Source organism: Muscardinus avellanarius (genome assembly GCF_963383645.1).
Source record: "Muscardinus avellanarius genome assembly, chromosome: 10".
NCBI classification, from domain to species: Eukaryota; Metazoa; Chordata; class Mammalia; order Rodentia; family Gliridae; genus Muscardinus; species Muscardinus avellanarius.
The window spans coordinates 69,168,845-69,229,792 of NC_137796.1; the positions used below are offsets into that span (position 1 = coordinate 69,168,845).

At 47.9% G+C, this 60,948-nt stretch overlaps 1 protein-coding gene across 1 annotated transcript; it reads right to left on the reverse strand.

Moving 5' to 3' along the window:
* Nucleotides 1-32,796: 32,796 nt before the first annotated feature.
* A1BG (alpha-1-B glycoprotein) lies at nt 32,797-56,931 on the reverse strand (the record flags this gene model as incomplete). Its single annotated transcript, XM_080703801.1, has 14 exons — nt 32,797-32,808; nt 33,379-33,469; nt 33,950-34,103; nt 37,246-37,533; nt 38,085-38,381; nt 38,990-39,286; nt 39,452-39,724; nt 40,067-40,348; nt 40,440-40,457; nt 40,915-40,974; nt 53,635-53,805; nt 54,029-54,229; nt 54,356-54,491; nt 56,875-56,931. The coding sequence occupies 14 exons, from the start codon at nt 56,929-56,931 to the stop codon at nt 32,797-32,799; spliced, it is 2,337 nt and encodes a 778-aa protein (XP_080559927.1).
* Between the last annotated feature and the right edge of the window lie 4,017 nt (nt 56,932-60,948).

Here is a 60,948-nt window from a genome sequence, read left to right on the forward strand (position 1 = left end):
TTTTTTTTTTTTTTTTTGTAGTACTGAGAACTAAACCCAGGGACATTCTATCTCTGAGCTACACCTCCATCCCTATTTTATTTTTATTTTTTGAAACAGGGTTTCATGCCAGGCGTGGTGGCACATGCTTGTAATCCCCACACTTGGGAGGCTGAGACAGGAGGATCACACAGTTCAAAGCCAGCATCAGCTACTCAGTGAGGCTTCCAGCAACTTAGTGAGACCCTGTTTCCAAATAAAATATAAAAAAGGTCTGGGAGAATAGCCTGGAGGTAGAAAGCCTCTGGGGTTCCACCCCCAGTAGCACCAAAAAAAAAAAAAAAAAAAAAAAAAAAGGTTTCATTAGGTTGATGAGAATCTCACTACTTGCTGAGGCTGTCCTCGAACCTGAGATTCTCCTATCTCAGCCTCCCAAGTTCTGGGATTGTAGGTATGCACCACTACGCCTGGCTACCTGGCTGCCTTTCTTTTCTTTGTTTTTGTTTTTGTTTTTGTTTTTGTTTTGAGGGTCTGGGGATAGAACCTGGGGGCATTCAACCTCCAAACTACACCTCTACCCTATTTTTCTTTTATTTTGAAACTGGGTCTCACTAAGTAGCTGAGGCTGTCCACGAACTGTGATCCTCCAGTCTCAGCCTCCCAAATGCTGGGATTACAAGCGTGCACCACCATGTCCAGCTATGCGGCTGCCTTTCTTTTTTTTTAATTTATTTTTATTGGTGCATTGTAATCATACATCACATTGGAATATAAAACTTGAGAGGATATACAAGCACACATCATCCAATTAGCCCTCATCCAGCCCCCATCCCATTCCCTCCCCCTCCCTCAGTCCCATGCTTGTTTGGTGATTAACTTTGATACATATGTTTATGTACCTCCTGCTTTTTAAAGAGGCTCCATCCTCCCCTATTCCATACCCTCTGATTAGTCAACTTAATTGCTTCACTATAGGGCCCTTTCTATAGCTCGACCACTTCCTGTTGCCCATTTCCTCCTAGTTATTGCTGATTAGGGGAAGTATCTGGTTTTAATTTTCTGCGATATTTCTCTGTGCATGCCACGTTGCAAGTACCGATCCCACTCTTGACGGCCCGAGTTGTGGCCTGGCTACCCCGTGGACTGATCAGACCTCGCTGGCTCAAGCATATGCGGCTGCCTTTCTAAAGCTACAGCTGCTATGGTTCAAGGAAGGCACTGAGGATGCATGCGGTGGGTGTGGGCAAATGTAGGGGTGTCTCCAAGAGTGTGTCACTGATCCTGGGCCGGTGGAGGAGGTGTCCTGGGTGGGATTCCGCCTGAGTCCATGAGGGACACCCCCGGTGTGTGTATAACAAGCATGGTACTGTGTTGGGGGAGCCAGGTGTATGCCTGTCACACCATGTGAACATGCCAGATGGATGGTGACCTACAAGCGTTGACATCACCTTTTTGGGTAGCAGGTGTTGCTTAGGTGTGTGACTACACCCTATACCTTGTGTCAGTCCTCATTTCCTCCTCCCTCAGCCCCTGGCAGCCACTAACCTTTCTGCCTCTATATTTGCCTATCTAGACACTTCTTGTAATATGTAGGAGTCACATATGTGGTTACCTAAGTCTTTTCACAGACTTTGCTTTCAAAGTCCATATTGTAGCACATATCAGTTCCTCATTCCTCTGTATGACTGAATAATACTCCATTGTATGGACATGTCATACTATGTTGACCCATTCTTCAGCTGATGGACACTTTGGATCATTTCCAATTCTTATAGTATTGCTGTTACGAACATTCACATGGAGGCTTTGTGTGGATTTATGGTTTTAATTTGAGAGAGGGACATAGTTGGTGGGAATGAGGCTGTGAGGAGCATGGCCTGTGTCTATCCCAGGAGTACCTGTGGACGTAACAGTGGCCATACCTGCTACTTGCTACCTGTGCTCACTCACCATATTTCATTTTCCAGAATTACAGCCCCAACCCTCAAAGTCAACGCCAGGATCCTAGAGCACCACCACTGTGTGTAAGTAGAGGGAAGGAGATAGTGCTGTAGAAATAGGAGCCTGTCCCTGCAAGTCAGCAGCCTGTGACCTCTGCTCAGCACTAAGAGCACAGCCACCCACCCTTCCAGTGTCTGTTGAAGCCAAGCAGCCTGGAGACAGGGGAGAGGATCAGGTGATGGAGCCGGGGATGGGGGTCTGGGGAGCAGATGATGAGGTGATGGTTGCAGTGGTACAGGACACAGGCACAAAGCTAGATGTTTTCAGAAACCACATCTTAAACACACCCTGCCACCTTTGTTCCACTGACCTGATATCCTCATCCTTATGTGGGCCCCTGCTCCCTACAGTGATCTGCCTCCTATGTCTTCATCACTTTCCACACAGTGTCTAGGGTACGGGAGTGTCTTTAACCCCTAATGGTTAAATTGAATGGTAAAGCTACTCATGCCTTTAAGTCTTCTATTTCTGCCCAGGCCATCTGAGCATGATCCACAAACTCTTCTTATAAAACACCAGAAGCTGGGCATGCCTGTACTCCCAGAATTTGGGAGGCTAAGAAATGAGGATAGCAGGTTCAAGACTAGCCTCAGCAATTTTGCAAGTCTTTCAGCAACCTAGTGAGAGCCAGTTTCAAAATAATAGAAATAAAAAGGGTGGGTGTGTAACTCAGAGGTAGAATGTCCCTGGGTTCAATAACTAGTATTTTAAAAAAAAGAAAAAAACACCAGTGCTAGACACTGTAGTGCTAGCTATTCAGGAGGCTAAGGCAGGGGATGGATTGCCTGAATACAGGAGTTCAAGGCCAGCCTGGGTAACATGGCAAGACCTCACCTCAGAAAAATTAAAAATCAATCCAGGAGCACATGCTTATAATTCCAGTACTTGGAAGGCTGAGTCAGGAGAATCACGGGTTCAAGAGCAGCCTTAGAGACTTAAAGAGGCCCTCAGCAACTTATTGACACCCTGTTAAGCAATAAAAAATAAAAAGGGCTGGGGGTAAAGCTCAAGTAAAATGTCCCTGGGTTCAATTCTCAGTACTCCCACCCCCGAAAAAAATAAGATGGCAAATATTTTAGCTTTGTAGATCCAGACACAGCCAAGGATGTCATTAAGAAAAGAGAAAACACACATCCACACATGAAGCTAAGAATAAACAGAACCGGGTATGGTGACACTTGCCTGTGATCCCAGTACATGGGAGGCTGAGACAAGAGGATCACAGGTTCAAGGCCAGCCTCAAAAATGTAGCCAGGTATGGTGGTGAACACTTGTAATCCCAGCATTTGAGAGGCTAAGGCAGGAGAATCATGGTTTGTGGACAGTCTCAGCTACTTACTGAGGCCCTTTGCAACTCAGTGAGACCCTGTTTCAAAATAAAAAATAAAAGCCAGGCGTGGTGGCACACGCTTGTAATCCCTGCGCTTGGGAGGCTGAGACAGGAGGATTGCACAGGTTTGAAGCCAGCCTCAGCTACTTAGTGAGGCTCTCAGCAACTTAGTGAGACCCTGTTTCCAAATAAAATATTTTTTTAAAAATAGGTCTGGGAGTATAGCCTGGAGGTAGAAAGCCTCTGGGTTACACCCCCAGTACCACCAAAAAAAATAATAATAATAAAATAAAATAAAATAAGGCTGGGGATGTAGCTCAGAGGTAGAATACCCCTGAGTTCTATTCCCAGTACCAGAAAAAGAAAAAAAAAATTGGTGAGATCCTGTTTCAAATAAAGAAAGAATAGCCAGGCGGTGGCACACGCTTGTAATCCCCACGCTTGGGAGGCGGAGACAGGAGGATTGCGCTGATTCGGAGCCAGCTACACTGGCTTAAGAGACCCTATTTCCAAATTTAAGAAATGTAAAATAGGTCTTGGAGTGTAGCCCGGAGGTAGAAGGGCTTCCAGGAACCCCAGTACCACCAAAAAAATTTAAAAAAAAAAGAGCTGGGGGTGTAGCTAAAAGTTTCCATACCTAGTACCAAAAAGAGGAGGAAGAGGAGAAGGAGGAGGAGGAGGAGGAGGACCTGGTGGCAGGTGGCAACGGTGAGGAGGAGGAGGAGGGACATAGTGGTGCACGCTTGTAATCCCAGCATTTGGAAGGCTGAGACAGAAGAATCAAGGTTCACAGACACCCTCAGCTACTTATAAGGCCCTTTGCAATTCAGCAAGACCCTGTTTCAAAATAAAGAATAAAAAATAGAGCTGGAGGTGTACCTCGGAGGTAGAATGCCCCTAGGTTCTATCCCCAGTACTGCAAATAAATATATAAATAAATAAATAGGCTGAAGGTGTAGCTCAGTGGTAGAATAAATGTCCCTGGGTTCAATCCCCATTACCACAAAAAGGGGGGGAGGTAAGGGGGGAGGAGAAAAGACTGACTCGAGATTTCAGAAATACCAGGAGTAATTTCCTAGAGGGCCATTTGTGGAGCTGTCCGTGGTGCTGAAATGCCTTAGCCTGGTTTGTCCCATAACGCTGCTAGTATTAAATTCAGATTAGCTGGGTGTGGTAGCACAGGTTTGTAATCCCAGTACTTGGGAGGCTGAGACAGGAGGATCACAGGTTCATGGCCAGCTTCAGTTACTTAGTGAGTCCTTCTGTAACTTAGTGAGACCCTGTTTCCAAATAAAGAATAAAAAAAGAGCCAGGTGTGGTGGTGCATGCTTGTAATCCCAGCATTCAGGAGGTTGAGACTGGAGGATTGTGGTTCGTGGACAGCCTCTGCTACTTAGGCCCTTCATAACTTAGTGAGACCCTGTTTCAAAATAAATAATAAAAAAATAGGGCAGGGGGTGTAGCTTAGAGGTTAAATGCCCCTGGGTTCCATCCCCAGACCTGCAAAAAAAAAAAATAATTAATTAATTAAAAAGAATAGGGCTGAGGGTATAACTCAGCAGTAGAATGATCCTGGGTTTAGTCCCATAATTTTTTTTCAGATAAAATTACAAAGGCTAAGAATGTAGCTCAGTGGCTTGCTCATGCTTAGCATGCACAAGGCCCTGGGTTCAGTCCTCAGTGTACACATATGCACACACGAGAAAAAACAAAAATACAGACATAGCTCCTTTGTCACACTGGCTATGTTTCTTGTGCTCAGGAGTTACCTTGACAACAGCACTCCAGAACGTTTCTGTCCTCAGAACATTCTAGATGTTGGTAGTTGCATAGGTGTGTGCATTTTCTGAACTCATTGAGCTAAGCACGTGGACTTCTAAAATTATATCTTTTTCAAGGAATAAAGGTCAAAATCTCTGCCTGTCACAATTTTTGGTACTGGGGGTTAAACCCAGGGGCTTTCTACCTCTGAGCCATCCCCCAGCCCTTTTTCATTTTTCATTTTGAAACAGTCTTAAGTTTCTGAGGCTGGCCTTAAGCCTGCAATCCTCCTATCTCAGGCTCCTAAGTACAAGGATTACAGGTATGCACCACTGTACCTGGCAGCACAGTCTTTGATTTAGTTTCTCTTTACCCTTGTTTCCCAACCTGCAAAAGAGGGCAATGATGGTACCTAATTTTGGAGTGGTCTGAGCCCCAGCCTCCAAGCTCCAGATCAAGCCTCAAGCCCAGTGGGAGCCAGGAGGGGAAGGAGGCTGTGAAGGCAGCATGGCCTTAGGCATCAGGAATATGAATGAGGGTTTCTTCTGTCTCACAAAGTCTGTAAGGAATGATGCCATCCCATATTCTTGGGAGTCTGTCCCCATGTGCTCTTGTGGAAACTGAGGCCAGGAGCTGGGATTGGCCCCTTAGTGGCACTCAGTAGGGAGACAGGTTAAGTCTTCCTGCTACAAGCCACATGTTGCCCGGGTCACCACAGGTCCAAGCTGACAATTGTACCCATAGCATTCTGGGCACATAAATGTTGTTCCTTGGAGCCCTAAAGAGTGAGCAGGAGCCAGGCGTGGTGGCGCACGCTTGTAGTCCTCGCGCTTGGGAGGCAGAGACAGGAGGATTGCACAGGTTTGAAGCCAGCCTCAGCTACTTAGTGAGGCTCTCAGCAACTTAGTGAGACCCTGTTTCTAAATAAAATATAAAATAGGTCTGGGGGTATAGCCCGGAGGCAGAAAGTCCCTGAGTTCCACCCTCAGTACCACCAAAAATAAAGGATCGCGCAGGTTCGAAGCCAGCCTCACTGGCTTAAGAGACCCTGATTCCAAATAAAAATATAAAATGTGTCTGGGAGTGTAGCCTGGAGGTAAAAGGGTTTCCAGGAACCCAAGTACCACCAAAAAAAAAAAAAAAAGAGTGAGCAGGAAGGAGAAGGTCTACTGGAATGAATGGTTCCTGGGAAAGAGGCCAGTGTCAGTCTGTGAAGCCTTTGGATGAGATTTTCAGGGTGAATCTTGGGACCAAGAGCTGGTCTGGCCTCCCTCACACCCTCTCTACTCCCCGCTCCAGTTCTTCCATCTCAAGGAGGGTTTCAAGGACAAGTCAGAGGCCCAGAACACATTCTTGGCTGGCGCCATCCATGTACATTTCCCAAATGCCCATGAGTTAGTTCAGCAAGCACATTTGTTTCCTTACCCATTCCTGTGGCTCTTCTTCCATCCATCTCCTACCCTGGAGCAAGGGTGTGTACAAGGACTCAAATCTAAGCAGATTTGAGGCTCAAGGGCTCTTTGTGACCATATGGTTTTTCAGCCAACATCTAGAGCAGGGCCTGGCACACATGCTTAGATCCCCAAGAAATATCAAGTAATGAGTGGCACTGGAACCAGTGCCTACTTACAGTTGGTGTCCAGATGGAGGATTGGGCTTTGGATGTTAAGAATGGTTAATAAATAAACTTACCATATGATCCAGTAATACCACTTCTGGGTATCTACCTAAAAGAATGAAACCAAACTACCAAACTAATGCATGCATATCTATGTTTATAGCTACACAACTCACCATTGCCAAACTATGGAACCAGCCAATATGTCCATCAACAGATGAATGGATTACAAAACTGTGGGATATGTACATAATGGAATTTTACTCAGCCATAAAGAAAAACACAATTATGCCGGGCGTAGTGGTGCACACTTGTAATCCCTGCGCTTGGGAGATGGAGTCAGGAGGATCGTGAAGGTTTGAAGCAGCTGGTTTAAGAGACCCTGTTTCCAAGTAAAAAATAGTATAAAAATAGGTCTGGGAGTATAGCCCGTAGTTAGAAGGATTTCCAAGAACCCCAGTACCGCAAAGAAAGAAAGAAAGAAAGAAAGAAAGAAAGAAAGAAAGAAAGAAAGAAAGAAAGAAAGAAAGAAAGAAAGAACACAATTAGCCAGGTGTGGTGGCGCATGCTTGTAATCCCTGCGCTTGGGAGGCGGAGATGGGAGGATCGTGGGGTTCGAAGCCAGCCAAGCTGGCTTAAGAGACCCTGTTTCCAAATAAAAAAGTATAAAAATAGGTCTGGGAATGTAGCCCAGAGGTATAAAGGCTTCCAGGAACCCCAGTACCACCAAAAAATTAAAAAATTAAAAATTTTAAAAATTAAAAAATAAAATAAATAAAAACAAATCATTTACAGGGAAATGGATGGAACTGGAGGACATTAAGCTAAGTGAGATTAGTCACCAAAAAATAAGAAATCAGATGCTCTTACTAATATGTAGATGCTAGGGAGAAAATGGGTCATAGGAGGTACTCTAAACAAAGAAGGAGATTCTATAGATGAGCAAATAAGGCGACCTAACTGAGGGGATGGGAGGGAGGAACAGAGAAATTATCTAATTCACATGATGTACTTTAACAAACATATCAATGTCAATCACTAAGCCCAACATGAGAAGGAGGGAGGGGGAGGGAATGGGGTGGGCACTAGGTAAGGGCTCAATGGGTGATGTGTACATGTATGTCTCCACCATCTTGCATCCCATTAAGATGTATGAATACAATGCACCAATTAAAAAATGTTTTTAAAAAGAATGGTTAATAGGAGCCAGGCATGGTGGTGTACCTGTAATCCTAGCACTTGGGAGGCTGAAACAGGAGGATAGTAGGTTTGAAGACAGCCCAGTGAGACGCTGTTTCCAAACAAAAATCAAAAGGCCTGGGGTATATCTGGAGATAGAATGCCCCGGGTTCAATCCACAGTATTACATGAGAGGGGTGGGAGAGGAGAGAGAGCGAGAGAGCGAGAGAGCGAGAGCGAGAGAGAGAGAGCGAGAGAGCGAGAGCGAGAGAGAGAGAGAGCGAGAGAGAGAGAGAGAGAGAGAGAGAGAGAGAGAGAGAGGGAGAGCGCGAGAGAGCGAGAGAGCGAGAGAGAGAGAGAGAGAGAGAGAGAGAGAGAGAGAGAGAGAAAGAGGAGAGACACATAGGAAGTTGAGAGGTAGGGGGAGTATGGCTCAGTAGTAGAGTATTTGCCTAGCATATGTGAGGCCCTAGGATCCATCTTTTGCACCACAAAACAAACCTTGGGATTCTGAAATTGATGCTGCCACATGACAGACCCCTACTCCACAGGGTGTCTAGTGAGATGCAACACATGGATAGAGGGACCATCATTGTGGCTGGGTCCTGGCCCCCAACCCTGGATCAGATCTCTGGGTGTCACCTGGGTGACTTCTTACCCAGAGCTGGGGTACCATTGCAATGGCAGGAAAGACCAAGTTGGAGGCACTTGCTGGTGCCCGGGTACGTGTTGGAGATGGCGTGGACTCTTTTCAGGCCTCCATACCTCCCCTGACAGCCTTGAAGGAAGTGGATACTACTAGGTGTTACATGGTCGCCTTGGGGGAGGAGGCTGGTGAGGCCCATCCAGCTGTCCTTCTGGGTCTACAAAGCTAGTACTTTCGGAGGTAATGAGGAATCTCCATGTCATAAATTAGGCTGCTATAACACAACAGCACAGACTTGGAAGCTTGAAAATAGTTATTTCTTACAGCTCTGGATGATAGAAGTCCAAGAGCCAGCATCAATTTGGTTGGACGCTGATGGGAATGCTCTTCCTGCCTTTCAGAAGCAGTCTTGCTGTCCTCACATGGTAGAGAGAGAGAGTGCTCCCATCTTACTACCTCTCACTTCCCTTTTTTGTTTTTTGAATGTTGTTGTTGTTGTTGTTGTTGTTGTTGTTGTTGTTGTTAGTTTGGGTGTGCGGGTGCTAGGGATTAAATTCATAAGGGCACCAGTCCAAGCCCGGTGTGGTGACGCATACCTGAAATCCCAGTACTTGGGGGGCTGAGACAGGAGAATCTCAGATTCAAAGACAGGCTCAGAGCCAGGTGTAGTGGTGCACACTTGTAATCTCAGCATTTGGAAAGCTGAGACCAGAGGATCCCGGTTTGTGGACAGCCTCAGCTACTTAGTGAGGCCCTCTGCAACTTAGTGAGACCCTGTTTAAAAATAAAGAATAAAAAATAGGGCAGAGTGTAGCTTGGAGGTCGAATGTCCCTGGGTTCCATCCCCAGACCTGCCAAAAAAAAAAAAAAGGCTCAGCAACTTAGCAAAACTATTTCCCCAAAAGAAGAGAGGTTTTAGGGTTCTGGCCCAGAGGTAGAATGCCCCTGGGTTCAATCCCTAGCACCACTACCACCAAAACAAAAAAATAGGGCACCAGTCCCATTATGAGTGCCCTACCCTGTGACTTCATCTAATCCTAATAATTATACCAGACGCCTCACATTGGGGTAGAATTTGACCATATGAATTTGGGGGGATACAAACATCCAGTCTATTACACAGCGTGGAATGGAGCCACAGTGTTCAGTACAGTTCCATGTTGATCACAGCACTACCTCTTGGCTTAGGCCAGAGTGAATCCCCCATGACAACAGGGCCTTATCCAGAACATTTATATCCCACCATCCCTGCGGGACTGGCTCTGGTCAGATGTGGCCCATGGCTGAGCTGATGTGTGTGATGTTTCAGAAGCCAGTGACCTTTCAGGATGTGGTTGTGGACTTCACACAGGGGGAGTCAGGACTTCTGGACCCAAGACAAAGTGTCCTGTACTGAGACATGCTAAGGAACGACCGCAACCTGGAGTCCCTGAGTGAGGCTTCCCAGTCTCTCCATATGTGTCACTTGGCATTGATCTATATTTATCCCCTGACTGGTCCTCAGTTCCTCACACCCAGGTGCATCCTTGCCCTAACTGTGTTCCCCAGCCATATCTCTTGTGCAGAGACCCCAGCCTGCATCACCAGAGAGAGAGCTTTCTCGTGTCTCACCATTCAGCCCCTGTCATGGCCTAACTGACTTGAACACCACCACCACCCTTTCCTCCTCCTTTTTCAACATTGGCAGGACTTCCTGGTTGCAAACCAGACATGATTTCCAAGCTGGAGCAGTGGGAAGACCCTTGGAGTATGGGGAGAGAAAGATCCCAAGAGGTACAAGTGAGTACGGATTTCCTCCATCAGATCTTTGGGGCAGGAAGGTGCAGTGTGCATCCACTTTTGTTGAAAGAGCACAAAACCAATCCCATGCTCAATAATCAGTCACTCTAGACCCTGACAGTCTCTAATATGCTTTCTGTCTCTATGGATTTGGCTAGACATTTCACATAAATGGAACTTATATAACCTAACCCATATAAGTACACATGTATATTTTTCTTATAAGTACAATAACTGGTTATTTGGGGGGAGAGCTAGGAGTAGAACCTGGGGTATTCTTCCTTAGAGCTACACCTCAGCCCTATTTTTTATTTGGAAACACTAAGTTGTTGAAATGCTAAGTTGCTAAGGTTGGCCTCAAACCTGTGATCTTCCTGTCTCAGTCTCCTAAGTCCTGAAGTAACAGGCATGTACCACCACACCCAGCTCAGTAACTGCCCCTTAATGACTGTCTCTCTCTTTCTTTCTTTCTTTCTTTCTTTCTTTCTTTCTTTCTTTCTTTCTTTCTTTCTTTCTTCTTTCTCCCTTTCTTTTATTTCTTTTTGCAGTACTGGGGGTAGAACCAGGGTCATTCTACCTCTGAACTAAACACCCATCCCTATTTTTTATTCTTTTTTTTTGGGGGGGGTGGGTCTGGGGATGGAACCCAGGGGCATTTGACCTCTGAGCTACACCCTCTGCCCTACTTTTAATTTTTTACTTTTGAAACAGGGTCTCACTAAGTTGCAGAGGGCCTCACTGGTTTGTGGTTTGTGGACACAAACCACGATCCTTTGGTCTCAGCCTCCCAAATGCTGGGATTACAAGTATGTGCCACTATGCCCAGCTATTTTAGATTCTTTATTTTGAAGCAGGGTCTCAGTGAGTTGCAAAAGGCCTCACTCAGTAGCTGGGGCTGTCCACAAACCAGGATCCTCCTGTCTCAGCCTCCTAAATGCTGGGATTACAAGTATTCACCACCACGCCCGGCTTATTTTATTCTTTTGTATTTTGAAGCAGAGTCTCACTGTAAGTTGTGGAGAGCATCACTAAACTGATGAGGCTGTCCTCAAACCTGCACTCCTAGCTCAGCCTCCCAAGTACTGGATTTACAAGCATGTACCACCATGCCTGGCCTATTTTTTATTTTGAAACAGATTCTCTGTCCTGGATCCTATGATCCTCCCATCTCAACCTCCCAAGTACTGGGATTACAGATGGGCATCACTGTGCTCACCTCCATATATTGCTTTCAATGCTGAGAATGTTTTATATGTTTTCAGCCGGGAACCAAACTCTCAGATAATGAATGTCTGTGTGTTGGATGCTGAGGGGCCAATGCAAATGTGTCACCTTGCAGCATCCTCATCATGGCTCTGTGAGGTGCATGGTGTGAACTCAGAGGAGCTCCCACTACCCAGCCCCAGCTGTGAAGCCCAGTGGGTGCACATTTCCCCCACCCTCCACCATACCATCTCCCTAAAAATCTGCTTTAGTTCTCAGGTGGTTTAGGAAGGAGCTGACAATTTGGGGGCTGTGCGTGTGTGTCTGTGTCTGTGTGTCTGTGTGTGTGTTTCACTGGGGATGGAACCCAGAAGCATTCTACCTCTGAGCTACACCCCAGCCCTATTTTATTTTTATTTTGAAACAAGGTCTTAATGAGTTGCAGAGGGCCTCACTAAGTCACTGGGGCTGGTAGTGAACCAACAATCCTCCTGTCTCAGCTTCCCATATGCCACCACACCCAGCTTGGGGGTGGTTTTCATTCTTATGCCTAACTCAGGCTTCTTCCCAGGGTCAGAGGGCATGACCTGCCCTCTGCAGGACAAAGGTCAACAAGTAAATGCATTCATTGGTCACTCAGCTTCTGGTGGTTTCAGGATAGGACACAAGCTGACCACTAGCTTTAAGTGAGGGTGCTGGAGATGGGTTTTTCTTGAGCTTCCCCCTCAGGCAATCAGATCCCAGAAAATGAAAATCAGTATTCATGCCAGGCGTGGTGGCGCACGCTTGTAATCTCAGCATTTGGGAGGCTGAGACAGGAGGATCACGGTTCACAGACAGCCTCAGCTACTACTTAGGCCCTTTGCAACTCAGTGAGACCTGTTTCAAAATAAAGAAAAAAGGGGGGGGGAAAAGAAAATCAGTATTCACTTGGACAAGTATGAAATTTCTTTTATGAAATGTGCTCATTCAAATCCTAGACCTACCATCACTGCCCTGCACTGAGGCCTTGTCATTTGAAATTTTTCTTCCTGTTATGACAGGGCATAGGCATCTCCACAAATTAGTTTCCTTAACACAACAGAAATGTATTTCACTGTAATCAGTCATAGCTGCAAGTACAGCTCTATGCTGGATCCCGCTGAGTTCTTTTAGTCAATCGCCAGACCCGTGAAGGTACTTCAGCCTGCCTGCTCTTCTGTCCTCCTTCCCTGTCCCTTTCCTCAACTGCAGGAACCCCTTCTCAAAGCCACCAATCTGCTCTGACCTGGCCACGGCTCATTCTGTTTAGTCTGATGGCTGCAGTTCTTCCTGTCCCCTATAGAGGGCTGCATAGATCCAGTTGAGTGTGTTTCTTTGCTTGATTTTTTTTCAGTCTCAGATCCTGGGATCCAGGATTCAAGCCTTTCTTCCCAGGAAAGCATTCTGCCTTGAGTACAGGTGAAGGTGGGATTCAAGGAGTAAGACTTCTGGCACACCATCCTGAGAGAAGTCCTGGGGCACAGGAGCCAAACAGTAGGAAAACTTAACCAAACACTGATGATCAGCTGGGGGAAAAGAGCCTTGCAGAAGTCTCCTCCACTGGCATCTGATTCTCACCAGGAACCAGGGCATGCCCCCAGGGCAAAGCGCCCCTGGACCACATTTTCAAAAGGGCCCTACATTCGTTTCAGTCCTAGATTCATTTCAGAGACCCCCCCCACTGCTGAGGAGAAGGTGGGGAGGGGAGCCCAAAGCTGTTTCCTTAGACCTTAGCCAGCCACCAGAACTTAGCCATAGTCTAGTTTTTGAAAAAGAATATTTTAAGATAGACATGGTGGCACACACTTGTAATACCAGTACCTGGTAAGCTGAGACAAGAGGATCACAGTTTCGGGTACAACCTCAGCTACTTAGGCCCTTTGCAACTCAGTGAGACCCTGTTTCAAAATAAAGAATAAAAAATTAGGGCTCAGGGTGTAGGTCAGAGGTAGAATGCCCCTGGGTTCCACCCCTGGAACCACACACACACACACACACACACACACACACACACACACGATTCGTGTTGTTAGATAAGTAGGATTGGATGGCAGAAGTCAGTCCTCTTTCAGCCTATTTCCAGGGATATTTACTATAAAGACGCAGTTCTAGAATATAAAGCCTGTGAGAATAGTCTAAATCAGAATGAAACTGCTTCTGCCAACCTCAACAAAAATAAAGCAAATATATTATAAAAAATAGTTCTTAGATGGGCATAGTAGTGCACGCCTGTAAACTCAGTACTTGGGAGGCTTAGTCAGTAGGATCACAGGTTCAAAGCCAGCCTCAGCAATTTATAAAGACCTTATTTCCAAATGAAAAAAAAAAATTTAAAAAGAGCCAGTCATGGTGGCACATGCTTATAATCCCAGTACTTGGGAGGCTGAGACAGGAGTATTGAAGGTTTGTGGCCAGCCTCCACAACTTAGTAAGACCCTGTTTAGAAATAAAAAATTAGCCAGGCGTGGTGGCGCACGCTTGTAATCCCCGCACTTGTGAGGTGGAGATAGGAGGATCACGCAGGTTCGAAGCCAGCCAAGCTGGCTTAAGAGACCCTGTTTCGAAAAATAAAAAAGTGGTCTTGGAGTGTAGCCCAGAGGTAGAAGGGCTTTCAGGAACCCCAGTACCACCACCAAAAAAAAAAAAAAAAAATTAAAAAATGGGCCTGGGTGAGGACGGGCCCGGAGCCTGCTGCATGGTAAGGCCAGGTCTGGAGCCAGCGAGGCCGGGCCCAGAGCCTGTTGTGCAGCAGGCCTGGAACTGCAGCATGCTCCACAGCAAAGGGCCAGTGGTTTTCGTCAGCTGTGTGGCAGGAAGCACTAGAAGCTGCCACTGCCTCACCTAATCTCTCAGCAAATTTACAGGTCCAGGTGACCTCTATTTAAATAAGTTGGTTGTGAGTGGATCATCTTGTCAAAATTAATCACTTTGTGGCTTTCAGGTTTTCAGTAAGTGGGAATAAGGGTGGAGAAATAGAAGCTCTAATATATTGTTGGTGGGATTGCAAGTTGGTGCAACCACTTTGGAGAACAGTATTATAGAAGATCCTCAGAAGAAGGAAAACGAACTTACCATATGATCCAGCAATACCACCTCTGGGTATCTACCAAAAAGAATGAAAACCAAAATACCAAACTAATGCATGAACAACCATGTTCATAGCTGCACAGTTCACCATTGCCAAACTGTGGAACCAGCCAATATTTCCTTCAACAGATGAGTGGATTTCAAAACTGTGGAATATGTATACAGTGGAATTTTTCCCAGCCATAAGGGAGAACAAAATTATGGCATTTACAGTGAAATGTCACAAAAAATAAGAAATCAGATGCTTTTCTTAATGTGCAAAATATTAGGGAGAAATGGGTAACAGGAGGAACTCTAGATGAAGAAGGGACCCTATAGAGGAGCAATGAAGGTGACATATCTGAGGGGATAAGACAGAGGATAAGGAAACTCTTTAAAGCACATGATGTACTTAAACATATCAAAGTCAGTCAGGAAGCCAAGCATGGGTAGAAGGGAGGGGGAGGGAAGGGGTTTTGGATTGGGTAGGGGCTGATTGGGTGATCTGTGCATGTATATCTCCACAATTTTTTTACCCCATTGAGATGTATGACTATAATGCACCAATAAAAATTTATTTTAAAAAAAGAAGAAAGAAAGAGCCGGTGTGGTGGCACATGCTTGTAATCCCAGCATTTGTGAGGCTGAGACCGGAGGATCTTGGTTCACAGACAGCCTCAGCTACTAAGTGAGGCCCTCCGCAGCTCAGTGAGACCCTATTTCAAAATAAAAAATGAAAAATTTGTCAGGGGTGTAGCTCGGAGGTCGAATGCCTCTGGGTTCTATCCCCAGACAAGAAAATAAGGAAAGAAAGAAAGAAAGAGAGAAAGAAAGAAAGAAAGAAAGAAAGAAAGAAAGAAAGAAAGAAAGAAAGAAAGAAAAAGAAAGAAAGAAAGAAAGATAGCTAAGCATGGTGGCGCATGCTTGTAATCCCGCGCTTGGGAGGCAGAGACAGGAGGATCACGCTGGTTCAGAGCCAGCCTCACTGGCTTAAGAGACCCTGTATTCAAATTTAAAAAATATAAATAGGTCTGGGAGTGTAGCCCAGAGGTAGAAGGGCTTCCAGGAACCCCAGTACCACGAAAGAAAGAAAAAGAAAGAAAGAAAGAAAGAAAGAAAGAAAGAAAGAAAGAAAGAAAGAAAGAAAGAAAGGAAGAAAGAAAAGAGAAAAACTTTAAAATTAAAAAAAATGGGGCTGGGGTGTAGCTCAGAGATAGAATGCCCCTGGGTTCCATCTCCAGTACTGCAATAAAATAAAATAAAAAGTCCACTTGCCTCAACCTCCTTGCATATACCCAAACTATGACACATGCATCCCCACTGCAGTGTTCTTCCCGTCACAACACTCTTCCCAAATAGAACCTGATTTTGCTTTGGTTTTGATGAGCATTGTTTTTATTTATTGTGTTTGTTTTGCAGTGCTGGAGATTGAACCCAGGGCCTCAGGAATGCCAGGCAGGTGCTCCACCACTGAGCTACATCCCCAGCATGCTTTGGTTTTAACCTCTTTGTCTTTTCTGTGAGTTGGCAAGCCCAGTTGAGCCTGGGAGAAAGTGAGATGATTGAGTCCTACCTGAAGATGTGAGTTTAGCCACTTGGCTGGCTAAAAGTAAAGTAGGAGCTAGGAGAATTTGCTCTATCCAGATGCTGATTCCATTCTACTGGGACCTGTGCATGTATACCCATTCTCCCACGTAACATCTCTGGCTCTCAGGATGATATCTAGCTAACACAGCCCAGAGGTTCAGAGACTGACTGAACAGAGAACAAGTACAAAAGGGATGGCCAAGGGAAAAGGCCTTCCAAGGTCTGGAGTATGGACTAGAGAGGCTATGGGGTGGGGGTTAGGGGGTGAGTGAGGAGAATACAGCTGAAGAGCTCCAGGCAAGGGATTATTGTTGGTCTGATGTTCACTCATTCCTCAACCCAACAATTCCCAGTGCCTGGCTTCAGCTATGAAAAGAGAACGAATCCTAATAACATGGACTCAAAACCTGGGCACAAAAGGAGTCTGGGATCCTCGGGGTCTTAATGCCGCCAGATTAGCCTCCAATGGGCTCTGCCTACTGGCCCTCTGTACTAAGTGGGGAAGGGGAGTTTAAAGTTTGATCAGTCCATACGTAGTTTTTACGGGCTGAGCTTAAAGCTATATTACTAATTCAAACAATAGTGGCTGACATTCAAATCGCTCAATTCCTTGCCTGGTAGAAAGGGAGGCCATCCTCAGACAAATTTTTTTTTACTTTTTTTTATTGCTGCACTGTATTCATACATCATAATGAGATTAAAAAAAAACTTTTGTAGACATACATGCACACATCACCCAATTAGACCCTACCCATTTCCCACCCCATTCCCTCCGCATCCCTCCTTCCCATGCTTGGCTTAGTGGTTGACATCTAGTATTATAGCAATTTATCCAAAATTAACAATGATAATCTCACATAACAGTTTCATTTGTCTGATAACAAGCTTTTGATGACTTAAAGATAACATTTCAATATTTCTTTTTGCTTTCTTACCAGAGAATATTTTTTAGGTGAAACTATCATACATTTCTTTATTTATTTTTCAGAATAAAATCTATCCTAATATGGAATATGGACTCTAGATACCCAAAACGATCTCGAAAAAGAACAAAGCTAGAAGATGTATATTTTCTAATTTCAAACCATATAAAGCTACAATAATTGAAACAGTGTAGTACTGTTATAAAGGCAGATATATAAACCACTGGAGTTAAATAAAAGCCTAGAGATAAATTCTTCCATATATTGTCAAGTTATTTTTGACAAGGTTTCCACAAACATTTGGTGGAGGAAATAATAATTTTTTAACTAAATATTGTTGAAAAATAATAATTACATGAAAAAGAATAAAATTGGACCCTTACCTAACACCATATACAAATATTAACTCAAAATAGATAAAAGACCTAAATATAAATCTTAAGACTATAAGCTTTTACAAGAAAATCTGGGTCATTAAACCGCACAAGATTGAAATTGGCAGTGATTTCTTGGATATGATTTCAATGGCACAGGCAACAGAAGGGTATACAAACTCCCTAAAAAATAAAAAAATATTGTATATCCAAAGACAATGTAAACAGAGTTAAAAGTCACTGATAGAATGGGATAAAATATTTCCAAATGCTATATCTGAAGGTATATTAATATTCCAACTAGAAATCCTAAAAATTAGCAATAATAAAAGCAAACAATACAATTTAGAGATATGTAAAAGACTAACATAAATAATGAATCTCCACAAATAACCAATCTTAGTTGTCTGTTGGATGGAAAATCTTGTTTCTCTGGTTCTGGTGTGTGTGTTACCTAATTCTTCTTTGTAGTTAATCTCTTTGAGTATTTTCTCTAGCGCTGGTTTTGAAGACATAAATTCCTTCAGTTTCTGTTTGTCATGGAAGCTTCTTATTTCTCCATCTAATTTGATAGAAAGTTTTGCTGGGTAGGAAATTTTGGGCTGGAAGTTGTTTTCTTTCAGAGTTTGGAATATGTTACTCCAAGCCCTTCTGGCTCTCATGACTTGGTTTGGGAAGTCTGGAGTGATTCTAATTGGTTTGCCTCTGAATGTCACTTGGTCCTTTGCTTTTGTTGCCTTTAAGATTCTCTGCCTGGCTTCCACATTGGTCATTTTGACAGTTATGTGGCATGGGGGTCCTCTTCTCTTTATCCTGTCTAAAGGGAGTTCTCTAAGTTTCCTGGACCTGTGTATCAACCTCTTGCTCTATGTTTGGAAAATTTTCTGCTATTACTTCCTTGAAGAGATTGTTGATCCCTTTGGTTTCACCTTCTTTTTCCTCCTCTATTCCAATTATTCTTAGGTTAGCTCTCTTAAGATGGGCCCATATTTCTTCAATGTCAGATTCCTGCTGTCGGATTTTTTTTCTAAATTAGAAACTATGCGTTCTTTTTTGGAGTGATCATCTTCTAAGAGCGAGATTCTATTCTTCATGTGGTCTAATCGGTTGTTTGTACTTTGAATTGAGGCCTTCATTAATTGCATCCTTTATCTCTTTTTGTCTCTCTCTAAATTATTTTCAAAACAGCTCTATTATTTCTACAGTTATTTTCCTGATTTGATCTTCTAGAAATCTCTGAATTTCTGTTTTATCAGGTTCTGATGTTGTGGGGTTGTGGGCATTCATTGCTCCATTGTTATTCCTCTTTCCCATGATTTCAGAAGTTTGTGCCTTCTCTGGGTTCTTCCCTTGGGTCACTAAGACTTCACTTAAGGTGCTCTGGATCTCAGTCCCCACTACTCCTTTATTAGGTTGTATCGCAGAGTCTCAGACCCAGGGACTCAAATGAGGCTGCTTTAGACCATGGGGGTGCCAGGTTGGGCATTCTCCTATGGTGTGATATCTCTGCCACTGCCACTCCCCCACTGGGTCAAGTCCCTGGGAGTGCAGTACTGGGATTTCTCCTCTAGGGGCCACAATTTGATTTACTGTTGATGAGTGCACCGATGGAGCTGTAGTGGAATCGGTGAATTCGCTGCTGTTGCCGCCGGTGGCAATATGGCGCCGCTGCAACACCCTCAGCCGTGAGGCTGGTGTATTTCTTTTCTGGTTTTGAGCTCTGCTGTGAGTCCCTGCAGGGTGTGCTGAGCCCAGCCACTGGGAGCTTTAGATGCTCCCTGCACCGAAAAATCTGCCGAATCCTGCTCAGCTGTTTCACAGCGGCTCACCTCAGCTCGCTGTCCGCCACTCCTCTCTGGAGCCTGGTGGGCTGTTGAGTGCGTTGGTCTGGTGCCATCCGGTGAAGTCACTTCTGCCGCCGGCAGTAACGCGCTGCTGCTACGTCCTCGGCCGTGAGGCCGGCATATCTCCTCTGTGGCTCTGAGCTCCGTTCTGAGTCCCCCTCCTCTCTGGGGCCCGGTGCTACAAGGAAAGATGGCGCCCACCGCTCCACACCGCAGCTCCGGCCACAGCACTGCGGTCTGGTTTCTTTCTGGTATCTCATTTTTCCAGCCCTCTTTTTCTCTGTCCCTTGTAATTACATTTTTTTGTTTCTCTGCTGATGGTGTTTTCTGACTATGAAAGGCGCTGATTTTGTAGTAATAGAGATTGGTTGTTAGCAGGGCTCATAAGCCCTGCTTTTCTTTGTCGCCATCTTCCTGAAAGTCCCTCAGACAAATTCTTAACTTAGTCCACACCAGATATAAAGAAAAACTCCCCAAACTGGTGTCAGAGTCAAAAAGTGTAATCTAAAATCACTACTGCAAGCTGTCAACTCAGTTTATAATAATAGGGACTTGAAAAGGGGAAAACAGAAGGATAAATGCTATAAAAGAATTCTGGCTGAGCAATAATCCTATAAAAGCCTGAGTTCAAGTCTGTTTTAAGTGTGGAGAACAAGGGAATCACCGGCGTAAATACCCTCAACCAGGAGGCCAAAAGGGCTCTCCAAGGCCCTGCTCAAAGTGCAAAGGGGACCATTAAAAGTCTGAGTGCCCCTCTGGACCTGGGATCCTCAGATCCAGGTTCCCAGTGATAAGTTCCAGGGCCATTCCTCCAGGCTCCCTCCACCTGAGTTAAGACTAAAGAGCCTTAGGTGATCACAGGGAGATCTCAGACCCTTATCTCCTGGCCCAAGGTCCAAAAGTTAAGCTAGGGTGAGGGGCACATCAGGCCAGCCCCTAAAGTGTTTCTGTAGTCAATAATCAGCCTGTTTCCAGGGTGACCTATAATTCTCCCATTCTTAGAGATTCTCCCATTCAGAGATTCTAGCTCCTCTGTTAAAAAGGAGATATAATGTCAGGAAACTAGCAAGCCTTTTTTTTTTTCCTCTGTTGTTGGCTGTAGTAAAGTTACTGTGCAAATTTGTTTTCATTTCGACCTGTCTTAGCTAAATGTAAACTTCTAAAAAATAGCTGTCCAATTGGACCTCTATGAAATGTGATTAAATACAATATACATTGCTTTTAAAGTTCTTTTGTTCTTTAATAAAATTAATGTTTTAAGACACTAGTGATGTTTATCTGATGTCATGGTTTTCTGTGGTAATCTATAATAGAGTTATTAGGTTGTATGATCAAATATGATATGCATTGTCTTTCATTTTATTCCTTTTGCAAAATTAAGGTTTTAAGATGCTAGTGATGTTTACCTAAATGTCTTAACTTTCCATGGTAATCTGTAATTCAATTATTAAATTGGGAAAATATAAAATGCAATGCTTTAAATTGCTCTTAACTTCATAAAGTTTAAAGTAACACTTAAGTCTTTTAAATTGGTTTGGTATTTGTAAAATGGTATTGTTTTTGGTTTAGCTTGTACATAAGAATAAGAGACAGATGTAAAAGTAGTATAAAGTTTTTGGTAGGTACAAAGAAAGGAAATTTTGTAAGCTTAAGAAAGCATTTTATAAGGTTTATCCTAAGATTGTCTCAAATGGGAAAGAAAAGACCCGGATAAAAATTAGAGGGTTGAGGTAAATTGTAAAGTATTTGTGTTGTGTTTGTTTGCATATGTAATGGAGATGGTTTTATTAGTTAAAAGACAGTAGGTTTCTTTTTTCTTTTATTTTCTTTTCTTTTCTTTCTTTTTTTTTTTTTTTTTTTTTTTTTTTTTTTTTGGTGGTACTGGGGTTCCTGGAAGCCCTTCTACCACTGGGCTACACTCCCAGACCTATTTTATATATTTTTTTTAATTTGGAAACAGGGTCTCTTAAGCCAGCGAGGCTAGCTCTGAACCAGTGCGATCCTCCTGTCTTCGCTTCCCAAGTGCGGAGATTACAAGCGTGTGCCACTACACCCGGCAACAGTAGGTTTCTCGTAAGCGTACCTCTTGTGTATTCCTAAGAGGAATAGTTTCCAGGAGCCTAACAAAGGTCCCCGGGAACAGCCCCCCCCTCCAAACCATAACAGTTGAAACCGTAACACATAAGATATGGTGGAGTGCCTTGAAAGTAAGACACTGAGGTCTTTAATGCAGGGGTATACTGTGGATAGTAGGGACTGGCAGATTACCTCTGCCAATAAAATCTAGATACCCCAAAGTCTGCAATCAAAAACACTTAAAACTCTCCATCAGATACATCACTTGGGAAGAGATAATTCTTTAAAACTGGCTTCAAGGTTGTTTACTGGAAAACAGGTACAGAAAACTATGAGTCATATCATACAGGAATGTGAAATTTGCCTTAGAATTAATCCAAAAAATAGCTTGTTAAGTCCACCAGGCAAGCAACCTAGAGGCACATATCCAGGTGAAGACTGGCAGCTTGATTTCACTCACATGCCAGGGGAAAAAAGGCACCGGGTAATGTTAGTGCTGGTCGGTACTTCTAGATCTTTTCTGACTGGGACACAGTCCTAGATAACACACTATGGTACCCAATTGGCAGTGTATCAGCTAGTTTTAAGTAAACTCCAAACAGTGCCAGAGGGGAAAGGAGAACCTTTGTTTTGTTCAGGTGACCTGGTACTAATCAAATAATCTAAAATCTTTATTCAAATTAACCCAAAGCCTATTTCAAGTCTTCACAGTACTAATTTCTGGATTCACATGACACAAAATATACTAAATACATCCCACTTTTATATGTTTCAGCCTAAGTCAGCAAAGCAGGTTTTAACTTCTCATTTAATTGGTTTAGGCCTAACAAAACAGATCAAAAGACAAAGCTTAATTTTTCCTAAGTCCAGGACAAGGACCCACGGTTACGGGAATAGTTTCCAGGAGCCTGACAGAGGTCCCCGGGAACAGTTCCCCCCAAAACCATAACCGTAACACACGAGATATGGTGGAGTGTCTTGAAAGTAAGACACTGAGGTCTTTAAATGTACGTATTTTATATAAGATTTTTATTATCTCCTCTCTCCCTTCCTGCCTAGCCAATAGTTCTCTGTTCCCACCAGATGCAGATTTGCCAGTTATCTCTGCTGTGTTAGTCTTTTTTGTTAGCCTTCTTTGTCTATCCTCATGGGAACAGATAGGTCTGATCAAAATGTATTACTTGATTAACAAAGTCAGAGGGCTATACAGAAGGAGCCTGCTTTGAGTAACAAAGTCAGAGGGCTGCAGGAAGAAACCCGCTTGTCTTTGGTTTTATTTATTTATTTATTTATTTATTTATTTATTTATTTATTTATTTTTGGTGGTACTGAGGGTGGAACCCAGGAGCTTTTCTACCTCCAGGCTATACTCCCAAACCTTTTTTTTTTTTTTTTTTGGTGGTACTGGGGGTGGAACCCAGAGGCTTTCTACCTCCGGGCTATACTCACAGACCTATTTTATACTTTATTTGGAAACAAGGTCTCACTAATTTGCTGAGAGCCTCACTAAGTAGCTGAGGCTGGCTTCGAACCTGTACGATCCTCCTGTCTCAGCCTCCCAAGCACTGAGATTACAAGGGTGCACCACCACACCGGGCTTGGTTTTTAGTTTTAAAGCATGCATTGTCTACCTATGTCCTTGGTGAGTCCATAGCCTTTCCCTATCTCTGTCTGCTAAAAAGTTGATTATGTTAAAACTTGTCTTACAATAAAGGAAAGAAAGACATGGGAATATAGTCTTTTGAGGTATGAAGGTTTGGGGCTATAACTGTTTTGTATAATTAATAATATTGGGTTAATATGGTTTGCCTGTTTTCTTTAACTTTAGCCTAAACTTTTGTGAAAATTCATATAATCTTAGTGTTCAGCTGGGCTAGCAGCCAACTCTTAGCTGACCCAGGGTCAATTCTGGCTGCAGCTCTTGGCTGACAGCTTAGAGTCAGAGAAAATTATTTTATTGTTCTGCCTAAGTATGAAAGCTTGTTCTTACTACCAATTAATACAGCTCTTATCAACAATCAATACAGGCTCAATCACCATCAACTTGTACACGCGGTCACAATGAGCCACCTCTCATGGGGTGTGTGTCATCCCCTCACCCCAATACCCACATCCCTCATCCAGACACTTTTCAGCTGTCACCCTGGCAATCTCAGTACTTGGAAGGCTGAGACAGGATCACAGGTCCCAGGACAGCCTCAGAAAGTAGTAAGACTCTCATCTACCTAGTGAGATCCTATTTCAAAAATATAATTAAGTTGGGCATGGTGGCACACACTTGTAATCCCGGTATTTGGGAGGCTGTGACAGAAGGATTGCAGATTTGGATTGCAGGTTTGAAGCCAGCTTCAGCAGCTTAGTGAGGCTTTCAGTAACTTAGACACTGTTTCCAAATAAAATATAAAAAATAGGTTCCATCCCCAGTACCACTAAATAAATAAATAATCAATTAATTAGGGGTATATCTCAGAGGTAGAGTGCCCCTGGGTTCAATTCCCAGCAACACACACACACACACGCACACACACACAGGCACCTATACCCCACACCCACATCAACATCCCTCCCATAAGCACCCTCATTTGACACACACCCACACACCTCGCAGCACCCCAAGCTCCTGACCTAGCACTCACACCCCTCACCTCATACCCATACCCCTCATCTTGCACCCATGCCCTTCACACAGCCACCCACAACCCTCACCCTGTACCCGCAGCCCTGAGGGCAGCCCATGCCCCTCACCTCCGACCTGTACCCCTCACAGGGCACCCACGCCCCTCAGGCGTTAGCTAGCTAGCTAGACAGCAGATTGTGTGGGCTGGGAGGGACCAGAAGCCCACCTGCAGAGCTTCACTCAGCCCCTCCCCTCCCTGTGGGAAATGGGCAAAGTCACTGAGGCCCAACCCGCAAGGGGCAATCCACCACCCCAAATGTATGAGGAGGGAGGAGGCCAGAGGAAATAAAACCCAACACATGGAAAACTCCACAAAGCTTTCCTTTTCCAGAAACAGAGTGCTCCAGATCCGTCTGACTCTAGAACTAACCCCTTTGACCCAGGCCATTTTCAACCCCAGAGAACTGCATTCCCAACTATTTCCTCTGGACCATGATCCTTCCCCCCTTCCCCCAGGCCTTTCCCATAAGGTGCCATCACTTCTCTAAATAAACCCTCCTGTATTCCCCTATTGGTGCTTTTTGGTTTTTTCCCCCTGTTCGAATGCTTTCAGGAGAAACAAAGGCTGGGAGGCTGAGAAATATTAAACGACTCAGTAACAAGAACACCCACACACCTCACTACGCACGGCCCCGCCCCTGCACAGCTCCAGCCCCAGCCCCAGCCCAGCTCTACAAATGGCTGTCACAAAGGCAGGGCGGAGTCCCAAGGCCCCGCCTAGTAGCAGGATTGCGTCTACGGCCTCTCCGGCCCCGCGCGCTAGGCCTCCTGGAACTTGTAGTCCAGGAGCTGGGGGCAGCGATGCGGGGCATGCTGGGAGCCGCAGTCCGAACTATCGGCGCGCAGGCGCACTGGTCCCCGAGGGGGCGTCTCCGGAAGTGTCGGCCAGCGGCTAGGAAGAGGTGGGTTGGGGTGGAAGCTGAGCTCTGCTGGGCGGAGGCAGCGAATGCACAGCTGGCGGGAGGGAGACATGCGTGCAGAAGTCAGAAGCAGACTTGTGAGTACAGGCGAGGACAGTAAGTGACGACTGATTGTTCGAAGTGTGGGATCAAAAGTGTGACTCACGGACTGAGAGAGAGAGGGACTAACCGATCCGAAGTGTGTGTCTGATAGATGGAGCTGTGTCTGACACGGCTTTGGGTGTTTGCATTTGGCTGACAGATTTTAGTCATCTGACATGTTGAGTGCCCGGCGAACTGATGAAGTGTGCTACTGACAGAAATGGTAGTTATTACAGGCGTGGTGGTTCAGTCTTGTAATCCCAGTATTTGGGAGGCTGAGACAGGAGGATCACAGGTTCAAGGCCAGCCTCAGCTACTTGGTGAAGCCCTCTGCAACTTAGTAAGACCCTGTTTCAAAATAAAGAATTTTTAAAAATCGGGCTGGGGGTGTAACTCGGAGATAGAATGCCCCTGGGTTTCATCCCCAGTACCGAAAAAAAAAAAAAAAAAAAAAAAGATGGTACCGGAGCCAGCCGGCAAAAGTACGGGTTCCGAAGAGAGGAGTGAGGATGAAATAATATAACTCTAAGAATTAAATTCCAAATATTATTTATTCCTAACATGGAAGGATCGCCAGTCCACTCCCGGGTCGATATCTCTACTGGCTGATCTTGGGGTTTAGTCTCTTGTCGTATTTATAGTTTTTAGCTTTAGGTTACCCCAGACGAGGAAGACAAGTCCAAAGTCCGGGCAGGTCAAACACTACCCTGGTGCAACACAAACAACACAAACCTAGTCTTAGCTCAGACAGAACAATAGTGTCATTAGTTCTGAGAGAGTCTTAATTACTTTGAAACCTCCATGACCCCAAACCTTTTTGACTCTAGGTGGAAGGACAGTCAGAAGTATGCTTTTATTAAAGATAAGGGGAAGACCTTAATGGCTCCCCACAAGATGGTGTGATTGGCTGTGTGTTATTTCAACTGTGACAGGTTCTTTATGTGGCTGGTTGAGATAATGACTAAGATTATAAATGACTGATGGAGATGCTGTGAGGGTCTGTGTTTATTTAACTGGTTTGGGGAGATACTGAGATAATATGTGAGCCTGGATATATTTGGGGTATGGCTGACAGAATGTGCCACAGAGAGAGAGAAGAACTGTGTGGTTGCGATTTTTATCAGGAGGACTGAAATGTGGTTGATCCACAGAGAATTTACCAATTATGTGACAGGATTTGTGCTTTGCTCCATCTGTCTGCACTGGTTACCCCGTGGGGCTTGTGGATATATCCTCCAGTGTGGACTGAAGTGTGGCGGGGGCTGTGAAGTCATCTGAGCAGACATTTACTGCACGTGTTCTGTGTTCCAGGCCTGTGCTGGATATTGTCATGGATCGCCTTCATAGCCATCTCTGAGGTAGGTACCATTATCAGGCTGGGTACTAGCAAGGACTGGGCAATGAACCACCTTCAGCTGGTTAAGCAGCTGTAGACGGAGTGCCTCAACCTATTCTGAGATCAGCACATCCAGGATGGCCCAAGGAGGCTCAGAGGAAGGTGTGTATGCATGTGTCTCAGAACTGTCACCAGGGATCTGCCCAGAACAGGTGTTACAGTACAGAGGAGAGGGAAGAAAGACCTGGGGCACTGTGGGAATAGGACTTGGCCTACTACTAGGCATCTGGGATGGTTCCCAGAGGTGGTAGCTAAGGTGAGGTCTGGAGACCCAAGGGGAGTTGACCAGAGGCAGAGAGGGATTTAAGGATGGGAACAGCTGGGCCAAGGCGCAGCAAGAGGTCAAGTGAAAGCCGGCCATGGTGGCACACACTTGTAATCCCAGTACTTGGGAGATTGAGACAGGAGGATTGCAGGTTCACAGCCAGCCTCAGTACTTAGTGAGGCCCTCTGCAACTTAGTGAAACCTTGTTCCAAAGTAAAACATAAAATAGGGCTGGGTGTATAGCTCAAAGGTAAAATGCCCCTTGATTCAATCCCTAGTACCACAAAAAACCAAAAAGGTCCAAGTGAGCTCTACAGTGGCATTAAAGGGCTAGAACACAGCTTTGCCAGAGGTTGCAGACTGCCACTGAAAGGTTTCAGGATTGGGGTCTTCTTTAACCAACATTCCTTTCTCCCTGTGCTCAAGGGCATGGATCTTTTTCAGGCTTCTTGAATCTCTGTCCAGGGTGACTTCCCTGAGCAAGGGTTGGTCCAGTCAGAGTGAGGGTTGACGCAGAAGGAAGCAGAAAGAGAAGAGCAGTAAACCTGTGAGGGGTCCAGGACCAAAGGGACAGGCGGGTCCTTGAAGGAACATCCGGTCAAAGCAGAGCTGGGGGTCTCCTAAGAGGGAGGGGTTACATTCCATTTGGCCTTTTTTTTCTTCTGACTATAAAAGAGGTTAACTGTGAAAAGTAGAGAATGTAGAAGAAAATGATAGTATAAAAGATCTTGACAAGCCGGGCATGGAGGCACTGTAATCCCAGTACTTGGGAGGCTAAGACAGGAGAATCATAGGTTCAAGACCAGCCTCAGCAATGTATCAAGACTCTCAGCCACTTAGAAAGACACTGTTTCAAAATTTAAAAAACTAGCACTAGGATCCTAGTACTTGGGAAGCTGAGACAGGAGGATCACAGGTTCAAAGCCAGCCTTGGCAACTTAGCAAGGCTCTCAGCAACCAAATGAAACCTTGTTTCCAAATAAGAAATAAAATAGGACTGGGGGGGGGTGTATCTCGGAGGTAAGAAAAATTGAGTGCAGCTCAGAGGTAGAGTGCCTCACTCACAGCTGATGGGAATAAAAAATGATATATCCACCTTAAAGGACAGCCTGAAAGTTTACTTATAAAAAGTTAAGCAAGCAGCCAGGTGTGGTGGCGCATGCTTGTGATCCCAGCGCTTCGGAGGCTGAGACAGGAAGATTGCACAGGTTTGAAGCCAGTGTCAGCTAGTGAGGCTATCAGCAACTTCGTGAGACCCTGTTTCCAAACAAAATATAAAATAGGTAAATAGGTCTGGGAGTGTAGCCTGAAGGTAGAAGGCCCCTGGGTTTCATCACCAGTAACACACACGCACACACACACACACACACACACACACACACACTAAAGTTAAGTGTAAACCAAGCGCACACACACACACACACACACACACACACACACACTAAAGTGTAAGCCAGGCATGGTGGTGCATGCATGTAATCCCAGCATTTGAGGGGCTGAGACAGGAGAATCAGGGTTCGCTGACAGCCTCAGCTACTTAGGCCCTTTGCAACTCAGTGAGACCCTGTTTCAAAATAAAGAATAAAAAATAGGCCTGGGGGTGTACCTCGGAGGTAGAATGCACCTGGAGGATCACAGGTTTCAGGACAGCCTTAGAAATTTAGCGAGAACTTATTTCAAAATAAAAATAAGTAAGTCAGGTATGGTGGTACATGCCTGTGATCCTAGTACTTGGGAGACCGAGACAAGAGGATTGCAGGTTCTAGACCAGCTGCAGCAACTTAGTGAGACTCTCAGCAACCTAGCAAGACCCTGTTTCAAAACAAAAAGTTAAAAAGGGCTGGAATATAGCTCAAAGGTAGGATGCCCCTGTGTTCAATCCTCAGTACCACAAAAAATAAGTAAAAAGGGCTTAGGCTATAGCTCAAAGGTAAAATGCCTCTGGGCTCAATCTCTAGTACTAACCCTACTCCTGTGTTATACCTAAGATAGTTGAAAACTTGCCCATGTAAAAACTTGTACAACAGTATTTATAGCAACAATCTTCATAATAACCAAAAATTAAAAACAACCAAACAGCCAATAATCATCTATATATAATACATATATAATATATATAATACATGTATACAGTGTTTATTTTTTTATTTTTTTATTTTTTGGCAGTACTGAACATGGAACCCAGGTCATTCTACCTCTGAGCTATATTCTCCACTCTATTTTTTATTCTTTATTTTGAAATAGGGTCTCACTAAGTTGCGGGAAGGCTTCACTAAGTAGCTGAGGCTGGCCGCAAACCTGTGATCCTTCTGTCTCAGCCTCCCAAGTTACTGGGATTACAAGCATGCATCACCACAACCAGCTATTTTTTTTTTTTAAGTAGGGATTGGACTCAAGGGCCTTCAACCTCCAAGCCACAACATTCCTTTATTTTTATTTATTTTTCTTTTGTGGAACTAGGGATTGAACCCAGAGGTACTCGGTCTCCAAACTACACCCCCAGCCCTTTTTATTTTGTTTTTGTTTTTGAAACAGGTTGCTGTTTGCAGGTTGCGACAGCTGTTCTCAAGCCTATGATCCTCCCGTCTTAGCCTCCCAAGTACTGGATTACACCCGACTTGTCAGTTTTAAATGCAGCATTGAGAACCAAGCATGAGTGGCTGCCACTCTGATCTTTGTGATCACCCAGGTCTCTAAGAGCAGGCCACCTCTCACAGGCCCGAACCCACATCTGCACTTCTCTGCAGGCACCAGACAGCACCTAGTTCTGGGTGATGAAGCTGTGACGTTCCTGTGGCCTCAGATCTAAGGTTCCCACTGTGTCTCACTGTGCACCTCTGCCCGATGGCCATTCCCAAGTGCCCCCTGATCCCTGTGCCCCAGGAACCCGCCAGCTCACTCCAGATGAAGATGAAGCAGGAGGAAGAGGCCGGCCCCCGCCCCACTGCCAACCCCGAGGCTGCACGCCTGCGCTTCCGGTGCTTCCGGTATGAGGAGACAGTGGGCCCACAAGAGGCCCTGGCCCAGCTGCGAGCGCTGTGTCACCAGTGGCTGCAACCCGAGTCGTGTTCCAAGGAGCAGATGCTGGAGCTGCTGGTGCTGGAGCAGTTCCTGGACGCTCTGCCCTCTGAGATCCAGGCCTGGGTGGGCTCCCAGTGCCCTAGGAGCGGAGAAGAGGCTGCCAAGTTGGTGGAGGGTCTGACTCCAGGGCTGGACAAGAGAGGTAAGGGGGCTGGGCACATGTTCTTAGCACCTTGGGAGCAGAGTATGGACCAGAAGATGGAGTGCACCCTCTAGCTGCTCGCCCTGGCACTCATCCTGCCCTCCCCTCACAGGCTGCAAACAGGTGGGCCTTGGGGCCTCCAGGTGGGCATGTCGCTTACCTACAGCGACAGGTCCCTAACTAGGGTTTTGTTTGTTTTTTTTTTTTGCGGTACTGGAGATGGAACCCAGAAGCATTCTAACCTGAGCTACACCCTCAGCCCTATTTTTTATTTTTTTTATTTGGTCTTTTTTTTGTGGGGGGGGGGGGTCTGGAGATAGAACCCAGGGGCATTTGACCTCCGAGCTACACCCCCTGCCCTATTTTTTTTTCTTTATTTTGAAACTAGGTCTCACTGAGTTTCAGAGGACCTCACTAAGTAGCTGAGGCTATCTGCAAACCGTGATCCTCCAGGTCTCAGCCTCCCAAATGCTGGAATTATAAGCATGCGCCACCACGCCCGGTGTCAGCCCTATTTTTTAGACTTTATTTTGAAACAGGTCTCACTGAATTGCAAAGGGCCTCACTAAGTAGCTGAGGCTGTCCATGAACCCAGATCCTCCTGTCTCAGCCTCCCAAATGCTGGGATTGCAAGCGTTCACCACCACGCCTAGCACCCATTCCTTTTATTTTATTTTATTTTTGCAGGTCTGGGGATGGAACCCAGGGGCATTTGACCTCCAAGCTACACCCCCCTTGCCCTATTTTCTATTTTTTATTTTGAAACAGGGTCTCACTGAGTTGCAAAGTACTTCACTAAGTAGCTGAGGCTGTCCGTAAACTGTGATCCTCCAGTCTCAGCCTCCCGAATGCTGGGATTACAAGCGTGTGCTGGCACACCTGGTTTTATTATTTTATTTTGAAACAAGATCTCATTATGTTGTGGAGGACCTCATGAGGTTGTTGAGGCTGGTCACAAACCCTTGATCCTCCTGTCTCGGCCTCCCAAGTACTGGGATTACAGGCATGCACCACCATACCCAACTTTTTTTTTTTTTTTTTCTGTACTCGGGATGGAACCCAGGGGCATTCTACCTCCAAGCTACATCCCCAGCCCTGTTTTTTAATTCTTTATTTTGAAACAGGGCCACACTAGGTTGTGGAGGGCCTCACTAAGCAGTTGAGGCTGGCTACAAACCTACGATCCTCCTGTCTCAGCCTCCCAAGTACTGGGATTACAAGGCCTGGCGCTGAGCAAGAGGTGTGGAGTCCACCTCACAGAGCTTGGGTCCTGCCTGGGGAGCACTGCAAAGGTGCCTGGCAGGGATACACGCTGCTGCTTCCAGATCAGTTCTACCTGAGAGTTTTCCTCTGACACACCAAAATCAGGAGCCTTGAAGGATGGAGACTTGGTTAGAGGGAGATAAAGTCAGAACCATGATGCAGTTTGGGTGGCGTGGAAGGACAGCCCTGCACCCTGCACATCTCAAGACACGAGATGAGACGCTTCCCTTTGGAAACAGGGCTAGATGGGGTGGGGGGTAGTCCAGGTTTCCCCTTTCAGAGAGGGTGGCCTGGGCCCTGGCAGATCAGGGAGGCTTGGCATGGCAGGAATGGCAATGCTCTGTTGGTGTTATTTCAGGACAGAAGCTCAGAGATGAGCCCACAGAAACAAGCTGCAAGCAGAGTCAAACAGAGCCCTTAGACTCGCCCACTGAAACCCTCCTGGAAGGTGTTTCCCCAGGCCCCGCCTTTGTCAACGCCTGTGAAATTGAGGGCAGCTCAGAGAGGCCGGCAGGCCTATTAGAGATGTGGACAAGATCTGGAGCCCAAGAGATGGATTGCAGGAAAACTTCTGGGCCTCCTTGTAAGGCCCCCACAGGCCTCACAAGGACTTTCTCACAGGGAGAAGAGTCTGGTTCCTCAGGAAACAGTACCTGTGAGTGGCCAGATCTCGCCTCCCCGGAAAAGGCTCCTTCAGAGGAGAAACACAGTCCCTTGGATAGTTGTAAGAAACTGTCACTGGACACGTATGCAGGGAAGAAGTCCTCCAGGTGTGACGAATGTAGGAGAACATTCCAGAGCACCTCAGATCTCGAGGCACACCAGAGGAGCCATTCTCTGAAGAAGACACCGTACGCCTGCAGCGAGTGTGGGAAGGCCTTCAGCCGCAGGACTCACCTGGCTCAGCACCTAGTTGTCCACACGGGGGCGAAACCCCACAAGTGCAAGGAGTGTGGGAAGGCCTTCAGCCGTGTCACCCACCTGGCTCAGCACCAGAGGATTCACACCGGGGAGAAGCCCTACAAGTGTGGGGACTGTGGCAAGACCTTCAGCCGCAGCACCCACCTCACCCAGCACCAGCGGGTGCACACGGGGGAGCGGCCCTATGCGTGCACCGAGTGTGGTAAGGCCTTCAGCCAAAGCACACACCTGACGCAGCACCAACGCATCCACACCGGGGAGAAGCCCTACAGGTGTGATGTGTGTGGCAAGGCCTTCAGCGATTGCTCAGCCCTGATCCGGCACCTGAGGGTCCACTCTGGAGAGAAGCCCTATCAGTGTAAAGTCTGTCCAAAGGCCTTCACACAGAGCTCCTCCCTCATCGAGCACCAGAGGATCCACACAGGAGAGAAGCCCTACAAATGCAGTGCCTGTGGCAAGGCCTTCAGCCGCAGCTCGGCCCTCTTGGTGCACCTGAGGATCCATATCATGGTCCTGCAGTGACCAGAAGGGGCTCGCAGGGCAGAGCCAAGCCTCCCTGGGAGCCTCCGTGTGCTAGGAAATCCTGAGGCCTGAAAGAGCCAAGAATCGGGTGGTTGATGAGTGCCCAGCATGACAAGGAGCCTGAGGGAAAACTGGGCCTGTCTAGGGACCACCCTGCAGTGAGGACCCAGAGGAGGCCACCGATAAACACCAGTGATTCAGGCCTTGGAGAATCACAAAAGCTTGAAGGGACGCTTCCCAAAGGATCTCCCTATCCAGGAAGAAGCCAGCTGAGTCACAGATTTGGATTGGTTCTCAGGGGTGGGGCAAATGAGGGCAAGCGTCTATTGGGACTCAGGTGTCCCAAGAGGCTCTGGGCAGGAAGAGTCCAGCTTCGTGTTCTCACGTAGCCAAGACTACTGCTCTCGCAGGCTCCTCTGCTGCCCAGCCCAGAAGGGAGGGCTGAGTGTCCACCTCTGTGCCTTCACAACATGCCCACCCCACCCGTTTCCTGCCTAAGGCTGAGGCTGCTGCTTTACGAAGTCCTAGCCAGTCTGCCTCTCCTCTTTTCCCCATTTTTAACATCGATAGTGCTATAGATAGTGCTATAGACTCTTTCTCATCATCCCTCCCTTCTACTCACTCATCTTCCACTCACCCCTAGTCACTAGCCCTGTTTGCTTTATTCGAGGCACCACTGTAATCTGTCCCCTTCTCCACCAGTACATCACGTAGCCCCCTCACCTCCCGCCTGGATTTCAGCAGGATCTCCTTCCTGCCATCTGTCCCCAGCTTCTTCCTGCAGGGACTGTCTGTCTTACCTGTGAGCATGTCACTGGCAGAAAGCCCTCAGGTGTGTCACCTTCTGCAGCAAAGCTTCCTAAACAGGTTACACATACGCCAAGACACACATCATCTTGGGCCCCAAGCCAAACTCCTCCAGCTGTCCTCCATGAATATGCCATTCTTCATATGTGTGCGCAGCAGTGTGAAAATGGTTTCAAAGGGCTGCCCTTTGGGTAAACCAAACTCCTTCCTTCTGCTCCTGCTTGCTGCCACCTGGCCTCCAGCCGTGGCCTCCAGCCATGGCCTCCAGCTGTGCCTCCTGTACACCAGCCATGTGGAACTGCTTTGTTTCCTGAGGGCGCCATACTTTTCCCACCTATGTGCCTTCGTATCTGTACCCAGAACCCCCTTCTCTTTCCTCTCAGATATCTTGTATCTCCCCGCCACCTCCTCAAGCAGACTCCAGCGTGGACTCCCTGCTTCCCAGCACCACACACTCTCACACCTCCTACCATGTCAGTGCACTTACCTTTCGCAGAACTCACAGTCTGTGTTTCCCGAGGCCACTGTGGAGGCCATCTGTGTCCACAGCACACAGGATGCAACAGCTACTGAGCGATGTCCCCTGAGCAAGTGTGGCAGGTACTTTCCCCGGGCAGTCACCTTGCTCCACCCCAGGCCATCTTAGTGACATAACAGAGTCCCAGCTGTGGACCCCCACAGGGCAAAAGCCCCAGTGCCCAGACATGCCAGGCATGCAGCGGCCTCAACAGAATGTGGCTATTAGTCTTCGCTTCCTGGAGACCTCAAGCTCCGCGGGCCCTGGGCTTGGCAGCTGCCAGTCTTCTGCCCGTGTGCTTCCTGGCCTCTTCTCACAGCTTTGCAGCCCCATCCCTCCTTCAGGGTCATGTCTAACTGGGCGCCACAACTTCTGTTCCTTGCTGACAGGTGTCCGTCTCCATGCCTGACCTGCCATCCTGTGGCTGGTCACTGTCCCCATCTCTCCCATGTATCTCCCTAGGTTTTGGACATGTTCCCTGTGTCTAAGTACAAAAGCACAGTCTAAGAAGAAAGGTTCTGAGCAGGAAGGTGAAACCCAGGGAGGCAGAGACTGTGTGTCAGTGTCTCTGAGAGCCCCAGCACAGGCAGACCTGGATACAGCGTGGCAGAGACTGAGCAAAGGTGACAGACTTCGGGAAACTTCAGAGACCAGGCCCAGCAGGCTGCAGGGAACAGAGCACCATGGGCCTGACAGCAGCAGAGTCCCAGCTTCCAGGGCTGCCTTTGGGACAGCAGATAAGTGGCTTCCTAAGCCTGAGCAGCCGCCTGGTCTATAAAGCAGGGGCAAGGCCACTTTCTAAGGTGCCCGGCCCCACGTGAGCTCTGAGTGTGGCATCCATCTCCACCTCTCTCTGTCCCCAGTGCACTCGGCCTCCATCCCTGAGGTTCTGAGCAGCCCCACCACCCATTCTATCTTAAGATGTGTCTGTCCATGTCTGTCTAAAGGTGGGGAAGGGCAGGGAGAAAAGGAATCTTTATTGGGGCTTGCACCTGCTGGTTAGTCTGCTAAAGAATTTATATATCACATAATTTAATTCTCATACCACACTCAGGGCAGGCCAACCAAGAAGAGGAGATGGAATTCCACCAAGTGTCTATCGAGGTTACTGCCAGGTACTGCAAGCACTGAGACCCAAGAGCACACCCAAATATGTTAGCAATTTTAATAAATGTAACTCTACTTAAACCAAGTAGACAACAGATCAAATTTCTTTATATGTTTTCTTTTTCTTTTTTTCTTTTTTTCTTTTTTTTTTTTTGTGGTACTGGGATGGAACCCAGGGGCATTCGACCTCCAAGCTACACCCCTGCCTTTTTTTTTTTAATTCTTTTATTTTGAAGCCGGTCTCACTGAGTTGCAGAGAGCTTCACTAAGTAGCTGAGGCTGTCTGTGAACCGTGATCCTCCGGTCTCAGCCTCCCAAATGCTGGGATTACAAGTATGCGCCACCATGCCCAGCTCTTCTTTTTATTATTTATTTTATTTATTTTTTTGCAGGTCTGGGTCTCACTGAACTGCAAACAGCCTCACTAAGTAGATGAGGCTGTTGCAAACTGCAATCCTCCTGTCTCACCTTCTCAAATGCTGGAATTACAAGTGTGCACCACCATGCCCGGCTTACAATATAAATGTGTGTGTGTGTGTGTGTGTGTGTGTGTGTGTGTGTGTGTGTGTAGTTTGGAAACAGTCTCCTAAGCTAGCTGAGGCTGGCTTCAAACCTGTATGATTCTCTGGTCTCAGCCTCCCAAGGACAGGGATTACAAGCATGCACCACCATGCCTGGCTAATTTTTTTTAAAACAGAGTTTCACTAAGTTGCTAAAGCTAGTGATGAACCTGTGATCCTCCTTTCTCAGCCTCCCAAGTACTGGGATTATAAATGTGTGTCACCATGTTTGGCTCAGCCTCAGAAATTTATGAGACTGCTTCAAGAAAGACTCTGCTTCAAGACTCTGCTTCAGCCAGGTGTGATGGCCCACACATGTAACACCAGTACTTGGGAGGCTGAGACAGGAGGATAGCCGCTTCACAACCAGCTTTGCAACTCAGTGAGACCGTTTCAAAATAAAAAATAAGGCTGGAGGCTGAGACAGGAGGATAGAAGCTTCGCAACCAGCTTTGCAACTCAGTGAGACCATTTCAAATAAAAAATATGGCTGGGGTTGTGGCTCAGGGATGAAATGCCCCTGGGTTCCATCCCCACACCAAAAAAAAATTTTTACCACAAAAAAAATTTTTTTTAACAATAGGGATGGGGGAGCCAGGCATGGTGGTGCAGGCATGTAATCCCAGCATTCGGGAGGCTGAGACCAAAGGATCACAGTTCACGGACAGCCTCAGCTACTTAGTGAAGCCCTCCACAACTTAGTGAGACCCTGTTTCAAAATAAAGACTAAAAATAGGACAGGGAGTGTAGCTCTGAGGTCAAATGCCTCTGGGTTCCATCCCCAGACCTACAAAAAAAAAAAAAAATAGGGATGGGGTGTAGCTCAGAGGTAGAATTCCCCTGGGTTCAATCCCAGGGTACCTCAAGGAAGGAGGGAGGGCTGGGTAGTATCTCAGAGGTAGAATGCCGCTGGGTAATTCCCAGTACCACAAAAGCAAAGGGTGGGGGGCTTAGAGCTGCAGCACAGCTGAAGAACAGGAATCCAGCCACTTCCACAGCTCCATGCCCCTTGACTTCCATGTGTTAGGGCTGACAGGGTTGGGGCAGGAATGAGCAGGTCTAGGGACCAGACTCAAGTGCCTGGGGAGTCAGAGGCTGCTTGAGGAAGAGGGCAGAAGGGAATCTTGAAAAGTGTATACCCAGGAGCTAGTCCTCCTTATCTCCTCCCTCAGGACCCAACCCAGAGCCCATGGACTTTCAGAACACAGGATCTCCCAGTCCCCTGCCAGGTTCCCCTGAAAGGGCTGCTCTGGACCCACCGACCAAAGACACATTTAGAATAGTCTTAAGATTTATTAACTCCTGGGAGAATGAAGGCAAGTCCTCCTGTCCAGCTGCCACAGGAGCGGTGGGAGCTGAGCCAGCACCATTGCACGCTGGGTCCACAGCTGGATCAGCTTCCTAAACAAATTCCACAAAGGAGAAGCTGTAGGATGTGGGGGCGGGGTGGTCCTGGGCTTTCCTCCTTGGAAGCCCCTCAGGAAGGAAGGGGTTTGGTCAGCTGCAAGCCAAGACTCTCCGGTTGCTGCATGAACCATGTGCCCTACCTGGGCCCGGCCCCGAAAAGGCGGAGCCCAGCCCCAGCGCGGGGACCCTTACCGGCCACCAGGAGCTCCACCGGCTCGCTGAGCTCCGACACCAAGTTGCTGGGCCACCAGGAGCGGTAACGGCAGGTGTAGTTGCCCGAGTGCTGGGGACCCACGAAGGGCAGCACCAGGTCCGCCGCGGAGCGCTGGGTGCTGACCTTCTCCAAGGCCACCTCCTCGCCCGCGGGCAGCAGCTCGAAGGTGACTCCGGGCACGGGGCCCTCACAGCGCAGAACGGCGTCCTGGCCGGCGGTCACCGGTCCCCGCCACAGGGCCTGGATCTGCGGCCGGGGCAGCGGCCCTGTGCGAGGGGAGGAGGGTGAGGCCCTGGCGGCTCCTGCGACCCCGCCTGCGCCTGGACCTCTGAAACAGCCTGCACCCCGCCCGGCCTGCGGCCTGCGCCCGGGACATCGCGCTGTCCCCTCTGCACCTGGTCTCTGGGTCGCCCTCCCCCAAGAGCTCGGGACACCCCACGCCCGGGCTTCGCGGGATTCCCAGCGCCGCGGGAAGAAAGCTCCGACCCGGGAAACAGCGTTGGGATGGAAAGCAAGAACCAGAGGTCTGGAGGTGAGCCCGGGAGCTGCAGCAGCTCCTTGAAGAGATCGGAAGAACCCACAGGCCCGAGGGACGCCAGGGCGCGAGAGAATTATACTTGAACCCCTCGCTGCAGGGAGAGGCTCAGCGAGGCCAGTGGGTCTCCAGTGCGATCGCAACGGACACGCGTGTAACGCAGGGAAACTGAGGCACCGGCAGGCGGCAGGGGCCCAGCCCCCGGGCCCTCGACCGTGACGCCACCCGCAGCCTCCAGCTCTGCCCGCCGGTGGGAAACCAGCCCGCGGCGTCGCCTCTCACCGTCCACGCGCAGCTCCAGGGTCGCGCTGGGCGCCGAGCCCGCCCGGGGCGTCGCGGGGTCCGTGTAGACGCAGCTGTAGTTGGCGGAGTCCGCGGCGGAGACGCCGCGCAGCTCGAAGGCCGCCTCGGGCCCCGCGGGGCTCTGCAGGCCGAGCAGGCGCCGGCCGCCCGCGTCCTCCCGCAGCAGGGCGAAGCGCAGCCCGGCCCGGGGCGCGCGGCACCGCAGCTGCACCTGCGAGCCGGGCGCGGGGCGCGAACCCGCCGGCTCCGCCTCGAGCCCCGGCGCCGGGAGCGTCTCTGGGGAGGAGAAGGCGGCTGACGAGCCGAGGGGCTCGGCCTCCCGCGCAGCCCAGCCTCCCGCCTCCCCCGAGCCCGCCGGGACGCCTCTCCAAGGCGCACCGTGCGCCCATGCATCCCACCGCGCGCTGCTGGGAGGTTTTGCGCAGCCCTTCCCAGTTCCTTATTGATCTGTCCATAAACAGAAGCAGAGGAGGGGGCGTTTCGACCTGGGCTCTTGGCGCCTGAAGCACAAAGGCCGCTGAGCCGTGGATTCCCCGCGCGGGCATCTGTTGGGCACCGCTGGGTGGCGGGGCACCGGGACTCGCCGGCCAGTGCTCAGGGTCGGCGGTCTCCTGGAGCGCAAGCCTGCAGGCCTGGCCCTCTGCCCTCCGCGGGCCCCGGCAAGGTGGCGCCCCGAAGGCCTGTGCCAGACCCGCCTATAGATCAGTAAATCTTCCTGGGTCCGCAAGCTTGCTGCGCCCTTTGTCCCATTTGCAGCTGGGGAAACTGAGACCGGGCAGGGAGTCCTGGACTTCGGGGGTCCTGCTCTCGTCCCTCCCGCTCCCCACCGGCCCTGCGTCCTCGCCCTCCTGGCCGGCTGGAGCCCCCGCCGCCGCCGGGCTTACCGTCGTTCCACACCAGCTCGGTGGGCGCGCTGTCGGCGGACCAGGCGGCCCCCTCGCCCCGCAGCCGGTAGCGGCAGGTGTAGGGACCGCCTTGCCCTGGGGCGGCTGAATCCAGGTGGAAGAAGATGCGGTCCGGGCTGGTGCTGCTCCTGGGGACCAGCAGCTCCTCCTCGTGCCACCGCAGCTGGAAGTCTGCGCCGCTCAGGGGCGCCACGCAGACGAGGGAGAGGTGGGCGCTGGGCTGCAGGACCTTGGGGTACTCACCCTCGAAACTCAGCAGGGGTGGTGGTGGCGTGGCTGCAAGGCAGGGAGGTCACTGGGGCAGCGCCGGGACCCCAATGCATCCACCCAGCCTCCAGACCTGTGCCCTCCTGTGACCGCCTAGGGGCACCCTTCTTTCCTTTGGGCATTTCGTGGAATGGGTCCAGAGCTGGGCTTTCAGCATTAGGGGTCAATACCCACCCATCTCCTCAATGGTCACAGTGGCGCTGGGCGCAGAGGGCTCCCCAGCAGTGTGGGTCCGGTAGCTGCAGGTGTAGTTGCCAGCCCGGAGGATAGAGAAGGTGGCTTTTCCATCATTTCCGGCCTCAGCCACCTCCAGAAACTCATCGTCACCTTCCCGTCTCAGCAGGTAGGTCACTCCCCGTAGCCCCGCTTGGCACAGCAGGATGGTGTTCAGGCCAGGTGTGATCCAGGACACTGGCTCCATGGAGACCAAGGGTGGGGGCAAGGGCTCTGTGAATGGAACAGAGCTGGTGAGTGGTTCTGCTGCCTCGGGAAACGTGAGGGGCTCCTCTGGACCTGAACCCAGACTCACACAAGTGGGAGTGGCACCAGGAAGATGGGAGGCCCAGAGGGGCAGAGGTGAGGACCAGGCAGACCAGGCACAAAACCAGAAGAAGTGTGCAGGGTGTGCTGTGCTCCAGGCCTGCTCTAAGCACTCTAAGGCCTAGTCATTTATCCCTTACAGCCCCCCTAGGGTCAGTACAAACAGCATCCTATTTGACAGATGGGGAAACTGAGCCTCGGGGGTCAGGTGACTCCCAGGGGCTGGCCGCTGTCCACACCCCTGTGTACCTGTTCCTGTCACCGCCAGGAGGTTGCTCAGTGGGGTCCAATTTTTTCCACCCATGTTTGAGCGGCAGCGGTAGAGGCCCCTGTTGTCGCTCGTCACTGCTCCCAGCAGGAACTGGTGCTCCATGGAAGGTACCTCTAGGTGCACCAGCTCCCGGACCACCCCGTCCTTGAGCAGCTGGAAGTCCAGGGTCTCCAGGCGGGCCTGGCACCTCAGTGTCACATTGGCCCAGGGGTGCAGCGGCGACTGGGACTCTGCCCACAGGCTGGGCCTGGTGTCAAACACTGGGGAAGGGAGTCCCGAGTCAGCTGGGAGCTGGGAGAAAGGGCTCCCACAGCCTGTAGCCCACCATCCCCTGCCAAGCCCTTAACTCACCTGTGGCCGCCTCTGTCACTGGGCCCAGAGTCAGACCTGTGGAGAGAGTGCCCTTGAGGATGGATATATATATATATATATATATATATATATATATATATATATATATATAATTTTTTCTTTTAATGGTATTAGGGTTTGAACCCAGGGGCAATCTACCTCCAAGCCACACTTCCAGCCCTATTTTATTTTTCATTTTGAAACAGGGTCTTGCTAACTTGCTCCGGCCTTAAAACTGGGATCCTCTTGTCTCAGCCTCCCCAGCAGTCGGATTATAGGTATGGGCCACCTAGCCCAGCCCCATGAGGCCCTTCACACCCCTCTTGCCCCTGGAGGACCTCAGACCTCGACCTTACCCCAGAGCAGCAAGAAGGCAACCAGTGGCACAGACATGGTGCTGTCTCTCACTCTCACAGCAAATGTCTGAGAGAGGTTCTAGAGGTCCTAAAAGAGGCAAGTGGCCCAGGGCACTGACCTCTCCCTTGTTTATCTTCCCTCCCTTGTTTGTCCTTCCCAGAAGGCAGGAAGCAGCTACCTGGGTAAGGACAAAGGGTGAACTTCCCAGGCCCCAACAATATCGAAATTCAATAATCCACAGTAATGGATTACTAACAGGTTTTTTTTTAAGTTACTAACAGGCCTTTTTTTTTTTTTTAGTTTATTTGTTTTTGGTTTTGTATTACTGGGGATTAAACCTAGGGGCATTCTACCTGAGAGCTACACACCAAGCCCTTTTTATGTTTTTATTTTTGTTTTGTTTTATGGGAAGATGCTGCAGATTAAACTCAGAGGCACACCTCCAAACTGCACCCCTGTCCTATTTTATTTTTTATTCAGAAGCAGGTTCTCACTAAGTTGCTGAGAGTTTTGCTAAATTGCTGAGGCTGGTCTCAAACCTATGATTATCCTGTCTCAGCCTCCCAAGTACTGAGATTACAGTAGTGCTTATATTTTGTTTTAAAATAAGATCTCTCACCAAGCGTAATGGTGCATGCTTGTTGAGAGGACAAAGTTTGACCACACCAGAGACCACCTTGTACCAGGAGATTTATTGGAGGGGCTGGCATGAAAGGGAAAAAAAAGAAAGAGAGAGGAAAAAAAGAGAGGATGAAAGAGAAACAGAGAAGAAGAGAGAGAAAGAATGAGAAAGAGAGAGAGAGAGAGAGAGGGATAGAACGCACAAGAGCGAGCTCGGGCTTGTTGAAATGTTGAAAATGGCGCTAGGGAGTTGCAAAGGAGATAAAGTACCAGCCAGGTTATCAAAAGCTGCTGCTTTATTTGGACCTAGCACCCTCGGAGTCAGCAGGCTGTGGGGAAGGGACCAATGAGCCTTGCGTTTGTAGAATCACGCTTAGTCTCAATTGGCTGGCTGAGTCACTGGCAGAGCAGAAGCACTGATGTTTTATGGGCATGCCGATTCTCTTGTGATATTTGTAGTCTCACGAGCTCTGGAGTCTGTCTCGCGATGTTTGGAGTCTCGTGACACTTGGAGTCTCCCTATATCTCTACTTCTGGCTTCCAGAGTTCTGCCTCCTATCTCCGCCAAGGGGTCACGTGGGGGAAGGGATGATGTCCAAGCATAGAACATTGGCCACCATGCTGGCCGTCTCGTCCTTTGAGGGAAAAGCCTCTACCCAACCTATTAGGGTGTCTACCATGGTAAGAAGATATTTTAGTTTTTTGTGAGAAGGCATATGGGTGAAGTCAATTTGCCAGTCCTGTCCTGGCAAGTGTCCTCTCATTTGGTGGGTAGGAAAGGAGGGGTGAAAGCCTCCTTGGGGAGATACAGTAGTGCAAGTACAAGAGGCACTGGCTTTACTACTCAACTGTTGCAGGAGAGAATAAAACAAGGGGCTTAGGAAATGCTCAAGTGCTATAGGTCCCACATATAGGGAATTATTTATTAGACTAATGACTATCTCCAGCCTGAGCCTCAGACAGAGCAATTTTGTCCCTAAAAGAGGGCCTCTAGTGCATGGGCAAGAGGTCTTGCCATCAATCTCCTGTACTGAGATTGGAAAAGGAAAACTAGGACCTGAAAAGGATGGAAGGACCGAGCAGGCAACCAAAATGGAGATTGGCTTACCCGCTACCTTGAGAGTTACCCTGAGCTGGCAAGGAGGATCAAGTTTGAGGAGTCCAAGAGCCATCAGTCTTGGCCAGGCCGATTAGGGCCAGCAGCAGGGCCTAGTGTGGAAGGGTGATCCCCCTGTGTTGAGGCTTTTGGGGCTCACTGCTTTTCCAAGTGCACTCACTTTTCGAGTGTCCCTCCTGACCACATGCTAGGCATGATCTAGTTGGTGTATGTGGCTGAGAACAGGTGACCATTATGCCCAGTGACCATTAAGTCCACTTTTAAAACAGGCTCCTGGAGGTAGTTGTCATTGCTGTCCTCCACCCCTAGGTGGCGCTCGTTGCCCCGAGGGCTGAGCCTCCTCCGCTGGTCACAGGGAAGCTACCAGGGCTCAGGCCTGCAAATCTGCCTTCTGGTAAAGTTGGAGTTTATGCTCCACCTCCACCTGTTCCTCTCTGGAATTAAAAACTTTAAACGCCATGTTCACCAAATCTTGGATAGGGGTTTGAGGACTGTCCTCAGCCTTTCTTAATTTTTTCCAAATATCAGGGGTTGATTGCCCAAAAAAATGGGTTGCCAGTACCACAGATCCTGCCTCAGTACATGGATCTAAGAGGGTATAGAGGGTAAAAGCCTCCTGAGTTGGTTCTTTAAGGGAGGATGGTGGGGGGTAAAGGAGCTGGTTAGAGTGGGAGGCTGCCCTGGAATAGGATGGTGGCCAGGGTGGTGAGGAGAAATCCTGAGGATCGGGGTCCTCAGAAAGTGACTCCTGTAACCCAGCCAGGTCAGACTCCAGCACCCACTTATCACCACAAAAGAGCGACTGTGCCTGTGACTCAGCAAAACTGCAGGCTGACACGGGCGACCGCAAGATAGCCTGTAACCCAGGAAGACCACCAGGTGGGATTTGTATGCTGCCACGTGGCGACCAAGATGGCGACTGCGACTGGCGGGAATCCCCAGCCAGCATGACTTGGGCAGTAGAGCAGGGGTAGTGGTGGGAAGGGAAAGTTGAGAATGCACACACAAAAAGGCTTGAACATAGCCAGGTGTCGTGGCGCACGCTTGTAATCCCCACACTTGAGAGACGGAGACTGGAGGTAGAAGGGTTTCCAGGAACCCCAGTACCACCAAAAAAAAAAAAAAACCGAAAAAGCTTGGACATAAAGGACTTCCGCCCATTAACCAGACCGCTTACAAAAGTTGTTGAGATCGGTCAAGATCTTAAAATCTAAACTACCACTTGTAGAGCACATGTCTAAAGATGGTGCCGGACAGGAGAGCCCAAGGAGGGGTCAGAAACGGCCTAATATGTCCTGGCCTCTCTTGATTGGAAGGAAAGTGTCATCACACGCGTGATCAGTGCATGCACAATACATGATCGCAGTAAAAGTAATGGATATAAATCTGCGTGATAAATGTGACCTTTAAGCTGATTGGCCCAGCTACTCCCCTGTTGGGAATCCCCGTTTATGGTTTAATGCTTTATAAGGATGCTTGTTGCTACAATAAACGAGTTCCTGCTTTGACTCGGCTCCCTGTCGCGTCTGATTGTCTCCGGGAGTGGAGGCTGGGGAACCGGTGGACAGCGCACTCACCTTTCTCCAGACCCCTGCCACCTTAACCTTTGGGTGGTGGGCACGACCCCCCAACATCTGGCACCCAACGTGGGGCACGAAGACCCTCGGCTGGAGCTAAGCGGACGTCCAGAGTGAGTGAGACCTCAGTATGGGTAACGCAACTTCAAAAGTTGAGGAACCGGCCTTTAAGGCATTGAGACTTATGCTTAAGAGCAGAGGTCTCAGAATCTCAGATTCCTCAGCCCTTAAGGTATGAGACATGGTTCTCAGGTTATTCCCCTGGGTTCCGGCAGCTAATCTTTTCTCCCGGACCACTTGGGCAAGAGTAGAAAAACTAGCAAGAGAACGAGAGACTCATTTTGGAGTAAGTCCACCTTTAGGATTTTATCCCACTATTTCGGCTCTGAAAACATCCTTCCACCCTGAATCTCTTCCACCTCCCACTGCACCTTCAAGAGAAGAAGGGCGGCAGGCAGTGTGTGAGGCCTTGCCAGACAGTGAAAATAAAGCGGTAAATGATTCCCAGTGGGCTCAGTTTGATAAAGAACGCGCTGGCACCCAGGTAGTTAGAAGCAGAAACTAAAATTGCTGTAACGCCTGATTGCCCCCCAGAAAAATTACAACCGGCAGCTCAGTCAGCCAAGCCTGCTCTGTATCCTGACCTCTTCTCCCTCCTGGGCCAGGTTTCAAATATTCCTCCCCCATATGAGCGCCTTGGAACTCGACATAATTTTAATTATGATCGATTTAAATCACCGGAGGCTAGTCCTGGGGAGCCGCTTCATGTTGATGCCTTTCCTGCTTGTGCTGGCCTTCAGGCTTATCTCGTTAATCTTAACCCAGATCAGAATCGCCCCGCTGTGTGGTATCCCTGGGAAGCCAAGGACTTAAGAGAGTTATGGAAGGCGGTAGTGGAAGATGGCCCTAATTCCCCATGGTAGATACCCTGTTGCAAGATTTGGCTTTTCAACCATGTATTACCAAAGATTGGATGGATTTAGCCAAGGCAGTCCTCCCTAGTCCAACCTTTCTTAAATGGCGTGCCCTCTTTAAAGAGGAATGTAGAATATAGGCTGAGGCTAATCAGGCTGCTCAACCTGCAGTGCCTATTTCTTATGGTATGCTCTCAGGGACTGCGGATTTATATTCTACGGGAGCACAACAGGCCGCTTTGCCCCCTTCCTATCGAGAGCAGATGAGACATATTGGACTTAATGCCTGGAGAAAATTGGATGAAGGGCCCTCGGAATGCCCCGTAGCAGGGTTACGACAGAAGCCAACTGAAACTCTGCCAGAATCTGCTGATTGAGTAGAAAAAAGTATTCGAAAAAAATTGCCACCTGGACCTTTAAGGGAACAGTTTATTCGGATTCTAGTGTGGGATGGAATGAACGGAGATCATAAGGTTGTGTGTGCAGGGTTAAAGGATCGGTCCCTGAGCACCTGGATTGTTGCCTCGCAGGATGTAGGGACTCGAAAACATCAGGCTCAGTCTCTAGCCTCAGCCCTACAGGCGCAAAGGAATGCATTAACTGAGTCCATAGCTCGGGCATTCCAAACTAATAATCCTCGGTCGGGGACGTCAATAGGGGCCCCCTCAAATGTTCAAGGGGGAACTTGCTTTCAGTGTGGGCATTTCAAAAAGGACATTTTAAATCGGATCGTCGACAGAAAGAACAGAAAGCCGGGGAGGAAGGGTAGGAGGAAATAAACCTCCTCCCACTCCCTGCCCACGATGTAGAAAGGGATTTCATTAGAAAAAAGATTACAGGTCTAAATTTGACATAGAGAATAAGCCTTTAAACTAAGGATCCACAGGGACACGCCATTATTGAAATAAATCATTTAAATCTTAAAGAATATCTACAAAAACAAAAAGGGTGAATCAGTCCCCATCAGCAATTGGGTTTGGCCTTGTTGACTATTAATATTTTAAATTTACAAAAAGGTCAATCTAAATCGAGATTTCAAAAACATTGGGGACACGTATGCCCCAAGCCTCAAGTAGAAGTACGCTGGAGAGATCCCCTCACGCATCACTGGCGAGGTCCAGACCCCTTACTGACAATGGGCAGAGGTTTGGCTGTGTGTTCCCTATGGGAGAAACAACACCCATATGGATACGGCTAGAAATATTAAGTTCTCCCCTCAAAATTCGTTACAGGATGTCACCCACAGGCAAGGTAAAAACCAACAAGGAAAAAAAGAGGGAATGGTGGAACCATAATGTAATTAATTGACCGAAAAAGGAAAATAAAAAGAGAAATAAAAAGAAGTCATTCATAAAATATAACCAAGGGTTTGCTGCACTTGAGGAGACATTTTCTATGCTTCATATTACAGGCTCTTCAAAAAAGAACGAGGAATCTAAAACCAGCAGAGTGGCCGCCCTTCCTAATGATGATCTCGGTTCACCTTACGACTCCTGTGCTATTAATGGCAATCAAGCCACATCAACCCCAGAAAGTCGTCTGGGTGATAATCAGCAACGGGCAATGTGGTCAACAGTACAACACAAACAGCTATACCGGGGACATGGTGGCCTGACCTCTATTTTGACTTATGTGACTTGGCTATGGGTTCGTGAGACATTGGAGATTGGACACCTTAACATCAAGGACGGCCAGAATGTGGGGGGAAAGGCAAAGGATGCACTGTACCCCACACCAAAAATCCCCCTGAACCAGGCTGTTCACATGTCTTAAAACGATGCAGCCTATCACAAACTCCATCTAATATATGCCCAGGCAGTAACCGTTCTGCCAAAGCAGTAAGTGACTGTGGAGGGGCAAATGTGTACTATTGTGCCTCCTGGGGATGTGGACACACCGGAACTGGGTATTGGGTTCAACAAAAAGGACCAATCAAAGTTAATAAGGTCTTGCTACCACCTTTATCAGCAAATCCCCTGTTTGGAAGATGTACAAAATATCAATGTAACCCGGTTAAAGTACAGTTCACCTCAGAAGGAAAACATAGTGCTAAGTGGGACACTGGTAAAATGTGGGGATAGAGGTTATATAAATCTGGGGAAATCACAAACGTGTTATGAGCAATGGTTTGACTGGTCCCCCTGGCTAACCACATTAATATCTTCTCTGTTAGGGCCTTGTATCATTGTTATCCTGGTGTGTATGTTTGGGCCATGTCTCATAAATAAATTCATTAGGCTAATAAAAGCCAAAACTGAAGAAATACAACTTATGACCCTCCCGTACCATTATGACAAGCTGCCAACTTCCCCTTCTCATTAGACCTACCTAACCCAAGGTGGTCTGAGAGCCTACCTAACCCAAGGTGGCTCAAATGAAATAAAAAGGGGGAGACGTAGGGCACATGTCTAAAGATGGTGCCGGACAGGAGAGCCCAAGGAGGGGCCAGAAACGGCCTAATATGTCCTGGCCTCTCTTGATTGGAGGGAAAGTGTCGTCGCACGTGTGATCAGTGCATGCACAAATACATGATCGCAGTAAAAGTAATGGATATAAGTCTGCGTGATAAATGTGACCTTTGAGCTGATTGGCCCAGCTACTCCCCTGTTGGGAACCCCCGTTTATGGTTTAATGCTTTATAAGGATGCTCGTTGCTACAATAAACGAGTTCCTGCTTTGACTCGGCTCCCTGTCGCATCTGATTGTCTCCGGGAGTGGAGGCTGGGGAACCGGTGGACAGCGCACTCACCTTTCTCCAGACCCCTGCCACCTCAACCTTTGGGGTGGTGGGCACGACCTCCCAACAGCCACTCTCAGGCCACCACGACCCATTAACTGTTCTGGACATAACTCTCCTGCCAAACCTAGTAGCAAGATTTTGGAGGTTTGGCTCCCCATAATTGGGGAGCGGGCAAGAACGAACAACAGGACACAATTGTCCCCGATAATCCTGTTAAACATCCAGGAATGGGGGTTCACCGGAGTCTTGGACAAGTGGTCCCAATGGACCAGAAGGCAAAGATCCCCAAGTGCTTGGTTTTGGGTCCCACTGGACCGGTATTGAACCCAAGTCTGGAGGCAGAAAGCCGGAACCCGCTGACCAAGGGCAGAGGGAGCTTCCCTAGTGCCAAAGCGCAGAGCAGAGCAGTGCCGGCCAGCACTGGTGGCTGTGGCCCTGGGCAGGGTTTGGGCAATGACAGGAGCACTGAGCCAGAACAATGGTGGCAGGTGCACGGCTTCCGGGCGTGTGGTGGGGCCCAAGCAGCTGCCATGTGTGTGGCGGGACCCGAGCAGCTGTGGGGCGTGCGTGGTGGGTGCTGAGGCCGGGCCATGAGGATAAAGCGGCCGGCGGTGTTGGCACCAATGGCAGCCAGGTAGGCGGAAGTTTCAGCAGCCCCGCCGGCAGCCTGCATGCAGCAGCCTGCACACCATGGCAGTGGCGGACGGATCTGCACCTGCAAGCCGAGCACAGAGACCTTGTGGGCAAGTGGCTGGTGGATTGGAGAGTCCGGTGGTCAAAAAGAGAAAAAAAAGGAAAATTAAAAAAAAAAATCCTCCTGGGTTTCAGCACCAAATGAAACATAGGAAATGGAGCTAGGGAGCCGGGCGTGGTGGCATACATTTGTAATCCCAGCATTTGGGAGGCTGAGACCGGAGGATCACGGTTTGCAGATAGCCTCAGCTACTTAGTGAGGCCCTCTGCAACTCAGTAAGACCGTGTTTCAAAATAAAGAATAAAAATTTGGGCAGGGGGTGTAGCTCGGAAGTTGAATGCCTCTGGGTTCCATCTCCAGACCCACACAAAAAAAAAAAAAAAAAGAAAGAAAAGAAAAGAAAGAAAATGGAGCCAGGGAGTCGCAAAGGAGGTAAAATACCAGCAAGGTTATCAAAAGCTGCTGCTTTATTTGGACACGGCACCCTCGGAAAGTCAGCAGGCCATGGGGAAGGAACCAATGAGCACGCGTCTGGAGAGTGGCGTCTGGAGAGTGGCGTGTAGTCCCAATGGGCGGGCTGTGTCGCGGAGTGGAAGCACTGATGTTTTATAGGCATGCCAATACTCTGGAGACATCTGTAATCTCATGACCTCTGGAGTCTGTCTCATGATGTTGGGAGTCTTGTGACACCTGGAGTCTCAATATCTTCACTTCTGGCTTCCAGGGTTCCACCTCCTGTCCCCACCAAGAGATCATGTGGGGGGAAGGGGACCCAACTTATCACTGGGGTTGGGGTTATAAACCAGCTCGGGGTTACATGTTGGGGCTAATAGGCTAGGAGAAATGCCTTTTGAACTAATTGGCTGGGGTCCCACGGGAGGGGGTCATGCAGCCAGGTGATCGGACCGGGGTGAGCAGAGAATGTCCTTTCATTGATTGGCCAAGGTGGACTAGGAGAGGGCAAGTCTCCTTGGTAACTGACCAGGACCGGCTAGCGGGGGGATGGTGGCTTATCTGGTCAGACCAGGGCCTCTCTGGAAACAGACATGTAACTCACAGTGGGTTTTTGGAATAGACACTTAATTCATCTGACACTTGTAATCTCAGTACTTAGGAGGCTGAGACAGAAGGATCACAGATTTGAAGCCAGCCTCCGAAATTTAGCAAGACTCTTGTTTCCAAAAAATAAAAATGAAGTGGGTCTGGGGGTATAGCTCAGTAGTAGAAGGCCCCTGGGTTCCATCTCCAGTACCTAAATAAATAAATAAATAAATAAATAGGATCTTGCTAGATTCCTGAGACTCCAGCTGTGTTGCTGAGGCTGTCCTCAAACCTACAACCCTCCTTTCTTTCTTTCTTTCTTTCTTTCTTTCTTTCTTTCTTTCTTTTTTTTTTTTTTTTTTTTTGGTGGTACTGGAGTTCCTGGAAACCCTTTTACCTCTGTGCTACACTCCCAGACACCTATTTTTTATATTTTTTATTTGGAAACAGGGTCTCTTAAGCCAGCAAGGCTGGCTTCGAACCTGTGCAATCCTCCTTTCTCTGCCTCCCAACCACGGGGATTACAAGCATGTGCCACCACGTCCAGCCTTGTGAACCTCCTTTCTTACCCTCCTGAGTACTAGGATTATAGGCTTGAGCCATCATGACTAGCTTGCTTTTCTTCCTTCTTTCTTTCTTTCTTTTTTTCTTTCTTCTTTTCTTTCTTTCTTCCTTTCTTTATTTCTTTCTGGTACTGGGGATGGAACACAGGGGCATTCTACCTCTGAGCTATACCCCCAGCCCTGTTTTTTTTTATTTTTATTTTGAAACAGGGTTTCACTAAGTTGTGGAGGGCCTCACTAAGTAGCTGAGGCTGGCCGCAGACCTGTGATCCTCCTATCTCAGCCTCCCAAGTACTGGGATTGCAAGCATGAGCCAACACACCTGAATCTTATTTATTTATTTTGTGGTACTGAAGGGCCAACTTGACTCCATCTTGTATAAAATCCATTTTGTTACAACTCAACCCTGTTTAAACTTTGCACTGTTTTCCTAAACTTGTAAACGTTTAACCTATGCCATGCTCAACTAAAATGTAACGGTAACCATCCCTTGAATGTAATCACCCCTCTTCCTCCTCTTTGTTCTCAGATAAACCAGGTAAACTGCTCAGGACAAAGTTCAACCCCTTTCCTGGGGAAACCTATAGAAGACAAACTGGCTTCCAGATATGGACCTAAGAGGGGGCTAGCCAACCAAAAACTGATACCTGTCTCAGTTAAGGGGGCTTAGCCAAAAAGTAAAAGGTCAAATATAGTAAAGGGTTTTATGATTTTTCCTTCATAAAAAGGGCCTGACTGGAAGGGTGGGCAGCTCTAACAAATGGCTTAAGAGTCTGTCTGTAGCCCCAGCTACCTAGTAAATTTTCTTTTATGCTAAATTCTTCTAATTTTTTTCCTTTTGTGGTATTGGGGTTCCTGGAAACCCTTCTACCCCTGGGCTACACTCCCAGACCCATTTTATACTTTTTATGGAAACAGGGTCTCTTAAGCCAGCGCGGCTGGCTTCGAACCAGCGTGATCCTCCTGTCTCCGCCTCCCAAGTGCAGGGATTACAAGCGTGTGCCACCATGCCCGGCCTTCTAAATTCTTTTAAAAAAATTTAATAACCTATCGGTGCGTGGATCTCTTCATCCCCACATAATTCCGGCCCAATAGTACTAGAGATTGAACCCAGGAGTATTCTGCCTCAAATTTTTTTGGTTTGAAACAGGGTCTCTCTAGGTTTCTGAGAGTTTTGCTAAATTTCTGAGACTGGCCTCAAACTTGCAATCCTCCCATCTCAGCCTTCCAAGTACTCTGGGATTACAGGTGTGTGCCACCATTACCGGCTCCCATTTTATTTTATTTTATTTTATTATTTTATTATTTTTTTTATTTTTTATTTTTATTTTTATTTTTTATTTTTTTGGTGGTACTGGAGTTCCTGGAAACCCTTCTACTTCCGGGCTACACTCCCAGACCTATTTTATACTTTTTTTTAAATTTTGGAAACAGGGTTTCTTAAGCCAGCTGCACTGGCTTTGAACCTGCACGATCCTCCTATCTCCACCTCCCAAGCGTGGGGATTACAAGCGTGCACCACCACTCCTGGCTGTCATTTTATTTTATTTTATTTTATTTTATTTTATTTTATTTTGCAGGTCTGGAGATGGAACCCAGGGACATTTAACCTCCAAGCTATACCCCCTGAGGTTTTTTGTGGGTTTTTTTTTTTATGGTACTGGGGGTGGAACCCAGAGGCTTTCTACCTCTAGGCTATACTCCCAGACCTATTTTATATTTTATTTGGAAACAGGGTCTCACTAAGTTGCTTAGAGCCTCACTAAGTAGCTGAGGCTAGTTTCGAACCTGTGCGAGCTTCCTCTCTCAGCCTGCCAACCATGGGGATTACAAGAGTGTGCCACTATGTCCAGATATTTTTTATTCTTTATTTTTATTTTTATTATTTTTTTTGTGTGTGGTACTGGGGTTCCTGGAAGCCCTTCTACCTCCAGGCTACACTCCCAGAACTATTTTATACTTTTTTATATTTGGAAACAGGGTCTCTTAAGCCAGCGAGGCTGGCTTCGAACCTGCACAATCCTCCTGTCTCTGCCTCCCAAGCGCGGGGATTACAAGCATGTGCCATCATGCCCAGCTTATTCTTTATTTTGAAACAGGGTCTCATTAAGTTATGAAGGGCCTCACTAAGTAGTTGAGGCTGTCCACAAACTGTGATCCTCTGGTCTTGTTGAGATCGGCGCCCCGCACGACAACCAAGGAGGACCCCAAGCCACTCTCTTCATGCAAAAACAAAGGTTTTATTCTTCCAGCATGCTGGGGCTCAAAGCATGATCAGAAAAGCTGAACAGAGGCTCAGAGCCCCGAGCTTCGGGCGCAGGGGTTTTTATAAGTTTTACAAACAAAGAAACAAAGGTTTGGCAAGCATCAGCAACTTGGTGGTTTTTCCCAGAACACAGTGATCCTTACACAGGACCCAGCTTCAAGCATGTCTGCATCCTTAGTTTAGCCTCAAGGCTATCTCCAGGTTGCACCTGTCGAGGTCAGCCTGCTATGCAGCTGGAGCACAGTTTTCCCTTTGTTAACCACAAGTGTGGTGTCAGCACAAGCAGGATACATGGGGAGGAGATAGGGAGAAACGGGGGAAAGATCCTGTCTCACTGTCTTAGTTATTTTTCATTTCTTAGTCTAATTCCCCTTTCATTCCCCCCTTTTGTTTTTGGAAGTTCTCTAATCTTAGAGATCATTGGGGTCTTCCCTATTAAGAATAGAGTATCGTTGCCTTATGATCATGAGCTTAACGTCCCCTATAGGTCTTGCAGAAAATTTATCACATGGTTAAAGATGCATGGTCCTACAGTTAGGAGTAAAAGCAATATCAGCAGGGGGCCTGCGAGGGCTGACAGTAAAGTAGTCAGCCAAGGGGACCGTGTGAACCAAGACTCAAACCATCCTTTTTGCAGATCTCGTTCCCGCTGTCTATCCTCTAGCCGCTAAGTTTTGCCATAGACTCCTGAACCACTCCAGAATGATCAGCATAAAAGCAGCATTCCTCTCTTAGGCAGCACAGAGTCCTCCCTCCTGCAGGAAGAGGAGATCTAGTCCTCTCCTATTTTGTAGCACTACCTCTGACAGGGAAGTCAATGAGTCTTGCAAAGCCGTCACCGAGGTCTCCAATGCTTTTAGGTCCTGGTCAACAGCAACCTGCAGTTGGGCCATTTGCTGAGCACTATGTGTTAGGGAGGCAGTACCTGTTGCCACCCCTGCCACCACTCCTAGTCCCATCAGGACCGCCAGGGTGAGGAATACAGGTTCCCTGCAGAAACGAGTGATCCGCCCTTCAAACTGATCTTCAAAGTCAGTGGCCTTGTGAAACAGGATCCTGGGGTACAGTCGAACCATAATACAGAAGTGGCTGGTATTGTTAAAAACAGAGGCTGACACGCATGGGGTTAGGCCAGTGTTACATGCCCACCACATTCCAGAGTGGGGAATCAAATAATTGCCTTGAGAGCTATTAATTAGGGTGGTCTTTGCACAGAGGGGTTGAACATCAGCGGGAGGGCTTCCTATGCATGGCCCTTGCCCAGTAACTTCAGGGAGGGTCAGTTTGGGTCTAGCATCCCAATACAGTCCAGGCCTATCTCCTCGTAGCCGTTGTCCTTCAGGGCCTTTGGAGGGGTAAGCATTAACAGCTTGACAGGCCCTGCATGCCCCAACAATGTGCTCAGCCATTTTCCTAGCCTCTCCCGGGGGTAGGGAGGCATATGGTTGGTCTTTAAGGAGCTCCAGCATGACTCTGCTGCCCAGGGGAGTTAGAGAGTGCACTTGCTGGAGGAAAGTCCTTACTAGTTGTTTGTTTGCCTGATTTTTCTCAGGTTCTGGGTCCTCTCTTCTCTCAGGGAAAGGAAGGTCTGGGATTTGTTCTTCTAATGTCAAAATTCGGATCTCCTGTTCCTCCCGGAGAGCAGCCGCCTTTGCTTCCTCATCTGCCCTTCTATTTCCTGCCTCTACAGGGTCTGTACCTTTTTGGTGTCCTGGGCAGTGGACGATAGCTAGCTTGGCGGGCAAGAGAACAGCAGCTAGAAGCCGGAGGATTTCTTCCTTATGCTTAATATCCCTCCCGGCTAAAGTTAGCAGCCCCCGCTGTTGGTAGATAGCTCCATGGACATGGGCCGTGGCAAAGGCATAGCGACTGTCCGTGTAAATAGTTGCCCGCTTACCTTCTGCCAGATTAAGGGCTTGGATCAGGGCAATCAGCTCAGCCTTTTGAGCAAATGTCCCTGCTGGAAGTCTAGCTGACCAGATGAGCTAGTCATTACTCACCACCACCACCACCACTTGCCATTCACCTTCATGCAGAAAGCTGCTGCCGTCCGTGTACCAGATTACCTCAGAATCCAGGAGGGGTCGATCCTTTAGGTCTCGGTGAATGCCGGTTTCTTCGGCTAGAATGTCTTGACAGGTGTGCAGTACAGTTTCTCCTGACTCCTCGGGCAGGAGGGTAGGCGGGTTCAGGTAGGAGGGAGTTCCAAAAATAACTCTGTCTTTGTCTAGAAGAATGCTCTGATAATGAGTTATGCGGGCATTTGACAGCCAGCGATCTGGAGGCTGCCTGATCACGCTTTGCAAAGTATGTGGAGCAACAATGGTCAGTTGCTGACCCAGAGTCATTTTGTCTGCATCTTTTACCAAGACAGCAGCAGCTGCTATGGCCTTAAGACACTGGGGCCATCCACTAGCTACAGCATCTAGGCGTTTAGACAAGTAAGCTACTGGGTGCTTCCAGGGCCCTAGGGTCTGAGTCAAGACCCCCCGTGCTACTCCTTTTTTTTCTTCCATGTACAGGGTAAAAGGCTTTTCCACATCAGGTAAAGCCAAGGCTGGAGCAGACAGGAGTGCCTTCTTGATGTCATCAAAGGCCTGTTGCTGCTCTGGTCCCCAATTGAAGTCAGCATCATTTTTGGTCAGTGGATATAGAGGGGTCGCTAAGGAAGCAAAACCAGGAATCCATAGCCTGCAGTGCCCAAAAACTCTCTGAGCTGTCTACGAGTAGTTGGTGGAGGTATCTGGGTTATTGTTTTCTTTCTGGCTTCAGTTAACCATCTTTTTCCGTCCTTAATGGAATATCCTAGAAAAGTGACCTCCTGTCTGCACAATTGGGCCTTTGTAGCCGAGGCCCGGTACCCTAAGCGACCCAGTTCCTTTAACAGAGCACGAGTTCCCTGTTCACATTCCTCTCTAGAGGGGGCCGCCAACAACAGGTCATCCACATATTGAAGCAGGGTCAACTCAGGGTGCTCAGCACGGAAAGGGCATAGATCTTGGTGCAAAGCCTCATCAAAAATGGTGGGAGAATTTTTGAACCCTTGGGGTAATCGAGTCCAGGTTAACTGACCTGAGATCCCGGCGTCAGTGTCAGTCCATTCGAAGGCAAACAGAGGCTGACTGGAGGGGTGTAGTCGCAGACAAAAGAAAGCATGTTTCAAGTCCAATACTATATAATAAGTTCGGGTCGGGCTTAAGGGGCTCAGCAGGTTGTAAGGGTTTGGCACAGTGGAGTGTATTACTTGTACTCTATTGTTTACTTCCATCAAGTCTTGCACTGGTCGGTAGTCATTTGTACCAGGTTTCTTTACCAGTAGTAATGGGGTGTTCCAGGCTGACTGGCAAGGGACCAATACCCCCAGTTGTAGTAGTTCTTTGATATGAGGTCTGATCCCATCCCTGGCCTCGTGGCTCATGGGATATTGCCTGACCCGTATTGGTTCAGCAGAAGGTTTAAGAGTCACTACCACCGGAGGCTGAGCAGTGGCCAGGCTGAGTCCTGCCATCTCAGCCCATGAGTCAGGGAATTCCAATAGCCAGGTCTCAATACTGGTTTCCAGGCCTAGAGCCAGGTCATAGAGTTTGTACTCATCTTCCAGTGATATTGTCAGGGCAGTTACCACCGGAGATCCCACTAGGGGATTTAAGAACTTAATATCTGGCCCTGCTGGTTCAAAAGTGATGCGAGCTCTTAGTTTAGTGAGTAGATCTCTCCCCATTAAAGGGGCAGGGCAATCAGGAATTACAAGGAAGGAATGGCGCACCCTTCCTTTCCCCAAGTCTACAGCTCTTTCAATAGTCCAAGCCCTATATCTGCTCCCGTTGGCTCCTCTTACTAAAGATATTTTTGAGGACAAAGGTCCCAAAGGCTGTTGGAGAACAGAGAAGACAGCTCCTGTGTCTACCTCGAAGTCAACGGGAGTCCCCTCCACCTCAAAGTTTACCCTGAGCTCGGGGAGGGGGTCCGAGCTCCGTCCCCCCTAGTCCTCCTCAAGGGCCAATACTCGAGAGGATGTTGGCTTGGTCCCCTTTTTCTTGGGGCAATCTTTGGCCCAGTGTCCTTTTTCCTTGCAATAGGCACATTAGTCTGGATCCAGAGGTGGTCGGCGGTGGCCCAGGTTTCCTGATCTTACTGATCTATTTCCATCCTTTTTGGGCCCTGTGTTCTCTACTACCACCAGGATCTTAGTGAGTTCTTTATTCTCTCTCTCTCTCTCTCTCTCTCTCTCTCTCTCTCTCTCTCTCTCTCTCTCAACTTTTCTTTCTCCTCCTTTCTTTGCTCCTTTTCCTCCTCAGTTTCTCTTTTATAATATATCTTATTAGCCTCCTGAACCAAATCCCTAAGCTCTAGTTCCTGTATACCATCCAGGCGCTGGAGTTTGCGTCGGATGTCAAGGGCAGATTGACCAATAAAGGCCATAGCAACAGAGGCTTTTTGTCCCTCTGATTGGGGATCGAAAGGAGTGTATCTTTGAAAAGCCTCCATTAACCTTTCTAGAAATGCAGAAGGGGACTCTGTTGGTCCCTGCACTACTTCCCTTACCTTGGCCAAATTAGTGGGCCGCTTGGCAGCCGCTCGGAAACCCGCCATCAGAGTCATGATAGATGGTCAGATGCTCCCTACCTCCAGGAGTATTTGGATCCCAGTTGGGTCTCTTGAGAGGGAACCGGTGGTCAATAATATTCGGAAGCAGCGATGGGCGTCCATCAAGCCCAAGCACATGTTTTCTAGCCTCCATTAACACACGATCCCGCTCCTCAGTAGTGAGGAGGGTGCCCAGTAGTGGCTGGCAGTCATTCCAGGTAGGTTGGTGGGAATACATGAGAGAATTAATTAGATTAATCAAACGAGTAGGATCCTTAGAGAAGGGAGGATTATTATTTTTCCAATTATATAAGTCTGAAGAAGAGAAAGGCCAATATTGAAGACCCGGCATTTCTCCCCCCTCCCCATCTGCCACAGGGGGACCGAAAGGGCGTAGGGGCAAAATTGCAGCTTCAGATTCCCTCCCCTGCCCGGCCGTCCGGCTTCGGGTGCTTAAAGCTGGACCCTGGGCAGCAGCAACCAGTACCTCCGGAGGGGTGGAAGAGTCTGGGAGTTCTACCCTTACCGGGGCTGGGGGAGGCGGTGGAGCTAGGGGATTAGGGTTTGGGGGGAGAGGTAAGAAGGGGATTACAGGTGGGTAAGGAGGTGGGTAGTTAGAAAGAAGATCTGCCTGTGAGTCCAGCAGTACTGGGGCCGTGGGTGGGCTTGGCTCCTTTTTCTTCTGGCATTTTTCAGAAGTGAAAGTTCTAGCTGTTAGAATTGTGGGAGAAGGAGACAAGTCGGGGATGGGGAGGAAAACCTTTACCCACGAGGGTGGGTTCTCACACAGATCCTGCCAGACCAAAATGTAGGGTTGTTGGTCCAAGTGACCTTGTCGACCTGGTTGGAATACTGCAGACTTAACCTTGAGGATGAGGGCCAGCTGGAAGGTCCCTTCGGTTGGCCATCCTACCTCGAGAGTCGGCCACGCAGCTAAACAAAAAGTTTTCCACTTGCCTTTTTTAATGATAAGAGACAAATTTTGAGTGCGGTTACAAACATCGGACCAATGAGTCAAGGTTAGGGATAGGGGAGTAGAGACAGCTGGTTCCATAACGGCGAAGAAAGCAATACAGATGGGACACAAAACAGACAGACAATGAAACAAGCACAAAAACTACAACCAACGTCTCTTTATAACATATAACAGATAATTAAAATTGACGGACTGGTCCAAAAATCACCCTGTTAACTGTGACTGGTATCAGAGTATCAGATGTAGATCCTCCAGATCTACCCGACAGGAGACCACCAGGTGTCCCTGGGGGTCTCAATCATCACTGGGGCGTCCCCCAGAGTTGTGACTTGTGGCCCCGGACACGTCTGTCAGCCACAGTTCAAGAGGAGTCTAGGGGAGCTCACGCCCCACCTAGGTCATTCAACCGTCACACCAGTCAAATGCAGAATTACAGAATTACAGACCTGAGTAAATTTAATGATTGATCGTAAATATGGTACCGAACAGAACAGGCGCCGTTACTTACCCGAAGAAGGGGTTGGAGCCGTCTGAGTTGCCGCACGAGTCGGAAATCTCAGTGGAACCTCCAAATGTTGAGATCGGCGCCCCGCGCGACAACCAAGGAGGACCCCAAGCCACTCTCTTCATGCAAAAGCAAAGGTTTTATTCTTCCAGCATGCTGGGGCTCAAAGCATGATCAGAAAAGCTGAACAGAGGCTCAGAGCCCCGAGCTTCGGGCGCAGGGGTTTTTATAAGTTTTACAAACAAAGAAACAAAGGTTTGGCAAGCATCAGCAACTTGGTGGTTTTTCCCAGAACACAGTGATCCTTACACAGGACCCAGCTTCAAGCATGTCTGCATCCTTAGTTTAGCCTCAAGGCTATCTCCAGGTTGCACCTGTCGAGGTCAGCCGGCTATGCAGCTGGAGCACAGTTTTCCCTTTGTTAACCACAAGTGTGGTGTCAGCACAAGCAGGATACATGGGGAGGAGATAGGGAGAAACGGGGGAAAGATCCTGTCTCGCTGTCTTAGTTATTTTTCATTTCTTAGTCTGATTCCCCTTTCAGTCTCAGCCTCCCGAATGTTGGGATTATAAGCATGCACTACCACACCTGGCTTATTTTATTTTATTTATATTTGAAAAGTTCAGGCAAGAGCCAGTCATGGTTTAGGAACAACCTCAGCAAATAGTGAGACTCTTATCAACCTAGCTAGGTCCTGTTTCAAAAATAAAAATAAAAATAAAACCGGGCGTGGTGGCACACGCTTGTAATCCCAGCATTTGGGAGGCTGAGACCGGAGGATCGCAGTTCATGGACAGCCTCAGCTACTTAGGCCCTCTGCAACTCAATGAGACCAGTTTCAAAATAAAGAATAAAAAATAGGACAGAAGATATAGCTTGGAGGTTGAATGCCCCTGGGTTCCATCACCAGACCCGCAAAAAAATAGAATAAAATAAGTAATAAAAATAAAAATAAAATAGGGCTAGGGGTGTAGTTCGAAGGTAGAACGTCCCTGGGTTCAACCTCCCGTGCAGAAGGAAGGAAGGAAGGAAGGAAGGAAGGAAGGAAGGAAGGAAGGAAGGAAGGAAGGAAGGAAGGAAAGGGAAGGGAAGGAGAAGGGAAGGAAGGAAGGAAAGAAAGAAGGAAGGAAAAAGGTTTGGGGAGACTGAATTGCAGAACAGGCTTTACTGGACCCAAACCTGCAGAGGTGGATCTCCGGGAAAGGACAAAGCCTGTGGCCACTTATAAACTAGAAGCTTATATAGATTTTTTAAGGGGAGAGTCTATGGGGTAGGATATTATTTGGGTTGTTAGACCTGGATTAAGTGGAACAATAGAATTTTCTGTTAGCAGAGACTCCATAAGCAAGAGGCTTGTCAGGCACTTTTTTTTTTTTTTTTTTTTTTTTTTTTTTTGGTGCTGAGGGTGTAGCTCAGAAGTAGAATGTTCCATCCTCAGTACCACAAAAAAGAAAGGAAAGAAAGAAGGAAGGAAGGAACAAAAAGAAAGAAAGATAGGGCTGTGTAACAGAGATGTCAGCATGGATTCTTGTTCTTAGCTAGTTTAGAAAAAATAGCCAGAGAGTTGTGTTACGGTTTAAATGGTGGGGGTTCTTTTTCTTATTTAACTAAAGTTTGTTGAATAGAAAATTAAAACTAATAGGCATCTCGGTACAGCTTTAACAAGTCTTTATTACCAAATCAGTAGGAAATAAAGAAGAGAAAGAAAAGCAGCATGCTGGCACTCATGCTGGAGAGCCCAAAAATGGAATTCTCACCCTCTTCGGGACCCCAGCCCATAAGTAGATTTAGTATTGGTATCTTCTTATCAGTGTTATCAAGGCAATGGGCTAGTAACTTATTCCTTAGCCAGGTGGTGCCTCTTTGTCTCCAGACAGTGCATTACTGAGTGCAGGGGTCAAGAATCTACCTGGCCTTTGCCTTTATTGTATGGGGCAGTATTGGTTGCTCATCAACTAGGGGTGCTTCAAAGCAGCACACGGAGTTTACCTTTCCTACAGCCAGGCCAGGTCACAGAGGAGAGGAGGTAAACAGAGGCGCTGATTGCTTCTATATAGTTTTAGGAATAAAGGCTTCAATTGACTATGAGGCTTTTACTACAGGTTAATCATTAGAATGAAGGTCAAAGAGAAAGGAAAACTCTGCACTGTAATAGCTGTTTGCCCCCTCCCTGCCTGAGCACCCAGGTCCCTGCACAGCACCCAGGTCCTGACTATATTTTACATTTTGGAAATTAATACCAAAGCAATTTTCCAATACCAGCACAAGTTGGGCATGGTGGTGCATGCTTGTAATCCCAGTACTAGGGAGGCTAAGACAAGAGGATCATAGGTTCAAAGCCAGCCTCAGCAGCTTAGTGAGACCGTTTCCACATAAAATATAAAAATATGTCTGGGGATATATCTCAGAGGTAGAAGGCCTCTGGGTTCTACCCCCAATACCACACAAAAAAAGAAAAAGAAAAAATAGCCAGAATTACACTGATGCAAGTTTAAACAAAGTTTTATTATTACAAAGGTAGAAAGAAGAGACAGAACAATCAAAGTACCG